The sequence below is a fragment of the Homo sapiens genome, chromosome 4, assembly GCF_000001405.40.
Source record: "Homo sapiens chromosome 4, GRCh38.p14 Primary Assembly".
In the NCBI taxonomy this organism is placed as follows: Eukaryota; Metazoa; Chordata; class Mammalia; order Primates; family Hominidae; genus Homo; species Homo sapiens.
The window spans coordinates 170,468,618-170,540,706 of NC_000004.12; the positions used below are offsets into that span (position 1 = coordinate 170,468,618).

The 72,089-nt window shown below is 35.8% G+C and overlaps 3 annotated features.

The window, feature by feature from the left end:
* Positions 7,848-8,048: a silencer, noted in NCBI's record as "peak5147 fragment used in MPRA reporter construct". NCBI's record gives its function as "represses an SCP1 promoter by STARR-seq MPRAs in K562 erythroleukemia cells {active_cell/tissue: K562}" and the evidence as "EXISTENCE:reporter gene assay evidence [ECO:0000049][PMID:32103011]".
* Positions 28,471-28,780: an enhancer, noted in NCBI's record as "active region_22149". NCBI's record gives its function as "activates an Ori minimal core promoter by ATAC-STARR-seq in GM12878 lymphoblastoid cells {active_cell/tissue: GM12878}" and the evidence as "EXISTENCE:reporter gene assay evidence [ECO:0000049][PMID:35858748]".
* Positions 41,860-43,059: an enhancer, noted in NCBI's record as "MED14-independent group 3 enhancer chr4:171431628-171432827 (GRCh37/hg19 assembly coordinates)". NCBI's record gives its function as "activates an origin of replication core promoter dependent on BRD2, BRD4, P300/CBP and CDK7 cofactors, and independent of MED14, by STARR-seq in HCT116 cells {active_cell/tissue: HCT116}" and the evidence as "EXISTENCE:reporter gene assay evidence [ECO:0000049][PMID:35650434]".

Below are 72,089 nucleotides of genomic sequence, written 5' to 3' on the forward strand. Positions count from 1 at the left end.
AATGAGAAATCCATCACCTCAAGCATTTATCCTTTGTGTTACAAAAATCCAGCTATACTCTTATTTTTAAATGCATAATTAAATTATTATTGACTACTATGCTATCAAATACTAGAACTTATTCATTCTATTTTGTGTGTGTGTGTGTGGAGTCTTTATTTTCTTGTGAAGACTTCTGTATCATGTAAAACTTCTATTAAAAATTGTATGGTCCTTTTCTTTTGTTAATATGTCTTTTGTTGTAGGTGTCTTAGTCATGAACATAGAGATTTATGTAGAGATAAATCTTTTTTTCCCTACACCATACTAACAGAACAAAGAACCCCCATGTGCCCTCCACCCAGCTGAAGGTCTAAAATATTATCAAAATAGTAAAGAGATTTTGTAATTCTCTCTTATCCCATCTATCTTCCTCCTCCACAAAAGTGACTACTATTTGATATTCATCATTCCCCAAAATGTCTTTATACTATTTTGAGAGATGAATGCATGAATAGCTCCAATTAAAACTTCATGTTGGAGTCTTTCTCTTTGTGGTATAAATTTCTGGCATGTTTGCCTGGGTTCCCCCTACCTCTGGAGTTTTTTTTTTTTTCATGTTTTTTCTTTAAAATCTTTAGTTGGTAAATAAATATATATCTTCTTGCTATAACTCAACTCTAATATCCTTCAATTTTATTCTATCTTTTACTGGCATTATTTAATTTTGCTGCTTAAATTCCATTGACTTTCTCTTCCTATTTGGACCAGTTACTTCATATTTGGACAATTATTTTCTCATATAAATTTTTGTTTAGTTATAGTTTTACAAAAGGGATTTTGACATTTGCCAGGTATCCACTAAAATTCACCTTAGTTATTTGGTATTCTTTGTGCCCCACAAGGTGTATCTGTAACTCATAGTTAGGAATTTCCTTTCTTTCTCCGTCCCTCCCTTTGTCCCTCCCTCCCATTTTCCTTCCTTCCTCCCTCCCTCTCTCCTTCCTCCCTCCCTCCCTCTTTCCTTCCTCCCTCCCTTCTGCCCTCCCTCTCCTTCCCTCCCTCTCTCTCCTTCCCTTCCTTCCTCCCTCCCTCCCTCCCTTCTTTCCTTCCTTCTCTGTATTTTAAAGGTAGATCAAGAGGAGGAGATAAAAGCATACGCTCATTTGCAGTCTTGATCCGGAGGCGTCTTTAAGGTTTTCTGAAATAATTTCAGACTTACAGAAAAGATGTGAAAATAGTACAAAGAATTCTCAAATATCCTCCATCCAGATTCTCCAAATTAACTTCAATATTTTTACATTTATATTACTTTTTTCTGAAATGTTCGAAAGTTGTAGACAAGATATTCCTTTTTCTCTAAAGACTTCAGTCTACGCTGCCTATAAATAAAGGCATTTTTTAAATTAACACAGAACAATTATTAAAATCAGGAAATTAATTTTGATACAGTGCTTTAAACTATAGGTAGTTAAAATTGATCAATTGCCCAACCAATGTCTTTCTATTACAGAGGAAAACTTGTTTTCTTGTCTGAGGTCTAATTTATGATTGTATATTGCATTTGGCTGGTTGTCATGTCTCTGGTTTACTTCGAAATGCTCCTTAGATTTTTTTTTATAACCTTGATATATTGTTAATATAAGAGGTCAATTATTTGTAAAATACCCCTCAGTTTGGGTTTATGCAGTCTTTTTTCATTATTAGATTCAGGTTACCCATTTTTGGCAGGGATACATCAGAAATTCTGTTGTGGTCATATCAGGGAAACATTAAAATTCACATGGTGTCATTTGTCTCCTTACTGGTGCTAACTTTGATCACATGGTTAAGATGAGGTCGAGGTTTCTTAAAATTTATAAGGGGTTTTACAGAAAGGGTAATGAGTAGAGAAGTGACAGTTAGGGATGCAGAGCTGTAGCAAGTACTATGGGAATAAGGAGCTGAGGAAGTGAAGCCTGGAAAGATGGAGTCACAGGTTTAGACAGAGAGCGCTCGTCAACGCTCCTAAAGCACAGGCATGGGTGGAGAGCTCCATGGACCTATCAAGAAATTCCAGATGCCAAGCATATCCAGTCACCAAAGGAGGAACATGAGGAAGGAACTTGGGATGAGCTCTATAAGATCTTGTGTCCACAGCTTATTGTCTGTGGATCCACAGAAAGGTTCTTGTAGTAGGTCTGAGGTTGCTACTGTTCAGCAGAATGGGAACTATGTGGAAATAGGGAAAACTTTTTTTTTTTTGGTTTTAGGCTTCCTTTAAACATTAATTGACAACTATACTACTTATAATTGAATTAAAAGATGACATTCCTAGGGATAAATATAACAAAATGTGTGCAAAAATTATATACTGACAACTATAAATTATTGCTATGATATATTAAAGGAGACCTAAATAAACAGAGGGATATACCATAGTAATAAACTGAGAGACTCAATATTGTTGAGATGTCAATTATTTCAAAATTGATCTATAGTCAAATGCAATTCAAATAAGAATCCTAGAAGTCTTTTTTTTCTGTAGAAATTGACAAGCTCTTTCAAGTTCACAGAATAACCAAAATAATTTTCAAAAAAGAAAGCAAACTTATAGGAGTCAACTGTCACATTCCAAGACTTTATTTGTTGTTGTTAATGCTACATTAATTAATACAGGATGGGTTTTCTGTAAGCAGTGTAAGGAAGAAAAAGTAGTATTTTTTCCTCATCTGTCACAAGGTTCATGGCTGATACCTCTATAGCAAATGACAGATAAACAAGAGAAAAGCATAACAAATTTATTTCGATAAGGTTTTACAGGACATGAAAGTCTTCAGAAATGAAGACTCAAAGAAATGGGGAAAACTATGTATTTTGAATATGAATCAATGATACACATCTATGTATCTGAGTATGAGAAAAATCAACAGTCTTTTAGTATTTTGGGAAAGGTCAATTAATCTAATTGAATATCTATAAATGACATCTTTTGCTTTCAACAACGGGTCTTTAAGGTCAGCTAATTTATAGAGTGGTAATATATGCTTAGGTTTGATAAAGAGTGGATAGTCTCAGCTTTCTACATATGGCTAGCCAGTTTTCTCAGCACCATTTATTAAATAGGGAATCCTTTCCCCATTGCTTGTTTTTCTCAGGTTTGTCAAAGATCAGATAGTTGTAGATATGCGGCGTTATTTCTGAGGGCTCTGTTCTGTTCTATTGATCTATATCTCTGTTTTGGTACCAGTACCATGCTGTTTTGGTTACTGTAGCCTTGCAGCATAGTTTGAAGTCAGGGAGTTTGATGCCTCCAGCTTTGTTCTTTTGGCTTAGGATTGACTTGGTGATGCGGGCTCTTTTTTGGTTCCATATGAACTTTAAAGTAGTTTTTTCCAATTCTGGGAAGAAAACCATTGGTAGCTCGATGGGGATGGCATTGAATCTATAAATTACCTTAGGCAGTATGGCCATTTTCACGATATTGATTCTTCCTACCCATGAGCATGGAATGTTCTTCCATTTGTTTGTATCCTCTTTTATTTCATTGAGCAGTGGTTTGTAGTTCTCCTTGAAGAGGTCCTTCACGTCCCTTGTAAGTTGGATTCCTAAGTATTTTATTCTCTTTGAAGCAATTGTGAATGGGAGTTCACTCATGATTTGGCTCTCTGTTTGTCTGTTATTGGTGTATAAGAATGCTTGTGATTTTTGTACATTGATTTTGTATCCTGAGACTTTGCTGAAGTTGCTTATCAGCATAAGGAGATTTTGGGCTGAGACAATGGGGTTTTCTAGATATACAATCATGTCATCTGCAAACAGGGACAATTTGACTTCCTCTTTTCCTAATTGAATACTCTTTATTTCCTTCTCCTGCCTGATTGCCCTGGCCAGAACTTCCAACACTGTGTTGAATAGGAGTGGTGAGAGAGGGCATCCCTGTCTTGTGCCAGTTTTCAAAGGGAATGCTTCCAGTTTTTGCCCATCCAGTATGATATTGGCTGTGGGTCTGTCATAGATAGCTCTTATTATTTTGAGATATGTCCCATCAATACCTAATTTACTGAGAGTTTTTAGCATGAAGGGTTGTTGAATTTTGTCAAAGGCCTTTTCTGCATCTATTGAGATAATCATGTGGTTTTTGTCTTTGGTTCTGGATCCCTTCCTTACACCTTATACAAAAATCAATTCAAGATGGATTAAAGACTTAAACGTTAGACCTAAAACCATAAAAACCCTAGAAGAAAACCTAGACATTACCATTCAGGACATAGGCATGGGCAAGGACTTCATGTCTAAAACACCAAAAGCAATGGCAACAAAAGCCAAAGTTGACAAATGGGATCTAATTAAACTAAAGAGCTTCTGCACAGCAAAAGAAACTACCATCAGAGTGAACAGGCAACCTATAAAATGGGAGAAAATTTTTGCAACCTACTCATCTGACAAAGGGCTAATATCCAGAATCTACAATGAACTCAAACAAATTTACAAGAAAAAAACAAACAACACCATCAAAAAGTGGGTGAAGGATATGAACAGACACTTCTCAAAAGAAGACATTTATGCAGCCAAAAAACACATGAAAAAATGCTCACCATCACTGGCCATCAGAGAAATGCAAATCAAAACCACAATGAGGTACCATCTCATACCAGTTAGAATGGCGATCATTAAAAAGTCAGGAAACAACAGGTACTGGAGAGGATGTGGAGAAATAGGAACACTTTTACACTGTTGGTGGGACTGTAAACTAGTTCAACCATTGTGGAAGTCAGTGTGGCGATTCCTCAGGGATCTAGAACTAGAAATACCATTTGACCCAGCCATCCAATTACTGGGTATATACCCAAAGGATTATAAATCATGCTGCTATAAAGACACATGCACACGTATGTATATTGCGGCATTATTCTCAATAGCAAAGACTTGGAACCAACCCAAATGTCCAACAATGATAGACTGGATTAAGAAAATGTGTCACATATACACCATGGAATACTATGCAGCCATAAAAAAGGATGAGTTCATGTCCTTTGTAGGGACATGGATGAAATTGTAAATCATCATTCTCAGTAAACTATGGCAAGAACAAAAAACCAAACACCGCATATTCTCACTCATAGGTGGGAATTGAACAATGAGAACACATGGACACAGGAAGGGGAACATCACACTCTGGGGACTGTTGTGGGGTGGGGGGGGGGGATAGCATTGGGAGATATACCTAATGCTAGATGACGAGTTAGTGGGTGCAGCGCACCAGCATGGCACATGTATACATATGTAACTAACCTGCACATTGTGCCCATGTACCCTAAAACTTAAAGTATAAAAAAAAAAAAAGAGTGGATAGTCATGTAAAAGTGATTGGACAAAAGGGGGTATGGTGTAATGATAATTATCTGGGGAGAATTTAGCAAGACCTGTCTGTTCAGATTTTTCTTGGTGTTTTTGTGTTTTCATTCCTTTTCCCCAGTATAGGGTAAGATCTGTCACATAAGAGTTTCTAACCTACTTTCAAGGGAGGTAGATCAGATAATTTTTTAGGACCAGGTCTCACACAGAAAGTTGGGAGAAAGAGAGTGACTTTTCTGCTTCTCCTGCTTTCTAAATTTCCAAGGTGCTATATTTTGGAGTAGTGATTCCTGTACCCTCTCAACATAGACATACAGATCAGTGGAAGAAAACAGAAATTCCAAATATATATATATGGCGCCAATTGCCTTCAGCAAAGGTGTCCAGGCAAGTCAATGAGGAAACAAAATCAATTTTTTCTACACAAGATGCTGGAACAATTATATTTATGCAACAGTATAAACCCTACTGTTACTTTACATCATATATACAAGTTAACTGAAAATGAATCAAAGCCCTAATTATGACAGCAAAAATTATGAAATTTCTAGAAAAAACCATAGAAAAAAATCTTGATGGACTCGCAATAGGTAAAAACTTTTAAGTAGGATGTAAAAAACATGAATTTTTTAAATGATGAATTTATTTAACCAAAAGGGGATGATAATTCTATAGTACATTATTTTTATACCCCAAAAGTTTGAAGATTGTTCTATGAATTTCTGTCACCCAATTCCAAGGAGGAAAAAGTGAATCAATCCCATAAATTTTCCCTTATTTGTTGTTTAAATGCTAAATTATTTATAATAGGGTAAGTATTCTTAATAGAAAATTATTTTGTGAGCTTTACCATATTTGAGAAAAATAGTAATATCTCTAGTATCTGCATAATTTGGAAAGCTGGGATACAAGATTCCACTTACCCTTAAAATTTATTTTTTCCCAACATGTGACAAAGATTATAGTATTCAATCAGTTTGTTGCATAATTGAATTAATAACTTAAAAAATTAGGAGAACTTATGGGGGCAAATAATTAAAAAAATAGAATACATGTTATTTAAGTGAATAATACACAGAGAAATACATTTAAAAAAATCTGTTAGCAGATAATAAGAAAAATTATTTTTGCATATTTATAAAAGCTGCATGTTATCTTTTGTCTCTTTATGGTAAATGTGCATATTGGAAACATTTTTTAAATTATGAACTATAAAATATATTATAATTTATATTTCTCATTAGGTTTAATTAGAATACAATAATTTATATTTCTCATTAGGTTTAATTAGAATACAATAATTATGAAATAAAGTGAATAGAAGTATAGGCATATCTAAAATATAAAGAAGCGAATTTAATAAAGATATTTAAAAATAACATAATGTCATGTGTTTAAAACTATGCCAAATTACTTTCTGGGATTTTAATCACAGAACAAATTGATATAAAGACAGCGCTTGCCCTTCAAGAATTATAAATAGCATATGTTTTCATACTATTTTTAATTTTTTACGTTTGGCATTTACTTTAGTCTGACATTTAAGAAATCTGAATATGAGAAAAACAACAGTCTTAGTATTTTGGAAAAGGTCAATTAATCTAATTTAATATCTATAAATTGCATCTTTTGCTTTCAAAAATGGGTCTTTAAAGTCAGCTAGTTTATTGAGTGGTAAATGATGAACCTATCCTAAAAAATACCATCTTTATAGAAAATTCTACGATTGTTTTAATTCTCTTCGAATGCACAAAATAAGAAGTAGATAATGTCCATGAGCCTGTTAAGTCCCACTTTTGTTGTGACATGTTAGGGTCAATTTTAGTGGAAAATATACAAAAGGTTAGATTAATTCTGTTTTACAGTGACCTTCTTGAAATGAGAGCCCAAGGAGAGCTGTGCATATTACTCCACTGACCAAGTGTAAAAGATTGCGTTGAAAGACTGTATTTACAAAAATTACCCATACGCGGTGGCACGGGACTTGTAATCCCAGCTACTTGGGAGGCTGAGGCTGGAGAATTGCTTGAACTCAGGAGGCAGAGGTTGCAATGAGCTGAGATCGTGCCAGTGCACCCCAGCCTGGGTGACAGAGCAAGACTCTGCCTCAAAAAAAAAAAAAAAAAAAAAGAAAGGACAATATTTAGTAGGCTAAATTAAAAAAAAAATCTGTACAGGACCCCTGCTTAGTTCTAGAATACATTACCTAAAGGTTTGTGCTCAGCTAGCTTATAACCTAGCAGAATGACAGACATACTAATTTAATTGTAATTTAATATGACAAAGAATATAATAAATTTAGCCAGATACTTGCTTGAGATGCAGAAGCTAGTAGTCACCAAGTTTTAGAACCAAAATGCAAGTGAGATTGCTCTACGTCTATAAATTACTTTCTTTCAGACATGGCCTTTATGTAAACAGAATTATAGGCAAAGTAAACATAGCCAAAAGAAATCTTTTACCCACTTCCTCTCAATCAATGATTTCTCCTCCTACTTAGAATAAAATTCAAAGTTATTGCCATGCCTTTTGAGGGAAACATAATCTGGCCCTGGCTATGGGTCCAGCTTCCCCTTCCTCCACTCTCGTTATGCTGTGTTCTGGCCACACTGGCCTCCGGCTGTTTCTCAGATAAGCCAACACTTTGTTATGACAGGCATTTTCATGTGCTGCTCCCCCTGCCTAGAATATTCCTCACCCAGCTGTGTGCATCACTTATTTCTTCACTTCAGCTGCTTCTTGCTCAAAGTCACCTCCTCAGAATGCCTTCCAGAAGCATCCTCCAGAATAGCAACCTTCCCTTGCATTTCCCATTAGTCCTCTTTCCATGCTACAATTTTCTTTACACTTATAATTTGTTTTTGATTAAAACAATTCTATTTATTATTATTACATCATTAATACAGAGATGTTAATAGAAAAATGGAAATGATCAAATGTACACTTAGATACACTTGATATACTATCTGTTTATATGCCTGTTTATTAATGATCTCCTCATTCAAATGCCAGTTCCTGTGTGCAAGAGCTTTTCACATTTTATTCAATGTTTATTAATTAATATGGTTGCATTTAATACTTTATTTAAAATAGGGTCTGGACTTATTAGAAATGTAATAAATATATAATTAAGTAATGATTGAGACGCATCACCTTGTCATCTGTCCTCATGGTAAATCATTAGGGGTTATCTTAGACCTAGTGCCTCAAAAGAGTCAGAAAGACTTGTGTATATATCCCTCTTCTATGTCCCAGATATCTACTATAATTTAATACTTCTACTGGGATACTGATTCGTTGTCAGCAGCCTTAGATATGTGAAGCTCTAAGTCTTGTTAGCACTGACATCATCTGGAATTACCAACTAATTTGGCTTTGTTTTGACATCATTTCTGGTAACGTATTCCATTTCATTCTCATATAAAGTATTATTCACTGTCTCCATGTCAAATCTTCCTACAAATTTAGGCCAAAAAAAGAAACTCTTAAATGCTAATTAAGAGATAAATTGACATAGTGAAGCAACATGTGGAAAATGTGAATGCTCAAGCCCAAGAATGTAACTTACGACAGTTAAGGACAAAAAGGAGGGAAAAAAAGGAGCACCTGAAGAGAACTGCCCAGTTCAGGATTAACTAGAAATGAACAGTGCACAAATCAACAATGTACAATTTTCCCTGTACTGAGAAAGGAAGTTAAATTGCGTCCACAGTAATAGGCTGAAGAAAAGATCTGGAACTGACCTTTAAAAGCAGACTACAAAATATTTCAATTAGTTTCTAATGTCACCAAAGCAACAAACATTTTGCACTGAATTATGTAAGATGACAACTCATTAACAGTTGACTGCTTGAATCAATGGCAATAATTTCCACTCTATTTTTGTATAAACTAATTGTGAGTGATTATAAAATCTATAATGAGTTTGAGAGTAAGGTTGGCTAAAAGTTATTTCTCATTATGTTTAAAGTGATGTGGGAGAGTTGATCAGCAAAGCTGGTTCCATTATATAGGGGACATTTGTAAACTCACATTTATTAATCCTAATAGGCTGATCATAATATTTTTTAAATCATTCAGCTTCAAAATTAGGAATCTGCTTAGAGCACGGCATATATATAGATACATAGATATTATATATGTGTCATATATATAAATATGTCTATAAATCTCTCATATGTATAGGAGATACATATATAGGAGATATATATATGTAGGCTGTGCTCTAAGCAGATATCTAAGCAGATACATATATATATGAGATATATATGCAGGAAATATATATATAGCTATATATAGGATATATATATAGGATATATATAGCTATATATATAAGATATATATGTAGGATAGCTATATATATATAGGATAGCTATATGTAGGATATATATATAGCTATATATATATAGGATATATATATAGAGATATATATATAGGATATATATAGAGATATGTATAGGATATATAGAGAGATATATATAGGATATATATAGAGAGATATATATAGGATATATATAGAGAGATATATATATATAGGATATATATAGAGAGATATATATATAGGATATATATATAGAGAGAGATATATATATAGGATATATATATAGAGAGAGATATATATATAGGATATATATATAGAGAGAGATATATAGGATATATATATAGAGAGATATATATAGGATATATATAGAGAGAGATATATATAGGATACATATAGAGAGAGATATATATAGGATATATATATAGAGAGATATATATAGGATATATATAGAGAGATATATATATATCTGGATATACATAGATATATATATATCTCTATGTATATCCAGATATATATATATTGGATATATATCCTATATATATATCCGGATAGATATATATCCGATATATATATAGATATATGTTTATCGGATATATATAGAGATATATATATATATATCCGATATATATATATATCTCCTACCTTTATAGATGTAGTACAATGATTCTATCAAGTCAAATTGAAAAGTTGATGAAGAAAAATAAACTCAAAATTACTGGCAAGTTGTGTGATATCTAAAAAACTAAAAAGCTTTTTTTGCAGTAATATAAAACAATATTTACAAAGAGTTTCAATTGTCAATGTACTAGGGTGTTAACATATGTTAACACCATAGAAGCAGTATGGTGTAACAAATATAATTTACATTTTATCTGGGATCAAATTAAGAAATCTTCTGTCTGGCATTTACTGTCTCTGGCAAGTTCAAATGCTTTTGGAAACTTAGTTTGCTTATATGTAAAACAGGGGTGTGTGTGTGTGTGTGTGTGTGTGTGTGTGTGTGTGTATGAGATATACATATATCATATTTTTGTGTATATATGGGTATCTATCTACTATGATATATTTTTCGAGAATAGGATGTGGAAAGTACTGGGCAATGAGTAGACCCTGAATTAAAGAAAGCTAATATCACCACAGTACTAATAGTTCAAGTATTCTAAATGAAAGCAAAAAGATACTGGAGTATCCATCAAACTAGTTAGTTCCTGTGTTTCCCCTTTTTTTTTTTTTAAAGAAACAAAAGTGTAAATCTTTCTCCTTAAAAGAGATATCTTTATTATTTTAAAGGTATTTTTAAAAATAAAATTTACTGAGATACAGTTCCATCCAAAATATGCATTCATTTTGAATGTACTTTTTGATATGTTTTAACAAATTTATATACATTTATGTAGACAACTACCACAATCAAAATACAGAATATATGCATGACATAAAAATGTTCTCTTGTACCCCCTCCAATCAATCTTTCTTCTATTTCCCCATCTCCCAGAACAGGTAACCACTGATCTACTATTATCTAGTATATATTAAATTCTTATTTTCTGGAATTTCACATAAATGAAATCATATAATATATACTCTTATGACTGGCTTCTTTCACTTAACATATTTTTGAGATTACTCATAGTTCTTTTTCTTACCTTATTCCACTGGTTACAACCTCCAGCGAGGTGCTTAGTTGAAGTGGAAGAACCTGCCTTCGCTTATTTGCAATATTAGGAGTAAAGAACCCTGTCTTTAATCATTAAGTGATATTAAACGTAGATTTTCGATAGATACCTGTTTTCAAGTTGAGGAAGTTCCCTTCATTTTCTCATTTATGGGCAGAATTTATTATAAGTGTGTTTTGAATTTTGTCAAGTTTTTTTTCAGCATCTATTAAGATAGTGAAATTGATTTTCCTTTTAGTTTGTTAATATGATGCAACACTGATTTTAATTCTTGGGAAACTCACAAGTAATGAATTAATGTTCTATCTTTATCAGTTTTTTAGAAAAATAACTTCAGCTATTTTAGTGTGTGTGTTTGTGTGTGTGTGCATCTATGTACATGGTGTGTTTGTGTGTTTAGAGGTATCTCACTGTGATTTTAATTTACTTGTTTCTCGTTTGCTTAAAAAATAAGCAATTTTTTTGAGGAGTATACTGGCCATTCCTATACCTTCCTTTACGAGGTGCCTGTTGAGTCTTTACCATTTAAAAAATTGGGTTGCCTTTTTATTGTAGTTGTAGGAGTTAATTACATATCCTGAATGCTAGTCTGCTGTTGAATACATATGTTACAAATACATTCTTCCAGTTCATGGCTTTTCTGTTAATGTTGTTTTTCTTTTTTCTTTTAAAGAGGCTTATTCTGAGTGACCAAGGGCTGGTGAACAGCCTCAGGAGGTCCTGAGTAAGTAGTCCTGAAGTAGTCGGGTTAGTTTGGTTTTATACATTTTAGGGAGACAAGAGTTAAAGCAAAGACATAAATCAATACATTGAAGGTGTACATTGGTTCAGCCCAAAAAGGTGGGGCATCTTGAAGTGAAGGTGGGTTATATAAGTCATAGGTGGATTTTAGGGATTCTTTACTTGATAATTGGTTGAGAAAGTTTGTTTAAAGATGTGAAGTCAAAAAGCAGAAACGCTTGAGTCAAGATAAGGGGGCTGTGGGGGCCAAGGCCCTTATTACCTGTGGATGAAGCCTCATCTGCAGGTGAGCAGGCAGCAGCCCTCAGAGGGAACAAATGGCAAATCTCTCTTCAGATCTTAAAGGTGTCAGACTCTCAGTTAATCTCTCACAGATCTGGGTAAGGCCTAGAAAAGAAAAGCACGGCTACATTAATAGAGGTTCTCTACAGATGCAAATTTCTCCTGCAAAAGACAGTTTTGCAGGGCCATTTCAAAATATGTCAAAGAAATACATGAATATTTTGGGGTAAAATATGTTGGTTTCCTTCAGGGTCTACTATCTGTCATGTGATGCTATAGCAGAGTCAGGTCAGAAAGTAGACCATATTATACTGCATTCATTAAAAAACCCATTTCAGGAGATTTTACAGTTTGCAGGGAATGACTTAACCCTTTCCTTGCATGGCCTTAGGTCTTGTTTATAATTTGATGTCCTATAGCCACAAAGAGTCTGTTTTGTCAGTCTTAGGATCTCTACTTTAACCTAATGCTGGTCAGTGATGCCTGTACTCCAAAAGGGAGAGGGTATAACTAGGCATATCTTCTTCCCTTCTGTCCTGGAGAGGAACTCTGTTTTTCAGGTTTCTCTAGGTTCCCTGTGGCCAAGAGGGGGTCTGTTCAGTCAGCTGGGGAGGATAGGTTTAGGATTTTATTTTTGGTTTGCAACAGCCAGAACTTCAGAAATAGTTTAGAACATTTACACTATCTTCAGCATTTTACTTTTACTATATGCCAAGGAAAAACATAACTTGAGATTTAATTTACCAAAAAGAGTGGTCCAGGTGGTAAACTAGGTATTAAAGACAGTTTTGCAGCAAACTCTTTTATAGGATTGTCAGCTTCAAATTACAGAGCTTCAGATGAGTCAATAAACAGGAGAGGAAGTCATTGAGAGAATTATAATAGTGGAACCTGGAGACCACCACACTGCAAAGGGCATAATGGAGCCAGCGTGCTCAGGGACGGTTGGGATGACTCCCAGTGTGCTTCGCCATTGTAGAAACCGTACTTGTGCAGGGGTCCGTAGTACTGGGCCACCACGTTGTAGGACCTGGTCCCACAGACATCGGTCAGCACCAGGGAATGGACATAATCCTTCAGGTCAGAGGCTGTGCATATGCCCCCAGGGAAGCACAGCTGGGGCAAAGCAAGGAGTTCCATGCCTCCTGGGACAGTGACATCTTCAGGATCTGGCACTCTGGGGACACTGGGAAGGCCATCTTCTGCTCTGGTTTTGGGCTTCTCTTTTTTCTTTCTGAAGGAGTGGCTTCTTGATTTTACCAAGAGTGGTGCCATTTGCACTGGCATTTGACTGTGTGTGTGTTTTTATTTCTTCAGTTTTTGAGACAGGGTCTTTCTCTGTTCCCCAGGCTGGAGTGCAGTGGCACAATCTCAGTTCACTGCTGCAGCCTCCACCTCTTGGGGTCAAGCAATCCTCCCGTCTCAGACGCTCAGCTAATTTTTAAATTTTTTGTAGAAACAGGGTCTTGCCAGATTACTGAGGCTCGTTTCAAACTCTTGAGTTCAAGCAATCCTTTCGCCTTGGCATCTCAAAATGTTGGGATCACCGATGTGAGCCACAGCACCTGACCCTGTCCTCTTTACTGATAAAAGGGGCCACAAAAACAGACAGGACCTCTGGATCAAGGGGAGAAATAGTTTTGACTCTTTTTCTGAGAAACCTGCTGGAGGCCTTGGAGGCTGTTCCCAGGGTGTCCAGCAGCATCCAGCGCTCCAGCAGCCCCCAGGATAGCAATAGGTGCTGGGGTACAGTCTCTTCCTCAGCTGCCCCATGGCCTACTGGGGTACCACCCTTGGGTGCCTCGGGCCATGGCTCCAACTATTATTATTTTTTTGAGATGGAGTCTCGCTCTGCCACCCAAGCTGGAGTACAGTAGAGTGATCTTGGCTCACTGCAACCTCCTCCTCCCCGGTTCAAGCAATTCTCCTGCCTCAGCTTCCCTAAGTAGTTGGGATTACAGGCGTGGCCATCACAACTGGCTAATTTTTGTATTCTTAGTAGAAATGGGGTTTCACCATGTTGGCTAGGTTGGTCTTGAACTCCTGACCTCAAGTGATCCACCCACCTTGGCCTCCCAAAGTGCTGGGATTACAGATGTGAGCCACTGCATCTGGCCACATTATAGTAAGTCTTTGAATCAGGTAAGTCCTCTGATTTCGTTATTTTTCAAGATTGTTTTATCTATTGTAGGTCCTTTCATTTTCATATACAGTTTAGAATCATCTTGTTAGTTTCTAAAAAAACGGCTTATTCAAATTATGATTGGGATTACATTCAATCCCAAATTTGGAGAGAATTCATATCTTAATATTTTGACTCTTCCAATCCTTGCACATGTTATTCCCATTTTAAAAGTTTCATTTCTATTATTTCAACAATGTTTGTAATTTTCAGTGTAAAGACCATACACATTTATTCCTAAGAATTATTTGTGTCCAATTGCAAACTTCTAAAATTGTATTTTATTGTGAATTGATGGTACATTGGAATATAATTAATTTTATTTATGAACTTTGAATCTTACAACACTGGGATTATTGACATAATTTCTATATTTGTTTTGTAGATTCCTTAAGGGTTTTGCACATACATATTATGTCATCTGCAAATAAATATTGTTTTATTTCTTTGTCTAATCTTTATGTCTATATTTTTTTTCTTACTGAATCACCTGGGCTAGATTTTCTAATGCAGAGATGAATAGAAATGATGATGACTGAAATCCTTGCCTTGCTCATGATTGTAGTAGGAAAGTGTTTATTATTTCATTATTGGGTATATTGTTAGGTACTGTGGGGCATTGGGATTTGTTAACCTGCAGGATAGAAGTAAGTTGTAGAAAATGTTTTAAAAATAACAATGCTGAATTAAAGTTACTTAGAGATTTTATTATCATAATACGAAAGAGATTCTAAACCAGGACAGTGTGATGGGCTGAACTGTGTCCCTCTGAAAAAAATACATTGAATCTCTAACTTCAACTTCCATGGAATATGACCATATTTGGATATAGGGCCTTTAAAGAGATGATTAAGTTAAAACAATGCCATTAGAGTGGACTGTAACCCAATGTGCCTGGTGTTCCTATAAAGGAGGAAATTTGGATGCAAACAGAGACACCAGGGGTGCACATGCACCTAGAAAAGGCCATTGTGGACACAAGCCAAGAATATGGCCTCAGAAGAATCAAATCTGCCTACACATTGATCTTGAACTTTAGCTTCCAGAGCTGTGAGAAAATAAATTCCTGTTGTTTAAGCTATCTAGTCTGTGGTTGTTTGTAAAGGAAGCCCTTGCAAACATATACAGCCTGTGATAAAATTCTCTTTTTAGAATGAAAGTTTTTTGCTGGTTTAGTTGCTAAAGAATTTCTGTGGTTAAACAGTCAAATTAGCACATTTCTATTACTTATCCTTTAATAAACAGTCTAGCAAACTGTTAATTTAACAAACTCCTAGTTATAGAGGAGGTCCCTAACGAACTAGACTCGGCTACATAGATTCATTTCAGTAATGAGCTTTAATGTTCAAGATTGTTTGAATTCACTTCAGCTATAATTAGTGTTTCCAAAGCCTGTGAGGTTACATATTTCTGGACTTAAACGGGGATTCAAAACAATGACAGCACAATTGTCGCAAAGTCAAACAAAATTTGAGTCACTTAAATGCCCTTATGTGACCTTTTATTTTATTTTTTCATGTTTAACCTTTTATTCGGACATTGAAAAAAAATTATTCATTCTCTATAGTCTCACCTTATCGTGGAAAATGCTGCAGAATTATGTTTATATAAAGTGAAAAGATTTTCCAGGTAAGATAGGGTGATCATTATATCATTATAGAGTAACTCCCTCATGAATATTAATATAACCATGCTTTAAAATCATTAATAGTTTTTATTTTTATTTTGAAAGGACATTTTTGTTGGTTATACAATTCTAGGTTGACAGTTTCACCCTTCAGTACTATAAAGAAATTGTTCTTTTTTTTTTCAGGCCTCCATAATTTCTATTGACTTCAATAATCATTTTTATCTGTTTTATGACATGCAACATTTTTTGTTCTCTGATTTTGAGATTTAATCTTTATTCTTGGATATCAGCAGTTTGACTACAATGTTTCTGACTGATTTGTTTATTCTGCTTAGTGTTTTACTGAATTTTAATATGTGGTTTGATATATTTTATCAATCTTGAAAAATTATTGGCCATTATCTCCTTGTGTGTTTCCTTTGCCTCATTTTCTATCTCCTCTCTTTCTGAGTCTGATTATACATAAGGTAGTTTATTTGATATTGTTCCACAGATACAGCATGTTTTGTTTTTCTACCGTTTCTTCTCCTTGTATTTCAGTTTAGATAATTTCTATTGACCCAATAAAAATTATCTGCTTTTTTTCCGTAATGTGCCAGACTACTGATAAGCCTCTTGAAAGATTTTCTCATCTCTAAAATCCCATTTTCATTTCTATCATTTCCAGTGGATTCTATTATACAGTTTCCATTTCTCTACTGAAATTCTCCATGTATTCATGCATATTGTCCACATTCACAATATATCCTTTAACATATTTATCATAACTCTAAAGACTGAGTCTGGTTCTATAATTTATTTCATCTCCTTTTGATTGGCCATATTGTTTTGATTCTTTTCATGACTTATTTTTAATTGTATAATGCATTATGCATTAAAAATCAGAAAAGACTTAAGTAAATGATTATGCCCAGAAATATACATAAATGAGCCCTTTTTGTTGGAGTGCTTGTGTGGAAAGTGGAATCCATCTAATTTGTAGCTAAGATGGGTTTAAGTTTTCTTGGTGTTTTAAGTAGATTTGTACACGGTTGTCTTTAAATAATATGAAGACATGCTGAAGACCTCTTCAGCAGAGTTTGAGATGAGAAAGCCTGGTGGTTCTATCCCAGTCTTATTTCCCTACCCTCAAAACTTCTACAGATGTAGTGTCTATGCCTTGGAAGGGGTCTCTTAGCTCTCCTGCCAGACACATGTATCTTCTATTATTCAATGGAGTTGCTTCTAAGCTTTTCCATCATATTTTCTCTGTCCTCCATCTTTAGTAAATATAAGTAAATTTTAGAAATGTGTTTGTATTCTAAGCAATTCAATGAGTTTAAAATATGATCTCATAGGCCAGACACAGTGACTCACACCCGTAATGCCAGCACTATGGGAGGCCAAGGTGGGTGGATCACGAGGTCAGGAGTTCAAGACCAGCCTGGCTAACATGGTGAAACTCCACAGCTGGGCATGATGGCAGATGCCTGTACTCCCAGCTACTCAGGAGGCTGAAGCTGGAGAATTGCTTGAACCTGGGAGGCGGAGGTTGCAGTGAGCTGAGATCACACCATTGCACTCCAGCCTGGGTGACAGAGAGAGACTCTGTCTCAAAAAAAAAAAAAATATATATATATATGTGTGTGTGTGTGTGTGTGTGTGTTACTTGCTAGATCTGGCTCTGTCTCTCTCTCTCTCTCTCTCTCTCTCTCTCTCTCTCTATATATATATATATATATATATATATATATGAATTTACAGTTATCAAGCCTGTTCTTAATGTTAGCCTAGGGACAAGTTTCTTTTGTGGCTTTCTGTGTTCTAAGTGGATATGAAAGTCTCAGTATAATTTTTTTTCATGAAAATAAATCCTTGATTTTAAACAGATTCATTTATCTTTATTTATCTTTTTAAATAACTACTTTATGATTAGTGTTTTGTGTTATGTTTAATAAATCTTTGTTTTGAGTACACAAAAATATTCATGTCTCTTTTTTCGTAAGAGCTTATTTACTAACAACAACTTTACTCAAATCTGAATTGCAGATGACCCTTGAACAATGTGGGGGTTAGGGGAACTGACTCCCCCATGCAGTAAAAATTGGTGTAATTTTTGACTCCCCAAAAACTTAACCACTAATAGCTTACTGTTGACTAGAAGGCTTCTCAATAACATGAACTGTTGATTAACACATAATTTATATGTTACATGTATTATGTGCTGTATTCTTGAACTAGAGAAAATATAATTAAAAATCATAAAAAATACATTTGTTACTTATTAAGTGGAAGTGGATCATCACAAATGTTTCATTTGCATTGTCTTCATGTTGAGTAGGCTGAGGAGGAGGGAGCAAAGGAGACAGCATTGAGGAGGGAGTAAAGGGAGCAAAGGAGACAGCATTGTTTCGCTGTCTCAGGGATGGCAGAGGCGGAAGAAAACGTGCATATAAGTGGATCCATGCAGTTGAAACCCATGTTGCTCAAGGGTCAACTATATACTTAAAATTTGAGAAGAAATGTGTCAGTTTGATGGTTTAGATATTTTGTGTTTAATGGAGGATGGAGCATCTTCCCCATGTATATATTTGTTGCTTTCATTGGATTTGTGGAAAGGAACAAACAATGCTTTTACTTTGCTTCTTTTAATCAGGATCTCTTTTATTGCTAAATATTTTTAAATTGTAATAATTCTTTAATAACTTTAGAATTATATATGACTATCAGTATTAATGAAGATATTAGCATCACTATTCTACTTTTCAGCAGCAAAAGAATTTAAAATAGAATATTGCACCCCAGTATAAATGTAGTCAGAAAGGAATAAAGTTTGAAAACTTAATACAACTATATGGCTCAAGGGACTTTATTGATTTTCCCTCTCGAATCAGTCAAATTCCAATTACACAGCTCATTCTGAAGTCATATAAAGCAATCCATCTGACTTTGGTGTTACTTGCCAGATCTGGCTATTAAAAGAAAAAATAAGTCATTAGGCTATTCAGAATATTAGTCCCAGTTAAAGACCAATTTCTGTTGGTGTATAGGCCTATGTAAAGCTATGTTTATAGGAGATTAATATTTTAGAGGGAAAATCTCTGTGGTAATTCATTTTAATCTTTTCCAGCATTTGGGAGATACAGTAAGTGACATGCACTAGATGTGATTTTTTTATGCTGTTTAAAGGTGATTGGTTTAAATATTATTTTCGGTAAATACACACGCGGGAGTGAAGAAAAAATATAAAGAACTAAATCCTTATAATCATAAAATAACTTAAAAATTTTTAGAAGTAATTTCTCCTTTGCTTCCTTGTTCTTATAATTAAATACAGTGACTTTTAGCTAAAGTCACATAATCTTTTAAAAGAAAACATTATATTGTGTCACAAAGGAAGAGAATATAGGGCAGTTTGTTTCTGCACTAATAAAATTAAATGTAGCATTTTTATACACAAAGACATGTTTTTATCTTTGACATTTGAATATCTCTCATGAGATTATATTAAAATTCTATCATCTAAATTGTTTATCAGTGAGAAATAATATTTACTCTTTCAACTAGCATTTATATAATGTGCTATTAGTACTAAGCTTTCCCAGAGAGACAGAACACATGACAAGGTATAATATAGTTGAAAATAAAACACACATGCACACACACACACAATTTTATATTGTATCAAAAACTTTAAATCAAGCTACTAATGCTTTCAGAATTCTAAGAGTACAAGACTAGTCAAAATTGAAAATTAGAAATTAATCTTTAATTTTCTAACTATTATCATAAAGGTTTATAGCAACTGAGTAGTCAGAGTGGTTTGAAAGTGACATGTTATGGTAGGCAGCTTCCAAAAGTGATCCTCAATGGTCACCTCTGGTATTCCCATCCCATTTTCTTGAGCGTGAGCCGGACCTACTGCTTTGCTTTTAAGAAGCAGAATAAGATAAAAATTATAAAATGTCACTACCATAATTCGTTTACAAAGAACTGATTTGATCTGGTTGGCATTCTCTATTTCTTCTCAGTTTGCACACTTTGACTAAAAAAAAAGAAGCATGCTCATGGTACCAAGGCACTGACAGTGGCATCTGGCCAAAAGCCAGTGTGCAATTAATGCTTTCACATCAACAGTTCATGAGGGACTGAATCCTATGAACAACCATGTGAGTGAGCCTGGAAGTAGAATCTTCTTCATCTGAGCCTTCAGCTAAGACTACAACCCTGGCAACATCTTGATTGTAGCACTATGAGAGACCCTGAGGCAGAGTATTCACTTAAACCATGCCCAAATTCTGGACCAACAGAAACTGAGGTAATAAGTGTTTGTTTTTCAAAGTCTTGGGTTATTAATTCATTGTGCAACACTTGATCACTAATACAGATGAAAAGAGCTGGAATTTAGACAAATGAGATAATGGGAATGCGCAGGATGAAGAACATTTTAGATCATGGAACAGTATGAACAAAGGCAAGGAAATAGAATAATCATTAGGCTAAAATGAGAGAGTGTGCCATGGAATACTGAGGAAGACAAACACAGATATAACAGAATTTTGCAAGCCAAGACTATGAGGACATATTAGGAATAATATAAATAGCAATAATAGATGACTTAGCTGATTGATATTATGTACTAATTTGTTAAGCATTTCATGAGCATTTCCTTATTTGATCCTTACACTACCTCTATGAGAAAAAGATATTTATTATTTTACTTATAGATGAGAAAACGGGGGCTCAGCTCATTTATTATGAGCAGTTTTCATCTGGAAAGATCATGAACACGGTGCTTTTTCTAGTACTGGCACAAATATCTTGGTTTTAATATCTGTTCAACTGTTTGAAAAACATTTTGATTATCTTAATACAGTTTTGTGATCATGTAAAGACCTCTTCCGTAAAATACTAGCTACTTATAATTATTAATGCTTTAATAATTAAGACACAAGCATTTAAGAGATTTTAAACTGACTCAGTTAGGTTGAATCAATAGGAATTAAGTAGTTGCTCACATTAATTTTCCATTAAGATGCTCTTTCTACTTCTATATATTTATCTCTAGGAAGCAGACATAATTTTTAAAAAGATAATATGTGGGGGGCATCTTATCAATTGGTTGTTTATCCATGAGTTTTCACCTTTCATTTGTCATAGTGACTCACTGACTGCCAAACAAAATTAATATTTTTTAATATGATAGAAACAAATGTTAAGAAGCAAATGTGTATGAAGGTTTATAAGAAAGCAGAGAGGAATAGTGTCTCTAGGCTTCCAATTTAGGAATTCCATGTCACGATGAGGGCAAAATTTAGGTTTTGAACTGTGAGAGAATTACAGACAGAAGAAACTTTTCTTTGCAAAATGTAAATTCAGAGTTTTGAGATTAGGGAAATAGAACTCTTCTAAGTGATAGAGTAAACAAATTGAGTTTATGGGTAGCTTAAACATAGGTAGATAAAAATAACTAATTGATTTGAACTGTAAGTTTAGGAATTAAGGTGTTTAAAATTTTATTTTTATTTTTTAAAAGCTGATAATAAAGTTGCTTTAAATTAAGGCTAAACGTGAATGTAGAGGAAGATTTTTTAAAAACTCAAATGCCAACAAGGGCATTCTCTGTCGAATTCATAAAACAAATCCTTACTATCATCTTCTTATCAATGCATATATAATGGTAACTTGACTCAAGAGAGTTGCTCAGAGTTTCAGAAATATAGAAGACATCTTATTACTGTAGAAGCTAGTTAGGATTAGCTTATGCATTATTCATGAAATGACAGGGACATTAAAAGGTAAGTTAAGTTGGATTATTTATCTTAGAGGTATTGGAAGGTAATCTTTTAAGACTATGAAATACTCAGCAATATCTTATCATTTTACTATGAACTGTTGCAAATACATTTTGTCTTCGTTATGGAGATAGACTTGCATGAGAAAAAAGAAGCTATGGAAAAAAAGAATGTTAAGTTTTCAAAGTAAAATGTCAACATTTTATTCAATCTTTTCATTATGAATATTGCACTTGTTTCCCAACGGTCACTCATTACTTTTCCATTCATGTAACTAATCAGTCAGTGTGAGAAATTGAAGAGATACATTTAAACTTTTCTTCACATGTGAAGAGAGCTGACAGTAGCAGTAATATTAAATAAAATCATGGGATTTAGAATAAATGTTTCATTGCTTTAAAGATGGCAGAGAGGTCCTGATTGTGCTCTGCCAAGTGAAAAATACAAGTAAAATTTCTACTCTTGAGAGCAGATTTATCTTGTGCAAGGCCTATACAAATCTGGAGGAATTTTATTTTTGCCTATTTCTGATAAGCTCAGTGCTGCAGTTTTGAAATTTGGTGACTGAGTTTTATTAGTGAAGATGTGTTGCACTGGCATCCTGTGAGAATTTTCTGTATACATACATATGCAGCACAGCATGATAAGGTTTATCCTGTACACAGGGGATGGCTCTTTTAGATTGGGACACTGGGTGTATCCTCCCGATGACTACAATCTTACTCTGGTAGTCAGCATTTAATACCAGGTGGTTTCCTAAGACACCTTTGGAAGAATCGCTAACTCTTTGCAAAATGGGGAGTGAGAATTGTTGAGTTGAGATTGTTTTCTCCAGGAATCTAAACTCCCATCTACCATGCCTAGCCCCTTAGGCAGGATAAAGCTTGTATTATAAAATGATTTTTTGTAAACTATGAGTTGGACACTGTACCATCCCAAGGTAGCATTTGGGGATTCCTTTCCCTATAGCCTTCTCAAGGGGTGGCTGTTTTCCCACTCACAATCCTCCCCGAACTGTTCCTAAAGGTAGGACAGGTACCATACTGCTTTTCCTTGCCACTTCCAGGCCACTCTTTCCCTCCTCTCCCAAACTCCCAGCACTGAGTATCTTGTCATTAGATTTTGCAATCTACTGTCCTAATTATGACTGCCATCTACTGATCCCAGGTTATTTTGCATTATTTTATACACTTTTAATTTCTGGATCATTGTCATTCTTTCCAGTACAACTTCAGGCTTAATTCTGGGTGACTTTGAAATACATGTAGAAGATTTTTCCAACCACCTTGCTGGTCAGTCTTTTCAATGCCTCTTCTCCAACTGTCCTTGTCTTGTCTTCTTCAGTCATGCATTCCTATGATCATATAGTAGACCTATGTCATTACTAATAACTGCAATCTGTTCACGGTCTAAATTTTATCCCTCCTCCTAAGTTTTCAATTTATTCCCTCTGTTATTCTGATCCTGATAATATTTTTACTCCAGTAAGACCTCTAATTCATTGGTTCTACAAGTTTTCTATTGTTCTTCAGCCCCTTCATGTTCTCTCTTCTTACTGAGCATACATCCCATGGGTAATAAATCTAACCACTCCCTTGCATTCTCCCGCAAGCCCATCGTCTTGTCTTACTCAACTGGCAAAACCACAGTCCTTGGCTACTCTGTGGCATCACTCATGTTGCTGATGGTGGCTGAAGAAAAACATGCAGATAAGTTGGGTATTCCCACTGTGAGACCCAAATGAGCTATGAATGCTGCCTGGCAGTCATAAGCCATTTCCCTAGGTTGTTGTTTTCTTTCCTAGATTGATATTTTCTACCTTCTGCCCTGACTTCAGACTCGAGTTCTCCTTCCTTTTATTTTCTCTCAACTGATTACTTTCTTCACATTTTCACTGAGAAAATTAAAGCAATGAGAAAAGAACTTACACAGATTGCCACCATCACACCTATTACTTCATAGCACCTGCAACCAGACGATCTGCTTCCATGCCTGGGATTGAAATGAATGGTTCCTATTGCCATCTAACACGGACTTTTCCAACTGTGGCAGTTTTTCTTTCTCTCTTTACTCACTTCTGTTGTTGTGCAAATATCGCCTTTGAAATAATACCTACAGAAATGGTGCTCTTTAAAACTCCAAATTGCCTCCCCATGCTGGCAACTGATCTTATTGGCTCTATTTTCATAGTATTTGTCACCTTCTAACACACTATGTAACTCACTCATTTATTATAATTATTTTTATAAAATATGTTCTCTTGCTAGAAAGCAAGCTCTCTTGAAGGCAGGGTATTTTATGTTTTATTCATTATTACATCTCAAATGTCTAGAACTGTGCCTGCAGGAGGTAGGCAGTAAATACTTTCCACTGAGTCAATAAAGTATGGTTCAAAATGATGTGAGCCATTCAAGATGGGAATCATTGTAATATAAGAACATATTGGTCATGTTGCTGATTTTTAAAAAAATCCTTCCTATCTTGCAGTTTTTCACCTAGTTTGGAAAATTTTTTAAAGTTATATTTTTATCTTTTGGGGGGTTATAAACAGGGTCTTGCTATATTTCTGGCTGTATATATTCTATGTAGTAGGCCTGCCTTGAACTCCTGGCCTCAGGTGATACTCCTGCCGTTGCCTCCCAAAGTGCTGAGATTACAAGTGTAAGCCAAGACTATTTCCAGCCAAAATTGGATTTCTTATGCATCCACTTTATATATAAAACACATAATCTACACTTATAAAAATTATTTGGTCAGAGACCTCTCCTATGACACACTTAAAGCATCCTTCAACAACCACCTAAGAGCAAACCACTTAAGAGCACCTGCATCCTTTGCTCCTGTACTTGACTCCCTCCATATTTTCTTTTCTTTTAGAATGTACTGTGTTTTAGAATAGTCTCACTATGTACTGGTCAGCATTTTATCCTTATCTATGTTATTCCAGGTTATTTGATGCAGAAATTGATGAGATATTCTAGGCTGACATGAGATTGTGTTTTATATACACCTAGATGATATACTAGACTGCTTACTCCAGTACTCCAGTACTTGGACACTAGAAAAACTGCTAGACTTCCCAAAGCTGTGATGTCCCCTTCACTCATTCAAAATTTATGATTCAACATCACTGAGGCTAGTGATGCTTTTTTCTTCTTGAACTATGTGACTAAATTTAGGGGAAATTTTATCCTTCTCACCATTTCCTTGAGTTTATAAAAACCAAAAATATTTTAAAAACCACATCATTATCTTGCCTGACACAGAAAAGCCTTTGATAAAATTTAACAATGCTTCATGTTAAAAACTCTCAATAAACTAGGTAATGATGGAACATACCTCAATATAATAAGAGCAATTTATGACAAATCCACAGCCAATATCATACTGAATGGGCAAAAGCTGGAAGAATTCCCTTTGAAAACCAGCACAAGACAAGGATTCCCTCTGTCACCACTCCTATTCAACACAGTATTGGAAGTTCTGGCCAGAGCAATCAGGCAAGAAAAAGATATAAAAGGTATTCAAATAGGAAGAGAGGAAGTCAAGTTGTCTCTGTTTGCCAATGACATGATTCTATATCTAGAAAACCCCACTACATCAGCCCAACAGCTTCTTAAGCTGATAAGCAACTTCAGCAAAGTCTCAGGATACAAAACCAATGTGAAAAAAATCACAAGCATTCCTATTCACCAACAATAGACAAGCAGAGAGCTAAATCATCAATGAACTCCCATTCACAATTGCTACAAAGAAAATAAAATACCTAGGGATACAGCTAAGAAGAGAAGTGAAGGACCTCTTTAAGGAGAACTACAAACCACATCTCAAGGAAATCAGAGGACACAAACAAATGGAAAAACATTTCATGCTCATGGATAGGAAGAATCAACATTGTGAAAATGGCCATACTGCCCAAAGTAATTAATGGATTCAATGGTATTCCCATTAAACTATCATTTATATCCTTCACAGAATTAGAAAAAAAAAACTACTTTAAAATTCATATGGAAGCAAGAAAGAGCCCGTAAAGCCAAGACAATCCTAAGCAAAAAAGAACAAAGCTGGAGGTATCATGCTACCTGACTTTAAACTATACTACAAGGCTACAATAGGCAAAATAGCATGGTACTGGTACAAAAACAGACACACAGAGCAATGGAGCAGAACAGAGACCTCAGAAAAAAGACCACACATCTACAACCATCTGATCTTCAACCAATCTGACAAAAACAATCAATGGGGAAAGGATTATCTATTTAATAAATGGTGCTGGGAGAACTGGCTAGCCATATTCAGAAAATTGAAACTAGACCATTTCTTTACACCTTGTACAAAAATTACCTCAAGATGAATTAAAGACTTAAATGTAAAATCCAAAACTATAAAAAGCCTAGAAGAAAATCTAGGCAATGCCATTCAGGACATAGGCATGGGGCAAAGATTTCATGACAGAAACATTAAAAACAATTGCAACAAAAGCAAAAATTGACAAATGGTATCTAATTAAAATAAAGAGCTTCTGCACAGCAAAATAAACTGTCATCAGAGTGAACAAACTACAGAATGTGAGAAAATTTTTTTTGCAATCTAGACATCTGATAAATGTCTAATATCCACAATCTACAAGGAACTTCAACAAATTTACAAGAAAAAAAAGAACCCCATTAAAAAGTGGGCAAAGGACATGAACAGACACTTCTGAAAAGAAGACATTTATGTGGCCAACAAACATATGAAAAAAAGCTCAACATCACTAATCATTAGATAAATGCAAATCAAAACCATAATGAGATACCATCTAATGCCAGTCAGAATGATTATTAAAAAGCTAAGAAACAACAGATGCTGGTGAGGCTGTGGAGAAATAGAATGCTCTTACACTGTTGGTGAGAGTGTAAATTAGTTCAACCATTGTGGAAGATGATGAGGCAATTCCTCAAAGACTTAGAATCAGAAATGACATTTGACCCAGCAATCCCATCACTGGGTACATACCCAAAGGAATATAAATCATTCTTTTATAAAGATACCTGCATGTGTATGTTCATTGCAGCATTATTGAGCAAAGACATGGAATTAACCCAAATGCCCATCAATGATAGACTGAATAAAGAAAATGTGGTACATACACACCATGGAATACTATGCATCCATAAAGGGGGATGAGATCATGTCCTTTGCAGGGACATGGATGGAGCTGGAAGCTATTATCCTCAGCAAACTAATGCAGAAACGGAAAACCAAACACTGCATGTTCTCACTTATAAGTGGGAGCTGAACAATGAGAACACATGGACACAGGGAGGGGAACAACACACACTGGGGCCTGTCAGAGGGTAGGGTTGGGGGAGCTATCAGGAAGAATAGCTAATGGATGCTGGGCTTAATACCTAGGTGATGTGTTGGTAGGTACAGCAAAGCGCCATGGCGCATGTTTACCTATGTAACAAAACCATCCTTCATTATCCCAGAACTTAAAAATAAGTGTCTTAATAAAATAGAATAGGTCTGATAATTAAAAATATTTTTAAGTGTTGCCATCACTATCTTTTTAACTTTTAAGATTCAGGAAGTACATTTGCAGGTTTGTTATATGAATATATAGCATGACACTCAGATTTGGGGTATGATTGATCTCATCACCTAGGAAGTGGTGATAGCACCCAATAGGTAACTTCAACACTTGTTCCCCTCCCTTTCTCCTCTTGTATTCTCCAGGGTCTGTTGTTCCATCATTATGTCCATGTGTGCCCAGTGTTTAGCTCTCACTTATAAGTAAAACATGTGGTACTTGGGTCTCCATTTCTGTTAGTTTGCTTAGGATAATGGCCTCCAACTGATTCCATGTTGCTGCAGATGACATGATTTCATTCTTTTTTATAGCTGCATAGTATTATTCCATGGTGTCTACATACCACATTTTTTTTTTAGTCTACCCACCATTGATGGGCATTTGGGTTGATTCCATCTTTTTGTTATTGTGAATAGTCCCTTCACATTTTCTTTTAGGAGAAAAGAGTTGATCTTAAAAGGCAGATTTATTCTTTCATAGATAAAAATTGTGTGCTGTTAGCCATATTCTTTAGATGAGCAATAACTTGTAGAATATATATTTTAAAATGTGTAGATGTTCTTGTTTTTAAACAAAGATTTGTTGATATACTTTAATTTCAGTCACTAAGTCCACGTTTTAGTTTAACCATAATTTTAAAAGGGCTATTTTATACTGCCATTTACAACACTTGCATATAACTTCTCTTATTCTTTCCTCATTCTCAGCTATGTAAAATGTTTTGCAGTTTTAAAAAGAGTGTCTTTAATAATATCCAGTATTACCTAATAAACACTTTATTATAATAATCAGAAAGATCATCTCTTAAAAAATATTCCTTAAGTCTATCATTTCATTCACTCAAATCAGTTCAAACTGTTGCCCCCCCACCATGGGTACATTTACTACCTAATAGTGTTTTCCAAAGTACTATTAATATTTTCTGATTATGCAGCAGAAATCTACAATGTCCCTGGAGTCACCAAACCTGCCTTAATTGATGTGTGCGCAAGGTAAGCTAAAATCAGACACGCATTTATCACAGCTGAAGTATTTTCTTCTATTTTAGGCTGAAGTGTGCGGGAGAGGACAAGTGCCGCTCCAACTCCCTCACATTTGCAGGCAGTCTGCATGCGTGGGAGTCTCCATCACTCACAAGGTCACGGAATCAGGAGAAAAAGGGACCAGAGCCGTGTGTGCCCGCTCCAGCTTCCCTACCCTCGCTTCTCGTCAGTGTTCTTTCCTCTCTTCTGGTCACAGAGTGCCACCAACTGTCCCCCTGATGGCTTCCTGGATTTCTGTGAACTGATCTAAGCCTCACTTTCACTTTGTTCTACGGAGGGCTTTTTCAGTCGATCTCCTCTGATTCTTCCCTGCTCACCTCCTCACCAGAAAAAAACATAAGTGACGGGTGAGAGAATGGTAATAAAATATTCTTTTCTGTCTTTTTCAAAGGCAAGGTAGTAGATTCACAAGGTCAGAGTTCTGCATTTTTTTCCTAAAGGACTTCGATTAAGTTCCTTGAGGTATCTGCAGTGAAATAAGTATCAACTGAAAGCTTTATGGTTTTTGAAACTTTACATTACTTTTTCTCCTACAGCAGCTTCATTAAGCCCGCTTGCTATTTACCTCTGACTTGCCACCCTGTAGGGCTGTGGAAAGGAATTAAATTAGACCTAATTAGATACTGGAAGCTGCTTCATATTCCATTAATAAAAGGCTTCCTACTTGGAGAAAATGGGATTTAAAATGTGTGAAATAAGCATATTATAGAGCTGTTCACTCACTGGCTCAATGCCACATCAGCTTTTTAGTGCTACTGTTTCTAGATAGGAAATAGGGAACTGCACAAAAGTACAGGCAACTGCCTATATTGGTATAGTATGAAACATGTTCCAAACTTCTTTGTCTATAAATCTCTTTCCCAAGGACTCTAAAATTCTCTCCTTTCTTGATTTGCATGATTGAGACAGTGAAGTCAACTCTTAGACAATGATATTTGGGCACATTTAAAATACATAGGATCAGTCATTTAGCTTAAATGTGCTGATGAGAATAACCGGCCTCGAGGGAAAAAGACAAAATACTATAAATTTTATGAGATTAGACCAAGCATGGAATCAGAAAGTGTTAGTTTTGAAGAGACTCTGGAAAAGGGTAGCCTGGTAACAAAGAAGCTGACGACCTTGAATGTTTTTGAGAAGAGAATATTCAACATGAGTTGGAGAGGAAGCAGCTGCTACCGCTACATATTCCACTGGGCAGTTATTCAATCTAGTCATTTTCATGTGCATTTAAAAAGTATCTTTATGGTCAATTTTGTCTGAGTTTTTTTTGTTACCAATAATGGGGGTGAATTTGACACTGCTTCCAAAATTTGGTAAGTTACCAGGAGAGGAAACTGGAAGTTGTTTGAGGTCAGAAAAAGATCAAGAAGGAAGAATAGAAACATTGATTAGCATCAGGCATTCAATGAAGGCTTGTTGAGGAAAAGACAGATGAAAGGCAGAAAAAGGAATGAAGGGAAGAAGGAAGGAAGAGAGGAAGGAAGGAAGGAAAGGAAGAAAAAAAGAAGGAAAGAAAGAAGAGAGAGAAGAGAAAAGAGGAGAAGAAAAGAGAAGAGAGAAGAAAGAAGAGAGAAGAGAAGGGAAATAATTCAAACTCAAAGGGCAGTGTTAGTGGCCACAGCAGAAATGGAAATGAAGGTGAATTCAGCGAGAGTTAGAGGCCAGATCCTGTAAACCTAGTATAAAAAAGGCAAAGTAAGCCTTTTCTTTCCCAAATACAATCTGGCAGTAAACCGTCCAAAGTGAGGCTCAGCTGGTGGAGGCTGAGGGGCTGTGTGGGGGACCTGGAACTATGACTTACTGCGTTCTCCTTGACAGCTCCCTGAAGCAGAACTCCGAAATCCCAGAGCTCTGTGAGACTCCATTAAAACTCACTGAATAAGTTTTTTTTCCCTAAGATTATTTGAGACCAGTCTTGCTTTCCTTTAGGATTCAGTAAACACTTGTTTCTATGGCAAAGAGTGCTGTGTCTCAAGTTCATAAACATATTTCTATCACTATTTTAAAGGGTTAGATTCCTAAAAGAGGGATTGTGACGGCATATAATTAACATTAGTTTATCCATAACTGTTAGCTTATATTTAGACAACTAAAATCCCAAAGCCTTTTTATATACTGTACTGCCAAATCAGCTCTCCCTCAGTTGGTGTTTGCATAATGAATACTTTGATCATAAATGGAAGTTTTGCTACCAATGGAGCAACTGGACAATGTGGCTTGAGTATTTGAAAACAATAACCCTTCTAATAGTTTCCTCCAAAATCAGGCATAGTGTTACCCCAAATCAGGTAATGTGGAAAACTACATGACTTTCTGGTTAGGGTGGCCCCACATCACTCCCTGCAGAGAGCAGAGGTGTATACTTGTTCTCTGCAGGCACAGAAATCCTGAATGAAGAGCAACAAGATAAGAAGGGTCAGGGCTATAGATGCCTCATTCTTCCGTCAATTCCACCTGTCAGGTAAATCACTTCCTTTCCTTTCAGAACTGACTTAAGTGGAAAAGAGAGGCTGGAGTAGAATTCTGATGGGGTCTTTCCACATAGAGACATAATGCCATGATAAAGGAAGTTCTCCCTGCTAGATTGATCTTGAATAGGAGCTCAGACATGAGGCTGGTGGTAGGGAGTGGAAGTGGAGTCAGCCCAGAGAAGGAGGCATTTTGTTACCTAAGGGGAGGAGAGACAGCACACTGACAAATATGAGGGTCTTTATTTAGGATTGTGTCACTCACGTACATCTCCAGAATAATATTCTACTAGCTGTAGTCTTACGTTAGGTCCCCATAGTTGCCCAACTGTGTCCTTATCTGGGCCTGGCTTTCTAGGTATTGCCAGTCCTGTAGTTATCCAATCTTGAGCATAATGGATCTATTTATTTTGAAATACCCCCAAGGTTACGTACAATAACGTATTCCTGAGTGCTTCTAGGGATGCAGACTTCACAAATCTTTATTTTTGGAAGTTATCATACATGTTTTTTCCCTTGAAATTTTGACATTTCTGTTTTCCACTGTTGTTTCAGAGGCTGCTAAAGTATCACTTTCTTACTCCATACCCTAAATGAAGTTGATATAGAATGGAACACTTAAATGCTTTTAAGGCTTAACTTCCATAACATTAATTGACTTTAATCTATATGGGCAATATTTACCTGTAATTACTTTAAATCAAAATAATGTGAGCACTTGACAAAATATCCACTACTATATCATGAATGGCTTTTGATAAAAGGACCACTCTCCTGCTTTATACCTCCTAATCTTCCCACTCCCCAGAAGCAACAACTTTTTATCATTTATGTTTTCAGCTTCTTTGTGGCTGCCTCCATAACTCTAGATAATGTTTACACCACTGTTTCTGAACTTAATCTCTTTAAACAGAATCCCATGCCTTAATGCCTTCCTACCTTGAAAGATGAAAATTTAGCTCATCTCTTCTTGGCCCACATTCTTCTCCATGTTCTTGCTACTTTTACTGTTGCTTTCGTTTCTAGTTTACTTATGTAACTGTAACTAGCTGTATTTCTTGTTCCCATCATTTTAATCAACAAGTGATGCCATTTTATAGGAGATGATGACTTCCTTCCCTATTGCCTATTTCCTATTACTTTTTACATTGTTAGGGATGTTAACACTTTCTATAAATCTGTAATTCTTTGTATTATGAGTTGACTATGAATGTTAAAAATCAATAGCTTTTATGTGATTTTTGCCTACACAAGATAATATCGTTCATATTTTCAATATCTTTGGCTTTTGTTTTATAATCATAGGTTTTTGTAAAGTTTTTCTTCTAGTTCATTTCATAAGCATATTTTTAACCTTTTAGTGTTTGTTCCCTGTTCTCTGCCTATTCCTTTTGATAGCATTTGATTCTTATTTTATGAATTAATACATTCTTACATGTCTTGTGTACACTGATTAGATTTTTTTTTTTTTGCTTTTTTTTTTTTTTGAGACGGAGTATCGCTCTGTCACCCAGGCTGAAGTGCAGTAGTGCGATCTCGGCTCACTGCAACCTCCACCTCACGAGTTCAAGCGATTCTCCTGCCTCAGCCTCCCAAGTAGCTAGGACTACAGGGGCGCACCACCACACCCAGCTAATTTTTGTTTTTTTTAGTAGAGATGGGGTTTCACCATGTTGGCCAGGATGGTCTCGATCTCTTGACCTCGTGATCCGTCCGCCTCGGCCTCCCAAAGTGCTGGGATTACAGGCATGAGCCACCGCACCCGGCCCACTGATTAGATTTTTAAGCTTTTTCTTGAATTATCTCTACTTTCTCAGAAATTTTTAAAAAATGATTACTTATCTAGTTATTTCTTCTTCATGGTTTTTGTTCCATTTGTGTTCATCCTTGGTTATTCACACATTTTGAAGAATGAAGGCTTGTGTAAACCACATACATTTGTTTACGTATCTCCTTGAGTATAATCCTTTATTAGCTAGGTCAGTTGGCTGTAAGAATTAATAGGTTGCTGGCTTCTAAAATGTAAGGATCAGTAGGATTTTGTCCCATTATTCCACCCGCCTCACAAGAAATCTTAGATCTTCTCAGCTTATTTGTTCCGTTCCTTAGAGATGAGTCCTCCATGTCTTGCCTGTAGTTAAACCTCGCTGCTTGCATTTGAATTGGGAATAAGAAAGAGCAATGAAGTGTTCACATACAAATCTTCTATTACGTCTCCTGTTTTAAGCTTTCCCTTTCCCTCCCAGCCTCCAGCATGCTCACTGAGTCTCAGCCCAGAGCTTCTCTGTAATCAAGGGGTGGGCTGCTCCTGCCTGGTCTGCTGCTCTCTCAACCTATGTGCCGTTCTGTGACTTCCTCAGGCCTGTTTCTTTTGGTCAGAGTTATCCCACCACATTCCTAGCTCTCAGCAATTTGTGAAACAGGCTTAACACTGATGGTGGGGACTTTGCCTCTCTCCTCTCTTTCATTCTTATTCCAAATTTATATTTTTTCCATCATCTCAATCACATTTGGGAAGGGGAAGAAGGGGGAAAATATGTGCTCATTCTGCCCTCTTGAAATGACTGTTAATTTGTTCTAAATGTTATAGGAAGCTTGGAAGCACAATCATTTTAAATGTGTGTGTGTGTGTTTAAATTCTCATTTTATTGTGGGTAAGTCTAGACATGTCTATTTCTGATATGGACAGTGGGAATTATTATTTATAGCTTGTTTTACTGACAACGTGTGCATTTGGAAGGTGGGAGGCAGGAGAAGTGTTTTTATCACAAATTACACTGTGGTTAAGCTTCTCTTATGGGGAGAACTTGCTTAAACCTCTTGGTTTACCAACTTGTCTGTACATCTCGTTCTCTAACCAGAGATGTTAGAAATATTATTTTCCCAGAGGTTAGTCATACCAGCCAAATTGAATCCTGGTTTAAATTAAACACAAGAAAGATCACCATTTTTATATTAAACCCAATAAAGATCACCATTTAAAAAAAACCTGGAACCAGTAACAAATTGCTCTCAGTTGTAGCAAGCTGTTAATGTGAGTCTGAGGGGTGCAAGGTGCATACCTATATCCATATGGGTATATTTCATATATATTCATATTTCAGCCTGCCTGAAAGGGTACAGCTGATCTTCAAACATGAGAAGGTCCTAGTAGTGTTCATATTCCTGGTTCTAGTGGTTCTAGTTGTCTGTGAGGTTGATCTTCACCCACAGTATTCTTTCTATACTTTAGCTTCCTAGCCAAGAACATCTCCTCACTAAAGTAGTGATATGTTTCTGTCACATGTATCCAAAAGTTTTCTAATTTTAACTCACAGCCCCAACCACCATCTCAGTCTCTCAGAAACATGCAAACTGACTCAGATTATTTATTTATAAAGAATTTCAACTCTGCCTTACGTATCCACTCATTTAAGTCCTGGGTATAGAGGAAATTTCACGAAATCACTGAGTGGTCGTAGTCTTATGAGTTACATACAGGCATGGGAATATATGGCTCTTCTTTATTTTATTTTATTTTGTTTTTTGGAGACAGAGTCTCACTCTGTCATCCAGGCTGAAGTGCAGTGGGGCTATCTTGGCTCACTACAATCTCCACCTCCCAGGTTCAAGCGATTCTACTGCCTCAGTCCCCTGAGTAGCTGAGATTACAGCCATGTGCCACCATGCCTGGCTAATTTTTATATTTTTAGTAGAGACAGGGTTTTGCCATATTGGCCAGGCTAGTCTCAAACACCTGGCTTCAGGTGATCCGCCTGCCTTGGCCTCCCAAAGTGCTGGGATTACAGGCATGAGTCACTGCTCCCAGCTGTTTCTTCTCCTAAATTTTCTTTTTATTAAGGTGATAACAATTTTCAAGTTATTCAGAATAGTTGGGATGTAGTTACTAAAGATGGTATATTGGTCTGTTCTCACGCTGCTAATAATGACATACCTGAGACTGGGTAATTTATAAAGAGAAAGAGGTTTAATGGACTCACAGTTCCACATGGCTGAGGAGGCCTCACAATCATGGCGGAAGACAAATGAGGAGCAAAGAGACTTCTCACACGGCAGCAAGGAAAAGAGAGAAGACTTATGCAGGGGAACTCCTCTTTATAAACCTATCAGATCTCATGAGACTTATTCACTATCACGAGAACAGCACCAGAAAGACCTGCCCCCTTGAACCAATTACCTCCCACCAGGTTTCTCCCACAACAGGTGAGAATTGTGGGAGCTACAATTGAAGGTGAGATTTGGGTAAGGATACAGCCGAATCATATCAGATGGTAATTAGATAATAATTACAAAAAAAACCCCTATTCTTGCACATAGTTAATAGACTAGTATTTTCTGTGATTTTTCTGGACTTTTAATGGAGAAGGTAGTTGCAATTGTTTGCACTTTTCTTCAAAACTGAGCTACTCTGTTACATCTCGTCTAAAATAATGGAATCAATTATCTGGGTTGTTGAGCAGGTGTTTAGCCTGTATTCTCTAAAAATAAATTATGTCAGGCTAATCTAAATTTTTTGATGAAGTAACTAATTTATGAAAAGGCATAATTTATCTTGATTTTTGCAATGCTTTTGATAAAGCGTCTTTCAAAAAGCTTGTGAATAAGTCCCAATATATTGGCATTAGCATAAGATTGCTAAAATAGATGAGTAACTGGCAAACTAGAGAAGGTAATAATACACAGACAATAATTCTTTAGGGCAGAGTTGACAAGCAGGGTTCCCAGGGGCTCAGAATTCAGGAATAGTTTAAATAAGATTTATATCACTAATTTAGCAATAGGCTTACAGTTCAGCAATCTGCTGCTGACTTCTAGATAGTAGTTTGAGATTCAGAGAAACATGGGGAAACAGCCATGAGTAAACAAGAAGGTCCTCAAAACAAAATCATAATCTGAATTTGGAGTTTCAGGCTAAAGGAGCAGCTCAGTGGTAATGATAGAACTGAGTCAGAGGCAGGTGGACTTTATGTAGTGTTTGATTAGCATTTATGTCTCTGTTGTTTAATGGGTTGTGCTCTGCAACTGAAAACCCGAAGCCTGGGGATTTTTTCAGATGTTCTAATATTGGTTTGAGTACTCCTCATCCCATGACAAATTTTTGGACTTCCAACCCTATCAGGCATTTGCTAGAAAATTCTTATCTCCTCTTATTAAGCCCTCTAATAAAAAACTAGCATTCCCCAGTCTACTTTGAGATACACAGAAATAAACTCTTTGTGCTTGAAGGTAAGATAACATATGATAGGAAGAAGTCAATATTTCTGACAAATTAGGCCTCCTCAAACAATACCCTATGTGCTCTTCCTAGTAACTGATCTTTTTGGTGGCTTCCCATATATGATTCTGCAAAGCTTCCCCTATCAAGGGATATTCTCAGTAGCAGTGGCAGCTTTTCTGTTGGCAGTGGCTTTGAAGATTATTTTTCTTTTTATTTTATTTTATTTTATTTTATTATATGTTAAGTTCTAGGGTACATGTGCACAACGTGCAGGTTTGTTACATATGTATACATGTGCCATGTTGTTGTGCTGCACCCAGTAACTCGTCATTTACATTAGGTATATCTCCTAATACTATCTCTCCCCGCTCCTCCCACCCCATGACAGGCCCCCGTGTGTGATGTTCCCCACCCTGTGTCCAAGTGTTCTCATTGTTCAATTCCCACCTATGAGTGAGAACATGCGGTGTTTGGTTTTCTGTCCTTGCGAAAGTTTGCTGAGAATGATGATTTCCAGCTTCATCCATGTCCCTAAAAAGGACATGAACTCATCCTTTTTTATGGCTGCATAGTATTCCATGGTGTATATGTGCCACATTTTATTTATCCAGTCTGTCATTGATGGACATTTGGGTTGGTTCCAAGTCTTTGCTATTGTGAATAGTGCCACAATAAATATACGTGTGCATGTGTCTTTATAGTAGTATGATTTATATTCCTTTGGGTGTATACCCAGTAGTAGGATGGCTGGGTCAAATGGTATTTCTAGTTCTAGATCCTTGAGGAATTGCCACACTGTCTTCCACAATGGTTGAACTAGTTTACAGTCCCACCAACAGTGTACAAGTGTTCCTATTTCTCCACATCCTCTCCAGCACCTGTTGTTTCCTGATTTTTTAATGATCGCCATTCTAACTGGTGTGAGATGGTATCTCATTGTGGTTTTGATGTGCATTTCTCTGATGGCCAGTGATGATGAACATTTTTTCATGTGTCTGTTGGCTGAATAAATGTCTTCTTTTGGGAAGCGTCTGTTCATATCCTTTGTCCACTTTTTGATGGGGTTGTTTGATTTTTTCTTGTAAATTTGTTTAAGTTATTTGTAGACTCTGGATATTAGCCCTTTGTCAGATGGGTAGATTGTAAAAATGTTCTCCCATTCTGTACGTTTACTGTTCATTTTGATGGTAGTTTCTTTTGCTGTGCAGAAGCTCTTCAGTTTAATTAGATCCCATTTGTCAATTTTGGCTTTTGTTGCCATTGCTTTTAGTGTTTTAGACATGAAGTCCTTGCGCATGCATATGTCCTGAATGGTATTGCCTAGGTTTTCTTCTAGGGTTTTTATGGTTTTAGGTCTAACATTTAAGTCTTTAATCCATCTTGAATTGATTTTTGTATAAGGTGTAAGGAAGGGATCCAGTTTCAGCTTTCTACATATGGCTAGCCAGTTTTCCCAGCACCATTTATTAAATAGGGAATCCTTTCCCCATTTCTTGTTTTTGTCACGTTTGTCAAAGATCAGATGGTTGTAGATGTGTGGTATTATTTCTGCAGACTCTGTTCTGTTCCATTTATCTATATCTCTGTTTTGGTACCAGTACCATGCTGTTTTGATTACTGTAGCCTTGTAGTATAGTTTGAAGTCAGGTAGCGTGATGCCTCCAGCTTTGTTCTTTTGGCTTAGGATTGTCTTGGCAATGCAGGCTCTTTTTTGGTTCCAGGTGAACTTTAAAGTAGTTTTTTCCAATTCTGTGAAGAAAGTCATTGGTAGCTTGATGGGGATGGCATTGCATCTATAAATTACCTGGCAGTATGGCCATTTTCATGATATTGATTCTTCCTATCCATGATCATGGAATGTTCTTCCATTTGTTTGTGTCTTCTTTTATTTCATTGAGCAGTGGTTTGTAGTTGTCCTTGAAGAGGTCCTTCACTTCCCTTGTAAGTTGGATTCCTAGGTATTTTATTCTCTTTGAAGCAATTCTGAATGGGAGTTCACTCATTATTTGACTCTCTGTTTGTCTGTTATTTGTGTATAAGAATGCTTGTGATTTTTCCACATTGATTTTGTATCCTGAGACTTTGCTGAAGTTGCTTATCAGCTTAAGGAGATTTTGGGCTGAGGTGATGGGGTTTTTTACATGTACGGTAATGTCATCTGCAAACAGGGACAATTTGACTTCTTCTTTTCCTAATTGAATACGCTTTATTTCTTTCTTCTGCCTGATTGCCCTGGCAGAACTTCCAACACTATGTTGAATAGGAGTGGTGAGAGAGGGCATCCCTGTCTTGTGCCAGTTTTCAAAAGGAATGCTTCCGGTGTTTGCCCATTCAGTGTGATATTGTCTGTGGGTTTGTCATCAATAGCTCTTTTTATTTTGAGTTACGTCCCGTCAATACCCAGTTTATTGAGAGTTTTTAGCATGAAGGGCTGTTGAATTTTGTTGATGGCCTTTTCTGCATCTATTGAGATAATCATGTGGTTTTTGTCTTTGGTTCTGTTTATATGATGGATTACATTAATTGATTTGCATATGTTGAACCAGCCATGCATCCCAGGGATGAAGACCACTTGATCATGGTGGATAAGCTTTTTGATGTGCTGCTGGATTTGGTTTGCCAGTATTTTATTGAGTATTTTTGCATCGATGTTCATCAGGGATATTGGTCTAAAATTCTCTTTTTTTGTTGTGTCTCTGCCAGGCTTTGGTATCAGGATGATGCTGGCCTCATAAAATGAATTAGGGAGTATTCCTTCTTTTTCTATTGATTGGAATAGTTTCAGAAGGAATGGTACCAGCTCCTCCTTGTACATCTTGTAGAATTCGGCTATGAATCCATCTGGTCCTGGACTTTTTTTGGTTAGTAGGCTATTAATTATTGCCTCAATTTCAGAACCTGTTATTGCTCTATTCAGGGATTCAACTTCTTCCTGGTTTAGTCTTGGGAGGGTGTATGTGTCCAGAAATTTATCCATTTCTTCTAGATTTTCTAGTTTATTTGTGTAGAGGTGTTTACAGTATTCTCTGATGGTAGTTTGTGTTTCTGTGGGATCGGTGGTGATATCCCCTTGGTCATTTTTTGTTGTGTCTATTTGATTCTTCTCTCTTTTCTTCTTTATTATTCTTGCTAGCAGTCTATCAATTTTGTTGACCTTTTCAAAAAACCAGCTCCTGGATTCATTGATTTTTTTTGAAGGGTTTTTTGTGTCTCTATCTCCTTCAGTTCTCCTCTGATCTTAGTTATTTCTCCTGTGATCTTAGTTATTTCTTGCCTTCTGCTAGCTTTTGAGTGTGTTTGCTCTTGCTTCTCTAGTTCTTTTTGTTGTGATGTTAGGGTGTCAATTTTAGATCTTTCCTGCTTTCTCTTGTGTGCATTTAGTGCTATAAATTTCCCTCCACACACTGCTTTAAATGTGTCCCAGGGATTCTGGTATGTTGTGTCTTTGTTCTCATTGGTTTCAAAGAACATGTTTATTTCTGCCTTCATTTTGTTATTTACCCAGCAATCATTCAGGAGCAAGTTGTTCGGTTTCCATGTAGTTGAGTGGTTTTGAGTGAGTTTCTTAATTCTGAGTTCTAGTTTGCTTGCACTGTGGTATAAGAGACAGTTTGTTATAATTTCTGTTGTTTTATATTTGCTGAGGAGTGCTTTACTTCCAACTATGTGGTCAGTTTTGGAAGAAGTGTGATGTGGTGCTGGAAAAATTTATATTCTGTTGATTTGGGATGGAGAGTTCTGTAGATGTCTATTAGGTCTGCTTGGTGGAGAGCTGAGTTCAATTCCTGGATATCCTTGTTAACTTTCTGTCTCGTTGATCTGTCTAATGTTGACAGTGGGGTGTTAAAGTCTCCCATTATTATTGTGTGGGAGTCTAAGTCTCTTTCTAGGTCTCTAACGACTTGCTTTATGAATCTGGGTGCTCCTGTATTGGGTGCATATATATTTAGAATAGTTAGCTCTTCTTGTTGAATTGATCCCTTTACCATTATGTAATGGCCTTCTTTGTCTCTTTTGATCTTTGTTGGTTTAAAGTCTGTTTTATCAGAGACTAGGATTGCAACCCCTGTTTTTTTTCTTTTCCATTTGCTTGGTAGATCTTCCTCCATCCCTTTATTTTGAGCCTATGTGTGTCTCTGCATGTGAGATGGGTTTCCTGAATACAGCACACTGATGGGTCTTGACTTTATCCAATTTAGCAGTCTGTGTCTTTTAATTAGAGCATTTAGCCCATTTACATTTAATCTTAATACTGTTATGCATGAATTTGATCCTGTCATTATGGTGTTAACTGGTTATTTTGCCCATTAGTTGATGCAGTTTCTTCCTAGCATTGATGGTCTTTACAATTTGGCATATTTTTGCAGTGGCTGGTACTGGTTGTTCCTTCCCATGTTTAGTGCTTCCTTCAGGAGCTCTTGTAAGGCAGGCCACGTGATGACAAAATCTCTCAGCATTTGCTTGTCTGTAAAGGATTTTATTTCTCCTTCACTTATGAAGCTTGGTTTGGCTGGATATGAAATTCTGGGTTGAAAATTCTTTTCTTTAAGAATGTTGAATATGGGCCCCCACTCTCTTCTGGCTTGTAGAGTTTCTGCCAAGAGATCTGCTGTTAGTCTGATGGGCTTCCCTTTGTGGGTAACATGACATTTCTCTCTGGGTACCCTTAACATTTTTTCCTTTACTTCAACTTTGGTGAATCTGACATTATGTGTCTTGGAGTTGCTCTTCTCGAGGAGTATCTTTGTGGCATTCTCTGTATTTCCTGAATTTGAATGTTGGCCTTCCTTTCTAGGTTGGGGAAATTCTCCTGTATAATATCCTGCAGAGTGTTTTCCAACTTGGTTCCATTCTCCCCGTCACTTTCAGGTACACCAATCAGACGTAGATTTGGTCTTTTCACATAGTCCCATATTTCTTGGAGACTTTGTTCATTTCTTTTTACTCTTTTTTTTCTCTAAACTTCTCTTCTCACTTCATTTCATTCACTTGTTCTTTAATCACTGATACCCTTTCTTCTACTGATCAAATCGGCTACTGAAGCTTGTGCCTGTGTCACGTAGTTCTTGTGCCATGGTTTTCAGCTCCATCAGGTCATTTAAGGTCTTCTCTACACTGCTTATTCTAGTTAGCCATTCGTCTAATCTTTTTTCAGGGTTTTTAGCTTCTTTGCAATGGGTTCGAACATCCTCCTTTAGCTCGGAGGAGTTTGTTATTACTGATTGTCTGAAGCCTTCTTCTCTCAACTTGTCAAAGTCATTCTCCACCCAGCTTTGTTCCATTGCTGGTGAGGAGCTGCATTCCTTTGGAGGAGAAGAGGCACTCTGATTTTTAGAATTTTCAGCTTTTCTGCTCTGGTTTGTCCCTATCTTTGTGGTTTTATCTACCTTTGGTCTTTAATGATGGTGACGTACAGAGGGGTTTTGGTGTGGATGTCCTTTCTGTTTGTTAGTTTTCCTTCTAACAGTCAGGACCCTCAGCTGCAGGTCTGTTGCAGTTTACTGGAGGTCCACTTCAGACCCTGTTTGCCGGGGTATCACCAGCAGAGGCTGCAGAACAGCAAATATTGCAGAATGGTAAATGTTGCTGCCTGATCCTTTCTCTGGAAACTTCATCTCAGGGGGGCACCTGGCTGTATGTGATGTCAGTCAGTCCCTACTGGGAGGTATCTCCCAGTTAGGCTACTTGGGGGTAGGGACCCACTTGAGGAGGCATTCTGTCCATTCTCAGATCTCAAACTGCATGCTGGGAGAACCATCACTCCCTTCAAAGCTGTCAGATAGGGACATTTAAGTCTGCAGAAGTTTCTGCTGCCTTTTGTTCAGCTATGCCCTGCCCCCAGAGGTGGAGTCTACAGAGGCAGGCAGGTCTCCTTGGGCTGTGGTCTGCTCCACCTGTTTTGAGCTTCCAGGCCACTTTGTTTACCTACTCAAGTCTCAGCAATGGCGGACACCCCTCCCCCAGCTTTGCTGTTGCCTTGCTGTTCGATCTCAGACTGCTGTGCCAGCAGTGAGCGAGGCTCCCCGGGTGTAGGACCCTCCAAGCCATGCGTGGGATATAATCTCCTGGTGTGTTGTTTGCTAAGACTGTTGGAAAAGTGTAGTATTAGGGTGGGAGTGTCCCAATTTTCCAGGCACCATCTGTTACGGCTTCCCTTGGCTAGGAAAGGGAATTCCCCGACCCCTTGCACTTCCTGGGTGAGGTGATGCCCTGCCTGCTCTGTAGGCTGCACCCACTGTCCGGCAAGCCCCAGTGAGACGAACCTGGTACCTCAGTTGGAAATGCAGAAATCACCCGTCTTCTGCGTCGCTCACGCTGGGAGCTGTACCTGTTTGGCCATCTTGGAACCTTGAAGATTATTTTTCAGTGGTGATTATTCTGTAACAAAAACCCAGTCAATTTTTTTCAATATCTCATTAGCATAATCTCTCATTGATTACATCAGATCTGAAAGGTTACTCACAACCCTTTATGGTCCAAGATCCTTCGGCTGTTAAATTGCTCAACATCAATTTTTCCATTGACTCATCTCCAAAGGTAACTTACAGTAACATCTGAAATTTACCTTCTAGATTCCATTTCATGAGATTTCACAGCTTTTTGAAAGAACTTAAGATTGTTCACAACGAGTCTTTTGTACTTTGTTACTCAGAGTGTGGCTTCAGACCAGCAGCACTGGTACCATTTACCACTTGAAAGTTTGCTAAAATACAGAATACTGGTTTCCGTGGTCATTGAAATAGAATATGGATCCAACATGATTTCCAGATGATTTTATTTTTATTTTTATTTTTATTTTTATTTTTTATTTTTTATTATTATTTTTTGAGATGGAATCTCGCTCTGTCACCCAGGCTGGAGTGCAGTGTCATGATCTTGGCTCCCTGCAAGCTTCACCTCCTGGGTTCACGCCATTCTCATGCCTCAGCCTCCCGAGTAGCTGGGACTACAGGTGCCTGCCACCATGCCCAGCTACAAAAGTTCTGGGATGATAGGCGTGAACCACCATGCCCAGTCATGATTTCTATCTAAGCACACTAAAGTTTGAGAAGACAGGCATAGCAATGATCTAGAAACAGGCTTAGAGAGAAAACAGAACTTTGGTGGCACATAGTTAGGAATTGACAGAGCTTGTATGAGTTTTGTTACAACTATTTTCCTCTACATGATATTCTAAGGACATATGTACAATGAAACTCTAGGATGTTTCAGATGACTATGTTCTCTGAGTCTTAAAAATGCCTCCCCAAGTGGCATATCTAACAACAGAAGGATGTGATTTTGCAGCCTAAGAAATACCCAGTAGGGAAGGGGAAACCTCTAGAAATCACAGCAGAGCAGTGTGGAAAGTCTTGCAGAATTGTCACGATACCTGAGGGACACACCTAAGGTGATACAGTTTTGTATTAACAAAGATGAGGTTACTTGTCTATGTGAGTGTCATGAACTGCCCAACCCTCATTGCTACGGTAATTGAATACATGCTGGCTGAACAAAATGTTCTTGTTTTTTAATGGTTGTTTTGTTTCCTTATGGTCACAGCCTGGAGATTTGGAAGGGCAAAAATTTATAGAATGAAATCAAGGTATTTCTTCATGAACTTTGTTCTGAATCAAGGAAAATCATGCATCTGTTTTACAAATCTTCATAAGCAATACTGTATTTGGTTCTAAATATTGAGTGTAATTAAGGTGTTACAAATTGGTGAATGATGCTGAAAATGACTGTAAAATTTATTCAAAAATCAGAATAACTATTTTTGTAAGGAAGGATTCAAAAATGAATACATTTATGTCTATAAAATGCATTTTAAACAGGCTAAAGAGATATGACTGCACCTAACAATTATAAAAGGATAGTAAATAAAAACTGAATATAAAGAGGAAGGAAGAGCTATTGCGAAAACCTGAGCTGAGGAAAAGTACCAATTTCAACTGTTTAATTGTGTGGCTGGAGTAAAGCTGAGGTAAACATGGTCAGGTCCAAAATATAAACACGTAAATTACATATGTAACTAACCTGCACAATGTGCACATGTACCCTAAAACTTAAAGTATAATAAAAAAAAAAAAGAAAAGTAGAAAAACCTTTAAAAAGTAATATGAGTCTCTCATCCTAAAAGGAAGAAGCTGAAGCATAAAATATGATTTAAAGAGTTTATCTGAGCCAAACTGAGGAGAGCTGCTCAGAAGACTCAGCCTAAGTCCCCTTGGATATGAGCTTTCTTTGACCTTTGTTACAGAGAGGTTTTTAAAGGCAAAAAAATGGGGCAAAGGGAATGGGCTGATACAAAGATTTTTGTCAGGGATTCTCACTGGTTCATAGAAATAACATTGATTACTAATTGGCTATACATTATTAAGCTACATTGTGTGGTTATGGTTTCAGTGCAGCATTATTTGGTTAATTATACCGACTTGTGACAATAGCCTGTAGTTTCAAAAGATGAAAACAGCTCAAAAAGGGGGAGGTATGCGGTGATTGCTGTCTTATTTTAATGACTTTCTGGGCCTGATAATTTGAAAGAGCTCATATTTCTCAGATAAAAGTTGTTTTCTTTCCTCAAGACCATACATAAATTCCTTAAGGAGCTGTCAATGTGAAAATTGCATCATTGGGTATTTCAAATTGTCCTAAATTTGCTATTGATCCATTCATAGTTTTCTTTACCCACCTATTTTTGTCTAGAGGTTTTCTCCTAAGGTAACTGCTCCACCAGAATTCTAGGATCTCTTTTTGCCTACCTCCTGTTAAAAATCTTTAATTTTCATTGTGTGGCATAACTCTTTTTCCCACTTACCTGTCCACTTTGAAAAAGTTCTCTAGTGTGTAAATTAATGTAGTAATTGGGTTCAGGACATGCTACCCTGATTTATAACTGCAGGAGACTAGAATATGCCACCTCAAAATATGTCTCTGTAACCAAAATGTAGGTTCAGTCATTCACCACTTACAGAGTCCAATTAACGAGAGCAAAGTCTGGTATGAAGAAAATGACTTTGATTCCAAAGTTAGCTTAGGGGAAGGATTATGGGCTCCTGCCTTAAGGGTACTGCTTTAGTTTTGGAGCAGAAAGTAGGCACTTTAAAAAGGACACTCGGCATGAATGGCACACAGGGAGAAAAATTCAGGTGGGAGTCTGTGTGACACACTTCAGTGCTTTATCTCCTGGGCGGTAAAGGTGGCACCAATGTGGGCAGAACTATGTTATACTTTTGGTTGTAAACTGATTATCATCTCTTGAGGCAATCTCCTGGTAGGAGAGCATTCTGCTCTGGAGCTTTTAAGTAAGCACACAGTTAGATAAGCTTGCCTTGTAGGGAGTGTCTCGTGAAGGGAAGGTAAAATGTTATAACTACATGTCTAAAGAGCTAATTAGGAAGTGGGGATCTGAGAAAGAGAAGATAAAAGAGAAAAAGGCTAAACTATTGCTTGGAAAATGGGGGTACTCGGTTATAATTCCCCACTGTCAGGTTTTATGCCATTTCTACGAGATTTGGGTACCATATTTATTCTGGCTACTTCCTGCTGAAAGGGGCATAGTTATTGGATATCAGTATGAAACTGATCTATTTGGAGTTGGAAATATTCATAAGTATGAGGACTTAAAAATGATATTTGTTGGACAATGATGGTATGAGGTCTGGAAAGTTTCTGGGAAAGCCTGTTTTGCATTCCCATATAGAGGGTGCAACAGCAGTAAAATCTACAGCAGAGAAATATGCCTGTTCTTGCAACCAGAGCCAAAGTTACAAGTAGCATTCACCACCAGGATGATCCTGACCCAAACCAGGATTCTAATCATTGATCTAGTGACAATATGGGGTGAAGACAAAGCTTTGATTTGTTGGCATATGTCTCACAGGGGTATCAAGACATTTCCCAAATTACCTAGGAAGTATACATTGCAGTTAGTCTTAATTATCATGCAGGTTCCCCAATGCCAGTTGTAACTGGACCTCCTATGAAGATTTGATGACAGGTTGATTAAATATGTATTTAGTAGGTTACAGGAGGAGCTATGAATGTTCATGAAGGTGGTCATAACCTCTGTCCAGTTCTTGAGTATGAATCAATAGCTGTTTCCAATCTAGGAGGTTGTGTTACAGACGGGGTGGGCCTCTGTATGTGATAAACATAAACAGATTTTTAATAAGACGTATTTTTATGGAAATAGAAGAAAAACAAAGGTTAATGTTTGGCACAATTTATCCAAATGTTGGACTCAAAGCATCATTAGTGCTTTGAGGGAGGCAGTGGTAGTCTGACATGTTTTTCTCACCTGTATTACAAGAAATAAGGTAGTAGTAATTTCATTGATTCCAAATTAGAAAAATGGAAGAAAGATTCAAATGCATTAGAGACTTGTAGCAAAGAAAGAATTAAAGATTTAGTCCAAATTGCAGAAAATAATAAAAATTTAAGTACAATGAACAAGACTAGAATCTAACAACAGGTATACTGTAGTATTTTTCAGAAACATAGGTTTTCTTTCTGTAGCCTGTTTTTACTAAAAACAACTCATAGTAGGACAAATTTATTTGCAAAATAAGTTTTAGTCTTATGATGCTTGGCCTGATTATTTTCATGAAGTGCAGAAAAAAATAGTTGTCTACCATATAGGATCCCTTTAAAATTGGCTTTGCTGGAATTCTTATTTATGAGGAATTATGGATTAGACTTTTTAAAGCCTCAAGCCCAGCCATGAATTTATTTATGCCTACCAATACCTGTATGGATTAAGTGAATTCCTCTCCTCTCAAGGTCCCAAGATAACTTGTGGCTCCTAGGTTTGTTGGAAAGTGACATTCTTTACTTACTACAGGCCATGAACCCTGTATAGGGACTGTGTAGATAAGATATGAAGCCAGTTTTTCCAAGGGGCTTTTATTGACTCTAAAAGTTCATCTTGATCCCTTAGAGTAGTCTGTTTGTATCTGAAAGCATGCTATTCCAGTCAAAGCATTGGTAAAAAAAAATCCAGTGTTTCTAATTATGTCCTGTTATGAAAGAGAACAGATTAAATTAAGTATATTTACAAATAGCTTTCAAATTTTTGAGAAATCAGGTAGAAAGAAAGTAATATGCTTAAAATTTTGCTCACAGAAGTGTACTTTAGCCAACTGTTAAAAGCTGTAAATAGGTCAAAACAGAAAAGGTTTCTGGACTCTGAAAAACAAAAAAATTAGCAATGCTAATTATAAAATGGTCTGATTGGCTTTGGGTTGCCCACCAGCCTCAGGAGAATGTCCTTGCAGTAAAATACATGGTAAAAACATTATACTCTCTGGTCCCATGGTCTTCACCTCTTTTGAGAGGTGTAAATATGGGATCCTTAATTTGGGGAATCTGTTTCGCCTTTCAGCTATACCTGCTTATTAGGCCCTAGAAACTGCATGCTTTCCTAGTTTTTTTCCTTAAAATTCTCCACCAGTAATTTAATGCCAGTAATTTAATTAACTTACATCTTTAAGACAATCTACCTGTGTAAGAGTGTCTGCTTTTTCTGGCCATCTTAACTGAAATGTTATTCACACTATTTTTGCTTGGTTTGGGTAAAATATGAATTCTCTATCTTGTTTCACCTAAGAGTTGGCCTTTTAGTAATAAAAATTTAGAGCTCCCTAGCTGACAATCAGGACAGAGAACAGGTAATTAAAAGACTGATAATCGAAAATGAGAAAGAGAAACTTAAAAACTGACACATGAAAAATCTTAAAACTACCAAATCTGCTTTTGTTTGTATATATGTGTGTGTGTGTGTGTGTGTGTGTGTGTGTATATATGTATATATATATACATATATATATATAGTGCATGAGGTTTATATAAAAGAGCTCTAATTATTTGGCTTAAAAATAACAAGCATTTAAATCAAACATATTATCAGATAATTAGAAACTTTAAAGCCTTTAGCTCATGTGACACCAATAATCTTTGAAAAATAAAGGCAGTTAAAGATTATCAGTAAAGTAAAATGAAAATACCATCTCCAAAATTCAGACATTTGGTCTAAATTAGGCAGGACTGATACTGTTTGCTAGATGCTTTAAGGTCATAAACTGCCTTTATGACTTATAATAATTATGTGACTTGTCTGTTTTACAGTCATTAGATTCTAGGTAAGTCCTAGTGACATATGAAGTTAGCCAGGTCCCCTGGGTAGGCTGGGAAGAGTCAGATATTGGTCTGCAGTTCTGTCTTTGTCCTGTGCTCTACAATCAGATACAGGTTAAAATTGCTTACTTACCAAGTTTTTCACCAAAAATAAAAGTTGCTGAGAGTTAACCTTGTAAATGTGTAATTGCTGAAAGATAACATTGTAAATGTATAATTATAAATGTGTAACATATGAAATATGTAATTTAGTTAACATTGTAAATGTGTAATTGGTGTATAAGGAAAGTTGAGTGTGTTTTTGGTAAAAGGTTACGAGAAGATATGAAAATATCGTTTTTATTAAAGGCAATGCAATTTTGTCTAGTTCAGAGGTTTTTAAGGATTGTGATAAGCTAAAAGAATAATAAGACAAAATTAGCAGCATGCTTCCAAATTAGCAGCATGCTTCCAGTCAAGGGGCTGGGTGGAGTCCTGAATCCCCTGCCCCAGTTTCAAATGGCTCCATATACAGCTGAGTCTGAGCTGAGCAAAGCTCCTATAGTGCCACACATACAAAAAATACAAATGCATAAAATGCTCAAATAGAGTTACTAGAGGCCAAGTCTAAATAGAGCAGGGCCCCAGTGACACCTGAAAAGAGGCATAGGGTGGTCAGATGCACTCCAACCTGTTTGTTCAGTACCAAAGCTTGCTGGCTTCTTCAGAGTTCACTTTATTTTTACCAGTGAAATGCTGGAGGTAGCAGACATTGTGCCAGGAGGGGAAAAGGAGGTTCCCCAAAACAAAAGTGTTTTTGGAAGCTGCTTGGGAGTTCTCTAATGTTCATTTTATGGGTTCCACTAGCCACTAGCAGCTGGTGCTCAGAGGTGACCCCATGACTCACCCAAAGTGAAAATTGGCTGTCAGGCTTGGATTCACCCAGAGTGGCCACCAAAACTGTGACCATAATGCAGGTTCAGTTGCTCATCACTTGAAGAGTTCAACTAACAAGAGTGAGGTCTGGTCTAAAGAAAGTGATGTTTTATGTCAAAGTTAGCTTAGGGGAAGAAATATAGGCTCCTGCTTTAAGGGTATCTCTTTGCTTTTGGAGAGAAAGCAGGTGCTTTAAAAGAGGACTTGGCATGAATGGCATGCAGGGGAGGGAAACACAGGTGGGAGTCCCTGTGACTTGCTTTGGTGCCTTATTTACCAGGTGGTTGAGTTGGCACCATTGCAGGCAGAACTAAGTTGTACTTTTGGTTGGACATTGACTATTGTCTCTTGAGGCAATCTCCTGAGAGAGAGTTCTGCTCTGAGGCTGTCAAGTAAGCACTTGGTTAGATAAGCTTGCCCTGTAGGGAGTGTCTAGTGAAGGGAAGGTAAAATGTTATAATTATATTTCTAAAAAGCTAAGCAGAAAGTGGGGAACAGGGAAAAAGGCAGAAAAAACAAGAGTGAAAAAAATATATCTTACAAAAATGGGGGTACTCAGTTACATCTTTTTGGCATAAGGATTATTTTGAGCTATTTTGAGAGACTGCAATCCCAGGAGAAGTTTGAGAAGAACAACAGTAGAAGTTACCATTTGGTAAGGGAAATTTACATCTATAAAGGAAATCACCACTTGTAAATGTCTCTCTCTCTCTCTTTCTGTACCAGGAAGAAAATAAGATTCTAAATCACTGGAACATCTTATTAATGGAGAAGGCACAGACTTAAATCTGCATAACAAACCTTACCTTTGTTTGTCCTTTTTCTGGTCATCTCAACATCCTTTTTTTCTTTGCTTCAGTTGAAGATGGTATTTAGGCCTGAATTCAAAGCCATTACTTTCAGATTTATTCATTTTCCAATTATCTCCCATACATATATATGATATATGTGTTATTAAACTTGTTTTCTTTAATTTTGTTAATCTGTCTTTTGTTTCAAAGGCCTGTTCCAACTAAGAACTATAAAGGGTAGAGAGAAAATTATTTTTCCTCCCCTACAGTTTCTTCTCTCAGTCTAGTTTCAACTTTTCTCTTTCCTTACTGTTCTGATCACCTGCTGCTAGGCAGACCTAGAAAATTCATAAATTTTCTTAAAGCAAGATAAGAAGGGTCGGGGTGGAATAATAAAATAAACTGGGCACGGTGGCTCATGCCTTTAATCCCAGCATTTTGGGGTGCCAAAGTGGGCAGATTGCCTGAGGTCAGGAGTTCAAGACCAGTCTGGCCAACATGGTGAAACCTTGTCTCTACTAAAAATACAAAAAAATAAAATAAAATTAGCCGGGTGTGGTGGTGTGCACCTGTAATCCCAGCTACTCAGGAGGCCGAGGCAGGGGAATTGCTTGAACCAGGGAGGTGAGGATGCAGTGAGCCAAGATCATGTCACTGCACTTCTGCCTGGGCGACCGAATGAGACTCCATCTCAAAAAAAAAAAATAAATAACACTTTTGGATCTTGTTGCAATGGTACTTTAATATAGTTATTTGTTTGTACTTCAGGTTTCCTTACTGGGCTCTTATTTCCTCAATAAGTTGGGTGGAATTCTGATTTCTATTTTCTCCACAGTCTAGCAGGGTATACAGATCATGGAAAGTGATTTTAATATTCTATTGAATGTATATATTTGGAGAAGAGGCTAGCATGTGATAATATAAAATTAAGGCCATGTTTAATATTGGCTGTCAGTCTTAGCAAAAGATATAAAAATGCTGTAGACTACAGCTTTCCAACCAGAAGCAAGGCTCAGGGACCAGCAGTTTCCATATCACCAAGCTCATTAGATGTGCAATCTCTGTCCTACCATAGACTGAACTAGAATCTAAATTTCAATAGAGAGCACATGGAATTGGTAAGCACATTAAACTTTGAAAAGCATTGTTCTAAACTGATCAAACATAATTTCTCCTTTAGTCAACAACATAATTCTCAATGGGCCCATCATTTCACCAGTTCATATTTTCTTACAGCACTTTTATTACTGCTCCTTAAGATTCTGTTGTACAAAATCTGCTGTAACATAGAACAAATGCCAATTGGACAATGAAAAAAATGAAAATTTGAGGATAAGTGGGAAAAATTTGAGGTACATAGATAGACTCATTAAGGATGAGAACTATATTTCCAATGAATCTCCAGTGCCTAGCAGTGAACTTGAAATCTGGAATGCAATTGGAACTCAGTAAACATTTATTTGTTAACTGAATGAATGGAGAAAGTCCATTGACTCATTATGGTGCTTTTCCTAAAAGAAGTGTGCAATTTTTTTTAAGTTATTGCTTCCCAAATATTATTTATCTGTCATAATGGAGCTTCACTAATGATGGATAGTTGAGTGTCTTCTTTATATCCATTATATTTTGATGGTTTCCTCAATTACATTTATTAACATGCAGCAAATTGCTCTTGCTTCTTGACTAGAACTTAATGAATTATGTAGGTTCATATGATATTTACCTATTCACTATTCAATAGCAGTGATCTTTTAGACAGAAGTGTACTTGCTTCTATAAACCAAAAATCATAAAGCTTTAGCTTTGTGTTCTAAATTTGGAAAAAACATTCTTTTTCAGGTTATCTGAGTTTGCCCTGCTACTTTCACTTGAGAATTTTGCCTTTGATACTAGAATGGGGTCTGATAATTGTGGACCCAAAATGGTAGGTGAAATATGAGGTAGAGCTAGGATGGGAGTGGTTAGTATAATACAGGAGGAGAGCTAGCAGGGACTCTCATTGCATTAATTACTATTCTGCTTGTTTGGAGGGGAAATTGTCTACAAGCAGGGGTTGGACATGCACAAATATGTGTTGCAGGCTGATTTTTAACTTTTAACTAGTTTAGTTTTTGCATACTCAGATCACTTATTGAAATGTCCTCATCATGTACCCGTCCTCCGATTTCTTCGTTTCAACACATGATTTATTTCTTCATATGGGTGTTGCCCAAACTAGCTTCAAGCTTAGAAAGTGTCTGATAGAGCTATTCATAATTCCACGCTAGGAGCTGTAAAGGCTTAACTGAAGCAAATAATTACCAGAAATGTTTACATTTTAATTGAGATAAGTTCTTAATAATCCAAAGTCAAATATTCTTAATGAAGAAATTTGAATGTAGGGTCAGGGATGAGAGGAAATAAGATTTCTCTTAGAATTCAAAATGATCCCAGATGATGGACATCTGGTTGGAAGATGTAATGTGAATATGCTAATTAAACTATGTTTTAAACTTAATTCCTCAGTCCAAATATTAAAGAGTAACATTGGTTCAACGGAACTTACCTCTAAATGACTGCTTACTTATAAAACACCATCTAGACAAATATTTCAAATATTAAGTTTTAAAATGAAAACGTAAGTTACGAAGTTTTGAAAGTTATGGGAGAGAAAGAAAACTCTAAAACATAATGATGCTTTCAACCTATAATGCTATCTTTCTTTGTGCCTTTAGTGTCCTCTCTCATTTTCTTTTTTACACTAAAACTTATACAAGTGGGATAGTTTATGGTATTAATATTATCTTCTTTCTTCAATTTGTAATAATAGCTCAATGCCATTCAAACACTTTGACTGTTAGCCTACGAATTTTGTGTTCTCAGATGGTGACTTTTTATTGATCTACAATAAGCCATTTATAACTTTATTAAGGCAAACTTGGATCATGTAGGAAGCTTCCTTTATAAAATGGTAGCCTCAAAGTACATCAACAGGCAAGCTACCAGTGAGAACGCAAAACAGGAAGTTCATATATAACATATATAGCCTGTGAGATCACAAAACAAGTTTATATATAACGTTGCTTGAATCACATAGTTTATTAAATATTAAAATTTCTTCAACTGATGATTAATTTTGTGTGTCAACTTGAGTGGGCCATAGGTGCCCAGATTAAGTGTTGCTTCTGGGTGTGTCTGTGAGGGTGTTTTGGAATAAGATTGGCAATTGAATCAATGGACTAAGTGAAGCAAATTGCCCATTCCAATGTGGTTGGCATCATCCAATCGGTTGAGGATCTTAAGAGAATAAAAGGTCTGAAGAAAGGAGAACTTCAGCGTCACTTCCCTTCATTTTCTACTTCAGTATTGAATTGAGACATTTTATCTCATCTTCTTTTGCCCTTGGTCTAGGATTTACATCATCAGCATCCTTGGTTCTCAGGCCTTTCAACTTGGACTAAATTACATCACTGGCTTTCCTGAGTCTCCAGTGTCCAGACAGCAATTTATGGGACTTCTCAGCATATATATACACACATATATATACACACATACATAGAACCAATAGAAAATTATATATATACATATATACGTATATATGTGTGTGTATATATGTATATATATAATTTTCTATTGGTTCCGTTTCTTTGGAGAACTGTGACAGAACATAAACTTTTATACTATTTTAGTGCTTTTGTAACAAGAATGGAAATCATACAAAACGCTGAAAAAATAAAAGCAAGGAAAAAGAATTGGATAATATAATACATATAGAATAGAGTGCAAGCTCGTAGAAAGCTGAATACTGGAGTATGCAATATTCACGTATCTCTGCTCCATCAGCCTTCCTTGCTGATGGTGTGGTTAGAAGAACTAGTGTAGACGTTGGAGCAAGTGAGTCCACATATGAAAAATGCCTTGGGCCAATGACCCACATTTGCTTATCAGAGAAAAGCAGAGGCATGAATGCTTGGCACAGCTTGGCCTGCCAATTAGCCTGCTGAACAGCCATGAGTTTTATTTATGGGTCTAGAGTAGGGCACACATACAACTGGAATGTGTCCCTGTTCAGAATAACTAATGTGTGCCTGTTTTAGAAGAAATTGTCCTCAGCCTAGAGGTCACGTGATCATAGCTCGGTCTTACCATTTCTTCCTGTATGTTAACATTCTTCTTTGTTCCATTCTATCTTCTACTTATTCATCCTACCTTTAACATGTTTTATAGGTTACTAACTTACCATGCACATTTAACATATATGTTGAATTTTGCCAGCTACTTTGTTACTCATTCTTTATATTTGACATATCCTATGAGCTTTATTTCTATTTAATAAGCTTCTAGCTTATTTACTATTTTTACTATTTCTTATGAATTTTGTTTATCCCATTTCCTTTAATTCCTTAGCAGAAATACATTTTCTTTAAAAATCCAGCAAAGGAAACAATACAATTTGAATATGGCATTTCATCATTAATAAACTATTTTTTTTAATCTTTGGAGGATATTTATTTAAGAAGACACTGCACAAACTTTTCTACAAAATTAATTATGTTAGTAAATAGTGTTAATATTAACACAATGCTAGTGTTAATGGTATCAGTATTAACATAATATCAGTATTAATGTGAATGAAAACACCAAGAGAGTTAGGATTGAGAGTGCAAATGCTGTACTGGAATCCCAGTCATTGTTGGATGTGTGCTGAAGAGCAGGAGAAACCATGAAAATCAACTCACACATGTTTCTCTTTTCACTATGATAGTTTGTTTTAAAAACTTTTCTGTGATTACCAGGTTTTGTTTGTTACAAAAAATACCAAAACTTTAACAGGATAGTTAAAGGAATTTCAAGAAACAACCATCTCGAGCATGTCAGTTGGGAAAACATTTTGGTGTCAAATACTTCCTTCATGCTGCCTGCTAAAATGCCTTCCTGAAACTGTATGTCTGTTCACAGAAACATTCACCATGCAAAAATTGGTTCACAAGTTTTCAACTCATCAAGCTAAAGATTGGTGATTAGGTCTACAACCCATACTCAGTGTAGTGTAGTGCTTGTGACTGAAGATGCTGGAGTCAAACATCGTCACTTCAAACCTCAGCTCTTCCTCTCACTGGTTGAGTCTACTTAATTCCTTCCTGGCTCAATTTCCTCACCACAATGTCTTTCCAAGTAAGAATATAGGTTACATAGAGCAAGATTCAAAAGGGAATTATGAGGGCTAAATCAAATAATGCCTATCTTCATATAAATGTATTTAATTGCTGAGGCTTCAGTAAACGACCCCTGCTGAAACCAAGGACTTTAAGACTTCATGTTGACATTTTCTTGGTCAGTATATATTATTTTATATATGTTAGAGGTAGAAATGAGAAGATAAGTTTTTTCTTTTCCTTAATCATTGAAAAATTCACTGAACATTTACATTTTCAGAACACCTCAGCTCCTAATACTTTCATTTTCTTGATTTATGTAGCTAAATGAGGAAATAGAAGGATTTTGAGTCTATATTTTCTAGAATAATGAAAGACCCTTTTCAGGTCATTTTAAACTTTTTTACTTCATTTTAATTTTGTACTCTTGATATTAAAGTGTCCTTGTGACCATTCATTTAAATAATATTTCAGTCTTCTCTAATCAGTGTAATTATATCCTAATGTTTTATATTACATTTTCCTAAGTATCATTTTTATGTTGCTATTAAAATTTTATTGGTATACTATGTCACTATATTTTTCATTTTCAACCTTATCTAACCAGGTATCATAAAGAAATATTTTAAAACTATACTAATATTTAATTTTTTAACTGTGTAATATTTTTAAACTCTATCATTTGCTTACAGTAAACATTGCTAAAAGCAAGTTGATCAACTTACTGATCGCAATAAAACTTAATCATCTTTCTAAGTAAACAGCTCTCATCTACTGTTAGTTTATCTGATAAAGGGAGATATACCTAATGTAAATGACGACGAGTTAATGGGTGCAGCACACCAACATGGCACATGTATACATATGTAACAAACTTGCACGTTGTGCATATGTACCCTAGAACTTAAAGTATAATAAAAAAAAAAGTAAAAAAATAAATTAGGAGTCAGGTTAAAAAAAAAAGAAAACTTTCTCCGCAGTATCAGGAATATTTCATAACATGATCTTGTGTATAGAATACTTTAAGGAATATGTAAAATTACTGTTAGAACTAATAAACAATTCAGCAAGTTTGCAGGATGCAAGATCAAGACACGAAAGTCGATCGCATATTAATGCACAAATTCTTATTTCAATACATTAGGAAAAAATTGAAATTTGAATTAAAATATTCCATTTGTAATAGCATTAAAAAAGAACAAAATGAGCTGGGCATGGTGGCTCATGCCTGTAATCCCAGCACTTTGGAAGGTCGAGGTAGGCAGATCACGATGTCAAGAAATCGAGACCATCCTGGCCAACATGGTGAAACCCCATCTCTACTAAAAATACAAAAATTAGCTGGGCACAGTGGCACGTGCCTGCAGTCTCAGCTACTTGGGAGGCTGAGGCAGGGGAATCACTTAAACCCAGGAGGCAGAGGTTGCAGTGAGCCGAGATCGTGCCACTGCACTCCAGCCTGGCGACAGAGCAAGATCTGTCTCAAAAAAAAAAAAAAAGAAAAAAGAAAAAGAAAAAAAAGAAGAAAATGCTTTGGAACAAATTTAACAAAAAAAGTATAAGACTTGTGTGCTGAAAACTGTGAAACATGTGGAAAAAAATTAAGGACCAAAACAAATGAAAAGACATTCGGTGTTCTTGGAATGGAAGACTTAAGTACATTAATATGACAGTACTCCTCAAAATGACCTATAGATTGAGCACGATCCCTTCCAAGTTACACCTCATTTTTAAATTTTTTTTTGTGGATATTGACAAGCTGAGTCTATAATTCTATAACTCATATAGAAGTGCAAGGAATCTAAAATAGTCAAAACAATTTAAAAAGAAGAACAATGTTGGAAGCTCCACACTTCCTGATTTCAAGGAAAAGGTAAAGTAATCAAAACAGTGTGGTACTGGCATAAGGATAGACATATATATCAATGTAATAGACTTGAGAGTCAAAAAATAATCCCGTATATTTATGGCCAATTGATTTTCAACGGGGGTGCCAAGACCATTCAATTGCATGAGAAGAGTATCTTCAACAAATAGCACTGGGACTAATTTATATTTACATGAAAAAGAAGGAAGTCAGACCCTTACCTCATACCATATGCACACAAAAAACCTCAAAATCAACAAAAGCCTGAGTGTAAGAGTTAAAACCGTAAAATTCTTAGAAAGAAACACAGGAATATATCTTCATGACCTTAGCTTAGGCAGTGATTTCTTAGTTATATCAAAAGCAAAAACAATGAAAGAAGAAATAGATAAATTGGACTCATTCAAAATTAAGACATTTGTGCTTCAAAGGAAACTATCAAAAAGTTGAAAGACAAACCACAGAAGAGTAGAAAATATTTGTAAGTCTTATAATTAATGTGACTTATATTCGGAGTATGGAAAGGACCCTTAAAACTCAACAGTATACAGATGAATAAGCCACTTTAAAGATGTGTGAGGATTTGGATAGATATTTGTTCAAAAATATACAAATGACTATATTAGGAAATTGCAAATTAAACCCACAGTGAGATAACACTTCATACCTGTTAGGATTGCTATTCAGTAAAATACAGATAGTAACAGTTGTTGGCAAGGATATTGAGAAATTGGAGGCCTCATGCAATGCTTGTGAGAATGTAAATTGGTGCAGCTACTTCGAAAAACAGTCTGGAAATTCCTCTAATGATTAAATATAGGGCTGCCACATGACCCAATAATTCCACCCTTAGTTATATCCCCAATAGAACTAAAAGGATAAGTCAACACAAGCACTTGTACATGAATGTTCATAGCCGAATTATTCATAATAGTCAAAAAGTGGAAACAACCCAAATGTCTATCAAGTGATGGATGAGTAAAGAAATGTGGTATATTTATACAATGAGACATTATCCAGTTATGAAAATACTGAAGTACTGTAACATGCTATAATATTGATGAACTTGAAAACATTATGCTAAATAAAATTCCATTTATATAAAATATCCAGCCAAGAAAATCCAGACAGAATGTAGGTTAGGGGTTGCCATGAGCTGGGAGGAGGGGGAAGGGCATGACTAATAATAGATAAGCAGTTTATTTGGGGTTATAAAAATATTCTGGAATTTGATAGTGGTGATAGTTATACAACATTCTGAATATAATAAAGCCCGCTGAATTGTACACTTTAAAATAGTGTAATATGAACCTATCATATGATGCAACCAGTCATAGTACCCAAGAGAAGTTAAGGCACACATTGATACAAAGCTGTTTTGTGCAAATGTTCATAAGAGCTCTAATTGTGATAGCTAAATATCAGTAACAACCTAAATATCTATTCCTTTGCCTGTGGTCAATATCCAGTTGCTTAGCCTCTAAAGTGATGGAAGAGATTCAGTAGTTTTCTGGAGACAAGGGTGGAGGAACAAGAGGGAGGATCACAAAGCAGCAAGAGCAAACATTTGGGGTGATTAATATGTTCTTTATCTTGATAATGCTGATAGTTTTATGGGTATGCACATATGGTGAAACTTATTAAATTGTATACTTTAAATATGTTTGGTGTATTGTATGCCAATTAAACTCATTGCAGTGTTTTTAAAGAGAAAATAAAGTGAAAGAACAAAGAAATCTGAGCTCTTAGCTCTCAAATAAGAATATCACATGCTTGTTTTGAATTTAAATATTCTAACTTGAAATCTTGCTTGATATAAAACCTTAGCTTGAGGCCCACCGAGATGTGTTTTCATTGACTGGCATTGAAACTCCTCCGTGTTTCATCCTTATAGCTACTCAAGTATCCATTGCTGGATGAATAATTCTACTCAGCCTTTCATCCACCTGTAATTTTTCACTCGTGGTAATTGGATGCAAATTGGCTAGTGTTAATCATCAGATGTCTCTAATTAAAAACAGAAACTGGAAATGTTGTTATGAATATTGGAAGAAATGAATAAAGCAGATCAGGAAATACTTCTCTATAGGGCCTCATGACTTACTCCTGAGTGTCATTAAACTGTAGCAGGTGAAGGTGCCCTGCTTGTATTGATGGCAGAAAAGAGACAGAAATAACCTAGAAGTCACATATGAAGTCAGTGTTTTCTAAAAATTGGGAAAGTATTCCTATAACTCAAGCACTTTTTTAAATTGAATAAATTAAGAACTTTGAAAAAGAAATTTAATTAGTCAAAAATTGGATTGGTATAATGAAATGCAGGTCAAATGGACAGTTAAAGCCTTTTAAAAAACTTGATTTCTAAAATAAAATGAAAACATGATGGATTAAAAATTTAATGGATATTTTCTGGAACCAAAGTCTCAAATTTCACAGCTTTTGGGATATAATAGAAAGTACTTGGTAGATTGAATACGATTTCATGCTCTAGGAGGATAATTAATCATAAATATCTTTCTGATTTAATTAAAATTTTTACTTTTTAGGTTGCCCTGTGATTGCTGTCATTGATTTGGGCTTCTTTATAAAGGCTTTTTATAAATAGTCTTTAAAAGAAAGGAAAGCAGTTCTTTTATTACTAATCCAAATAAATAGCTATGTTATTAATGTGATTGATTGATGATACATTTATTTGTTATCAGCTAATCACTTTTAATTAAGATTATAATCTCTCAATATTTGAAAGTTATTTGACATAAGTACTTCATTTTTACTTGTACATTGTCTGCATTTAATGTTTCTATATGGAATATTTTGTGTTAGGATTAATATTTTTAAAGGTTTAAAGATAGTGGCTGGTTTATGTATGAACCGTTCTATAATGAGCAACAGCTTCATAAGAGCCTTTCTAGCCAGCATCCTGCAGCAACATCTTCCTTCTTCCTTGCTACATAGGACCTGCTACATAGGAGCAATATTTGGTTCCCACTATGCACTTTGGTCCAAGATTTGTCTTGGGTAATATCTAAGTGAGAATGGGACATTCAAAGCAAAACTAGAGTCTTCTCGGTTGCTTTCTTCTTGTCTGCTATGCCTATCTTCCTTATGTTGCCTCTCTTTGCGCCCTATTCTCTTCTATCTAACTTCCTAGTGAACTAACTTCTATCTATCTTCCTGGCTCTGTGGATCCCAGACTCATTTCCCACTTCTGTGAAGAGTTGTTCAGGGTATCTCGGGAGCTAGGGGGCTAAGTTCCTGAGTTAGCTTCCCTGGATACCCCGGTTCTGTTTCTTGGGAAAACCTCCCTCTCCATTACGTTCCCATGGCCTCTGATTATGCTCTCTGGAAGTTTCTTCCTTGTGACTTTCTCACCATGGAAATACCTGGAATGGACATGAGAGGACTTCTTCAGTCTACTTTCTCCCTGAGAAGGTTTAGGGTCTGAGGAATTGTTTTGAAGTTTGAATAAACACAGGTTTTTGAAAATCACACTTGAGATGGTTTTGTCTGTACAATTTCTTCAAAAAAAACGTAGTGCCTTTCTGGTCTATTTATTTTGGGCACTTCCATATATGATAACATGGCCAAATTATTGGGAAAATGATTTTTAAACCTTAGGACTGGTCTCTTGATTATTGGTCGGTTCTCTTGTTATCCAGAGACTGAAACAATGGACTTCTATAGGAAGGCAACATACTTAAGAAAGTGCAAGCAACTATCACAGATGCTCCAGTGATTTTGAGATTTCCCTACTTGCTTATTTTTAGTCCACACTACTTGTTTTGTAGCTTGAAATGGGTGAAAGCACTTGAGTGAGAAAATGAGGCTGACTTTTAAACAAAGCTTACTTAAATAGATATGACTACTTAAATGTCTCCACAAATTTGCCAAGAGTGTTTTTGCAGCCTTATGAATTATTGTAATGTACTAAAATTTAATGAAATTACCCATTAGATATTAATTAATATGGTAAGCATATTCCTCAACTCAATATTTGGTTAATCATCTAAGAATGTTTTTGTTTTTGCCACTTCTGAGTTATAATCATGCTAGGAAAATAACTTTGGGTGCTAAAATGTTGTATTTTGGAAAGTTTGGATAGTCTGTGAGGGCAATCAAAGTACTGTCAACACATCTCAGCATATGTGGTATTTTTCCTATAATATATTATGCAACTAATACTAATGTTTTAAAAGCTAGTCATTGTTATAGAAATATTTTTTCTATCCTATGCAAAATAGCTTCCCTTATTGTCTTGGTGAATCATCTGCACATTTGACAGCAAATATTACTCAGGGCAGTAGGAAGAATGTAAATATGATATGGCTGTCTAATAACCTATGTTAAACATACTAGAAATTATGTTAGGGGTCAAAATCACTAGTATGTTCTAAGAAAATAAGTTACTGATAAGCAGATCAGAGAACATGCACAACAGAATCTTTTATTGATGATATGAATGCTAATAAAGCGAAAGTGAAATGGGAGCTAATGTCTTAATTTGTAGACTATCTGTGAGATGTCACACTGAGCTGAGTTTTATTCTAATGAAGCATTGACCCTTGGAATGTGTCTAGTACTGACAGTTGAATCATTCTATTAACAAGGAAACGGAATACAGGAGAACTGATAGTCATCCACTTCCTCATAAATAACTTAAAAATGCCTGAGCAGCGGGGAGTCTGCTTTAATTTGTTTTCACTTCTATCTTATAAAACTGGTATCTCATCACATTTGTATATTAAGTTAGTGCTGCAAATTCTAGGCCAGAAGGGTACTTACTGAATGCAATGCAATGATGATATTTGTGTACTCATTAATGCTGGGGAGCAGTTAGAGCAGCTAGCTGCAGATTTGTGATCAAAACTGTAACAACAGCAGCAGGAGAGTACCCAGGTCATTACTGAATAATAGTTGTTTCTATTCTACAAGGGATCGTGAAGAAGACAGGTCCATTAGGACCTGATTTATTTTTTCTTATTATTTGTCAAGCGTACAAATCAAATAATTTCCATGTTATTGATGAAGGAATTTTTAACCAAACAATTCTGTGGTCTTCATAATTATCAGAGATACTAATAACAATCCCACATTTTTCTCCTGTGTGTCTGAATGGCCTAGAGAATCCTGATCTGCTTCATTCATTTCTTCCAATATTCATAACATCATTTACAGTTTCTGTTTTTAATTAGAGACATCTAATGATTAACACTAGCCAATTTGCCTCCAATTACCACCAGTGAAAAATTACAGGTGGATGAAAGGCTGAGTAGAATTACTCACTCAGCAATGGATACCTGAGTAACTATAAGGATGAAACATTGAGTAGCCTCCAGAATCCAAGATAGTTTCTCTTTTTGCCAAAATGAGAGCTTTGTCTTGGAAAATGGCAAAGGATATATTATTTAAATAAAGTATCCCAAATTTCCTAGGTTGTTAATGATCTGATTTGGTTTTCCTGTTTTAGAAATGAATTTTTTCTGTTGTAATTGAATGTTACTTGAACTGTTTAGCCTCACAGTGCATCAGATTGTTGAATTTCTCAGGACTGTCTCCCAGTTGAAGAAAGCCAACTATTATTAGATTTCACCTTGTTTACATTTCAAGAAAGATCAGGGGTATATGGCTATTATTAATGACTTTTAAGTTTTCTTAGAGTGGTTTGATATTTTCAGTACTATTTACTTTACACCATAGTTACTAGCAATGAAAGTGTGTAGGAAAAAGACCACATGAGATGCTAGGGAACATGGTATAAAGGAAGGATTTAAACTATTCTGTAGTAACTCTGGAATGAGAGAATCTTGGATTTTAGTATAGTTCTGAAAGCAAAGAAGGGAAGTGGAAAGGTTTGAAGTCCTTGGAAGAAAAACAAAAGATATGAGTTAAGAAACAGTTTTCTGTTCTAGAACTGATGGTAGGATATAAGGACCTACAGAAAGCCTTCACTGATTCTCAATCATAATTTGCTCTGAGGTTTTTTCCTCTTATATTTCCTCTTTCAATTTTTTCTTCCATAGGAATGATGCAAGATAGCACTAGTTATTTTACAGGGAAGATTTTTTGAACAGCTTGAGTATTCTGGTAGATATTGTTTAGATATTCTTAGAAATTCAGCCATGAAAGTTATTGCTCTATATTTTACCTTTCTCTGTGTTACATAGGAGCATATATATAAAAGAAGGATTCAATACTATATAGAAAGGTTCCCCATATTCCTGTCTGGAGCTATAGAATAGCGCATCTTTAGGATTCTCTGTGCAAACCAGCTAGTTAAAAAACAAAACAAAGCAAAACACAATGCTCCTAAATATAGCCACAAATTTATGACCCGCTCTGTGCCAGACACAATACTATTTGATCCTTACAATAATACTATGAGGGAAGATATTATCCCTATCTTGAGGATGAAGATAAGATATCAGAAATTCAGAGATATGTGTCAAAACTGTAACTGTTGGATCTACCTCTCAAGCATGTTCTTTTTCTATCACTTTGTACCACCTCTTACAAAATTCTCCCTCAGCATAGAAAAAAGAACGTATCTCGATCTTCTCTATGTTTTCTCACTGATGCTGTCTGTATGGTCACTGAATAATATTGGAGTAAATGTAGCTCTTTATCAAGTTCAAAGATTTACCATCATATCATATGAAGTATATGTTTTTGAGCTGCCTGCAACTTGAGACAATAATTTTTTTTCCTGGCACACAGCTACAACACCTTCTTCTTTTCTTAACAACAATGGGTTTGGCTTTAATTGCCTCTTAAATACAAAGTTTAATTATAGTTGCAAAACTATTTTAAGCCATCAAACTTTCTACTACATTATAGCAAAATTATCTTAAAAGAAGAAAAAAAATTTAACTTTAGGGAAACTTTGATAGTGATAGTAATATGATAGCATCTGAAACATATACATTATATATAAACATATATATATTACATTTAATATATGGTGATAACTGGCATTTAATAAAATATTTTAGGTATATCAAAAGATTGAACTACAGGACTAAAATCTATGATTAAAAACAAACAACAGAGATACCCTAAAGATTAACCAGATACTAAAATTGACAAATACTTTAAAATTTATATGGTAAATTGGATTGTTCGTAACACAAAGGATAAATACTTGAGGTGATGGATATCCCACTTACCCTGATATGATGATTATACATTGTATACCTGTACCAAAATATTTCATATACCTAATAAATATATATACCTACCATGTACCCATAAACATTAAAAATTAAAACAATAAAATGTTTATGCCAAGTATATTCAAAAATAGAGAAAAATATAGAAATATAGAAAATAGGTAAAAAACTTTTCACAAGAAAATTGGAAACTATAAAAAGTAGTAAACAGAAGTTCTAAATAAGAAAAACATAATAACTGAAATAACCATTTGAAAGCTGTACAGATGCAGCAGAAGAGGAGATCAGTGAATTGGAAAACAGGTCAATAGAAAAACTCCAAACAGAATTTCAGAGAGAACAACTTTGAAAACAGAGAAAATACAAAAGAGATTTGTGAGGCACATTCAAAATGTTCAACATGTTTGCAATGGAAGTCAGGAAGGGAAGAGAGAATATGAAAGAAGCAATAATTGAAATAATAATGGCTGATAATTTTCTAAAACTGAGAAAATACAACAACTCACAAGATTCAAGAAGCTATGTGAACCCCAATCAAGGTAAGCAGAAAGAGAATAATACCTAGACAGATCATAATAAAAGCACTGGAAATTCAGGACAAAAAACTCTTGAAAGAAGCAAGGACTGGGGCTGGGAGAGGTTGGGTGGACATCATATCTTCAAAGGAGTAACAGTAAAGAAAAAAGACTGACAATGGACCTTTCAATAAATATAATAAAAACTAGGTGGCAATGGAATGATGTATTTGAAGTGCTAGAAAGCATAGAGTTGCCAAAGTTGAATGCTATACCTAATGAGAACTTTCTTCAAAAATAGAAGGTGAAATGGAGGCATTTTCAGAAAAAAAATTAAAGAATATGTCACCAACTTACATGAATTGAAATAAAAATTAAAAGGTATAAGGAAAATGATTCCAGATGCAAAAAATTAGAAAATGCAGAAACAATGAAGGACAATAGAAATAATAAATATATAGTTAAATATCAATGAGCAGTGATTGCTCAGAACAACAATAATAATATTTGTGAGATTTAAATGTGAGATTTAAATGTATTTGAATGTATTACAAATGTAATTAAATGTGTTACATATGTATTACAATCCACAAAAGATGTGATTGGGGCTAATAAAGTTAAAATCTTCTAAAGCTGAAGAAATATTAGCAGTGTGTTTAAGATAATAATTTGCTGTTGGCTGGGTGTGGTGGTTCATACCTATAATCCCAGCACTTTGGGCAACCAAGGCTGTAGGGTTGCTTGAGGCCAGGAGCATCAGACCATCCTGGGCAACTTAATGAGACCCTGCCTCTACAAAATTTAGCCAGGCATGGTGGTGCATACCTGTAGTTCCAGCTACTTGGTGGGGACGCTGAGGTGGAAGGATCACTTAAGCCTGGGATTTCAATGCTGCAGTAAGCTGTTATTGTGCCACTGCACTCCAGCCTGGGTAACAAAGTGAGACCCTGTCTCAAAAAAGATAATAATGTGCTGTCTACTATAATAAACCAAGGATGTATGTTGTTATATCTTGGATAAAGTAATAGTAAACAAATGAATAACAAATAATTTAAGAGTGCTAATTGGATTAACAAAAAATACATGACAAATCCAACATAAGTTTAGAAAGAAAATAAAAGAAATATAAATAGGTATATCAAATTGAAAACAAATAACAATATAGTATATGTTACCAGAAATATATCAGTGATTATATAAAATGCAAATGCTGTAAAATCCACATGTAAAAGTCCAAAATTTCCAGACTGAATACAACACCAAAATCCTACTTTATGCTGCTTAAGAGAGACATGATTTAAATAGTAATGGGATGGTCAAGGTAAGCCTCCTTGAGAAATTATATTTGAGCAAATACTGATTGGATTGAGCAAGTGGATCTCAGGAGGAAGAATGTTTGGGCAGAAGTAACAACCAGAGCCATGACCCTAAGGAGAGAGTATGGCTGGAATGGATAAGGAACAGGAAAGAAGCCAGTGGAGAAGGAGAGTAGAGTGAAAGAGCCAAAGACCAGTTGCAGAGGCAATCAGAACAGTAAGAAGAGTCAGATGAGAAAGAGCCTGGTTGGCTAATGCAGAATTTTGGATTCTAAGTAAATTGGAGAATGGTTGTGGGATTTTGAGTAGGCAAGTGATACAATCCGAGTTAAAATTTACAAGCATCATTCTGACTGCTGTGGTGAGAAGTGGAAGCACGAAGATGTTTTTGGAAATTATTGCCACAACCCGGTAAGAGTTAAGGGTGGCTTGAACCAGGATGGTAGCAATGAAGGTATTGAGAAGTGATTGGATTTTGGATATAGTTGAATCCCCAGTAAACTGGAAGCAGAGAGGTGCAACTACCTGTCATTAACTGCAGATAGAAAACGTGTATGAACAGCCAACCTGATTTAGAAGACCTTCAAACAGAGACAAGATAGAACATTTAAGAAGTGAAATTTAGCTCATAGCTGACTGAATGGTTATGTTAGTGGACATAAAAAGATCAGATGTGGAAAGTGAAGTGTCGGAGAGTCAAGGATAAACCAGTAAGACAGGAAGCAAAATGTCCACAAATGAGTAATGGTTGCACTTCTATTGCATTTGTTGAGCATCCTTCCTTTTGAAGCTAGGTTTTTAGTTGAAAGTCCTGCTGCAAGAAGCTAACATTTCAAGGGTGAACACATTATAAGTGAAATACATTTAAAAAAATAAGAAAAATAAAGAATGTTCTCTTTTCCCAAACTAATAGATTTGTAAATAAATATTAGTTCCCTCCCTCTCTGCTATACATCTTAGCAGCATATTGAGTGACTGTGTAAACATATTTTTAAAAATTATATGTATAATCAGTATCATCAATGATAAATTGGAAAAGAGCACTTAAAAACACATAAATTACTCTTTTTTCCCCAGGTACATCTGTAACCGAAGATAATTCCTTGTATAATACATAACAGGCTTTCTATTTTTTGGACAGCAATGATTTATACTTATTTTTTCCTTGTAAAGGGGAGTATCCGATTCTTGGGGACATCAATTAGTGAATCTGATGAGGAGGATTCAATGATACTATAAAGATTAATGGTCCTGTGATTTCTGAGACAAGATGTATTTTAAAGTCTTATTGAGTGAATTGCTCTCAGCATCTTGTCAAGTGATGCAAATATCTACTGTAGGGTATTCTGCACTGGCAAAGGACTAGGATTATGCTTTTTCATTAGTAGATGATCATATACTCTCAGGGTACCCTAAGTAGTTTGCTTTATAAAAATTAATGCTCAATTATAAAATATTGACTTTTGCAAATTTTAGAATCATATTTTATTTTAGGAATCTCAGATAAAACCATGAAGGAATGACAGGGCTAGCCAGTCTTCTTCATCTTGATATCCAGGAGGCTTGTACATTGACAGGCTTATTAGTTGATGCTAATATCTCTTCATTGAATTCAAAATACAGAGTACTTGTCACCTTGTTAAAATGCAGAAAGCTTTTTCTTTCTTCTTGCATTTGTTTACGGAATATTATGAAATATGAGTTTAGAAACAAAAGCACTTCCAGATAGAAAGCTCCTGGTCCTTTCCAGTATAACCATGAAGATGGATATTTTATAAAACTAGTAAGTTTGGAGCAATAGTTGTAAAACTCCTCATGTTATTGAGATTAAAGAGAAATTCACAGAGATCAAAACTTTGCATAAAACATTTGGAAAATAAATTAAGTAAAAATAATAGGCAATTTATAAATAATGAGAATTTTGAGAGAAGAAAGTAAAACTCTTTTTGTATAGTAAGACTCTGATATTTAATGAAGCAAATCATACTGTTCTAAAAATGAGAGGATTTTTACTTGCCTAACTCCTTCCTAACAATTATGATTTTTAAAATAGTTTAAAGGCAGTTTCTTTCTTTATAAAACAAATCTAAAATAAAGAAACTTATAAAAATTGCTTTTGTTAATTAATATCAAGTACATCATGCTGAGAAAACTTGTTCTAAAATCATAGGTCATGAAAAACTTTGGTGTTTGAAATAAGATTTGGGAGAATGCAACATATCATTCTTGTCTGAAGGATCTGAGCCATGCGGGTCACTTTGACATAAAAAAGCAGCATCAATTTTCAATCCAGCTAAGCTTCAGATAAAGGTTTTTGGACACAATATTCCACATAAATCGTAGCTTTGCCTTTTTCAAAGGTAATAAGACCCTGAGTACTCTTCTAGCCTGGGTGATAGATTATGATGTTCTTAATATGGTCTAAAAAGAAAAATCCTCAGAGCCCATGGCCCAAGTCATGTAAACAATGTTTTCCACATTGTTGAATTGACTTACAATTCGGATTACCATTTTCTTATCAACGATTTCTCAAGTTCCACTTTATTCTTTCTGTCTCCTGAAAAAAATTGCTGATGTACCCAGTTTTTAAATGATGGCCACATCCTGAGCTGGTCCCCTATTTCCCCTAGTCACTCCTTATGCTTCAGCACCATCCATCCCCTTCAGCCTCCAAACTCCCTATTTCAGAAACATTCCAGGGTTCCTTTTGTGCCCACTCTCCCTTGCTGCAGCAAGTTAATAAACCATAAACATGGCTTGGTTTGACTATAATGTGTTCCTGGCATTTCTTTTCTTACGCTGTTTTATGACAACTTTCACTGTCGCATCAAACTGAAAGACAGCAAAAATCATATTCTTCTCTGAGAAATAAACTCAAGAACAGCAATCCTTTTAACTTTAGATATTTATATAAAAATATCATTGCAATCCTTGAAAAAAAAAGCTAGATAGTTCTGATGGGTCATTAATTCATCAGATTAATTGGTATTGTAATTTTCAAGGTAATATTTAGAACACACACTTATAGAACATCTAGGGTACATTTTTTTAGAAGCAATGGAGAGTGTAGAATAGGCCAGAAATGTGGATATGGGTTAATAATTAGATTTTCAGAGAAGAGAAAATAGGCTTGTTCTCAGAAGGAAATCTGGGGAAGTTGATGTTGATTATCATGTGTGTGTGAAGATCATGAGTCGATAGATTTCTGAACATCTACAAGAAAAGCTAAGCAGGTTCTCAAAAGACTACACTAGAGAGTAGGATAAATGAATAAACCAGTAAGTTGGTTACTAGAAGTCCACAGAGCAGAACAAGGGGACAGACTCAATCCTGTTGTAGAAGTGTTTGTATTAGTGCAGCATGCCAGGGTTTTGCTAGGGCTCCTGGCTCCTCTCTCATGACCAGCAGCCACGTGGAGAAGGGATGAGGCTGATCTCCAGGCACGGCACGGAAGGAGGAGATCTCTTCAGTGGTGGACATCCTCTGCTTACGTTCTGTGGGTGATAGAGCTGATCTTGAGACTCGTGTCTTCAGATATTAATGAAAATAAACAAGAAAAATTCCTAACCGTATAAAAGACTTAAAATCTTGATACATAATAAAGGCAAAATTATTCAAGTCACAGACATTCACCTTTATTGGATACAAGATGAACAAGTAAGGAAGACAAGATACAACTTTTAGTAGACGATAGTTTTTTGGGGGATATTTATTTCTCAACATAAATGTGCCCCAATTTCTTGCTACATTTTACTTGAGTGTTTTCATGCATGTGTGTACTTCAACGAGTTCTTTTATAAAGGGAAATTTAGAGCCCAGAGCTAGCTTCTCTGATGACCCTATGCAGTATTGAGTATAAGAATTAAATGGGAAGAAACAAAAAATTTAGACTGAAGTAAACATTTAAAGTGCCTTTTTGAGTCTTTTGACCTTGGTTTTTATAATTTAGCCAAGAGTGTGCTTGCATGAGTCAAACTAACTCCCATCAGTCCCCTGTCTTTCTGTAACTAAAGTTCTTTTCATCTTTATTTTCTTTGCAGTCATTCATTTTCTTCTCTTCCATAGTTTTCTTTTTAAGTAATATTTGGTATTTTAAGATTAAATTCCCAGACACCTTTCCTCCAGGCGGAAAACACTGTGAAAGGGAATGCAAATTATTTCCAATAAAAATGGTGTAAGTGTGAAAACTTACAGAGAATGACATTTTCTACCTTTCATCAGGGGGAGTTTTAACTACATTTGATATTAAGGTGTTAAAAAACACATTTCCCCAGATTCTGTGACTTATCAAACCAAATGGCCTTGTTCTGGCCTAGTAGTAGGCAGCTTGCAGTCCCCACAGAAAAACTTGGTTGAGAGCAGGAAATGCAAACAAGTGAACAAACAAAACAAACCAAAGCCAAGAACAGCCATGCTCATTTATTCAGCAAATATTCTTTTATATACTTACTGTGTGACAGACACTTTCCTACATTCTGGAGATTAAAAGAAAAAAAAGCTCAGCCCTGGCCCATGGACTCAGTTTACAGACATTGGGAGGATAGATATTATAAACATGTTTTTTTTTTCTATGCTATTGTAGGCACACATGGTTGTATCACAGTGAGTTTTTATCTGAGTAGAAATGTGGGTCAAGGCTGCTTTCTGAGGTAAATTACATTTAGGATGAGAGGATCTAGAGATGAAGCAAACACCTTTTGAGTCCTTAGTAAATGACCAACATTGTGCTAAGTACTTTAGAGATATCATATAATTGAATTATATCAAAATCTAAAGTGGGAAACAGCACAATCATCCCCTTTTTTCAGTGAGAAAATTGAGCCTTGCAGAAATTAAGTGACTTACCCAAGATCACAGAGCCCATTCAGGGCCAACTTGGGTTTGAGTTCATGTCGATTTCGGTGAGGTGCCCAAAGCCACCTTCTTTTACCTTCTCACACATTGTAGGCAGTATGCTGAATAAGTCTTAAAAAATACAGTTAATTTTTTTTCCTTCATGGCAGTTCTGGTGGATATGTTGATATAAATATCCTCTTATCTATAAAACTCTGAGGCTTATGTTCACAATGTGAATTTAATATTTAATTTAATATTTAAAAAGGCAAAATGTGAATCTTTGATACAGCAGGATAAATGCCTCTCCCAAGTTACTCTTTATCTTAACATGTCTCAATACGCATAGATTAAAAAGTACTTTAAACTGAAAATTAAAGTTCTGAGTCTGTCCCACTCTATACATGGACAATGGGGATATTCTGATTGTCCCAAATTAATTCCTGCAATGATATCCACCCACCATCAAAGCATCTGGCACTTTAGTCAGCAACAACATTAAAGATTAATGTTATAAGAAAGAATAAGGCCATTTACGGATAATCACATATGCAAACCAACTAGCTTTATTGACTAGGCAACTATCATTCAAATGAGTCTTTTTGATATTTTCAGCCTGGCGTCTTATGTCTTGTGCAGACTTCACACAGTCTTCCAGTACATTGGATTATCTGTTCTGACTTACACAATTTATTTACTTTGATTTTGTTATCTTGCTTCAGGTTTCACTCCTTTTTATTGCTTTAACTATTAGTATACCATGAAAGTTCTACTTGAGGCATTTGGCAAGAATGTCTGTACTTGAAGACAGCCTATCATTTAGGATGCTTTCGACTTTAGGAAACAAGCAAACAAACAAAATCAACTCCAAATGGCACAGATAACAAGTAACATAATCTACAAACAGAAAGTTTTAAAGTAGAATAGATGAAGGCATCATTAATTCATTGGCTAAATAATATTATTAAGGATATGGGTTCCCCAGCCCACTTCTGTGCTATCTTCTGTGTCTTCACTAGCTTTCCAATGGTGCCAAGTTGTGTGTAGACTTTCTAGGCTCCATAGGCAGAATAACAGTGCTCCACAGAAGAAGAAGCCATCTCTTTCTGTGTGCCTCTTTTTTTTTTTGACAAAGAAAATATGTTGTAGAAGCTTCCTGGTAGACTTTCTTTCAGACTTTCGTTGGCCAGAAGAAGGTCACACAT